Here is a 72,089-nt window from a genome sequence, read left to right as displayed (position 1 = left end):
CCTTATTAATATTTTATTTATTTATTTATTTATTTTTTTATCAAACTGATTTTGGATAAATGTTTATTCTTATCATATTATCTACAACCCCAATTCCAAAAAAGTTGGGACGCAGTGTAAAATGTAAAAAAAATGTAAATAAAAACAGAATGCAATGATTTGCCAATCTCATAGACCCATATATTATTCACAATAGAACATAGAACACATATCAGGCACTGAAAGTGGGACATTTTACCATTTCATGAAAAACACTCATTTAGAACTTGATGGCAGCAGGGCATCTCAAGTTGGGACAGGGCCGTGTCTAGCATTGTGTAGCATCCCCTCGTCTTTTAACAACAGTCTGTAAACGTCTGGGAAGTGAGGAGAGCAATTACTAGAGTTTTGAGAGAGGAATGTTGTCCCATTCTTGACTGATGCAGGATTCTAGCTGCTCAACAGTCCTGGGTCTTCTTTGATGGATTTTTCGTTTCATGATGTGCCAAATGTTTTGATGGTGAAAGGTCTGGACTGCAGACAGGCCAGTTCAGGACCCATGCTGTTGTGATGGATGCAGTATGTAGCTTAGCATTGTCTTGCTGAAATATGCAAGGCCTTCCCTGAAAGAGACGCGGTATGGATGGGAGCATATGTTGTTCTAAAACCTCTATATACTGTTCAGCATTGATAGTGCCTTTTCAGATGTGTAAGCTGCCCACGCCATAGGCACTAATGCAACCCCATACCATCTGTGTTCACAGACAATGATTTCTGAAAGTGTTCCTGAGCCCATACAGTGATTTCCAGTACAGAATCATGCCTGTTTTCAATGTAGTGCCACCTGAGAGCCCGACGGTTATGAGCATCCAATATTGACCATCAGCCTAAGTCCAAAGTCTTCACAATTTTACATTGAGGAACACTTTTCTGAAATTTTATATGCAGTTTTTCACAGCTTGGTGAACCTCTGCCCATCTTTGTTTCTGAGACACTCTGTCTCTCTAAAATGCTCTTTTTATACCCAGTCATGTGAGTGCAAATTGCTCCTCCAGCTGTTTTGTACTTGTACCACTTACTTTTCCAGCCTTTTGTTGCCCCATCCCAACTTTTTTGAGATGTGTTGCTGCCATCAAGTTCTAAGTGAGTTAATGTTTTTCATGAAATGGTAAAATGTCTCACCTTATGTTCTATTGTGATTTATGTCATTGCATTCTATTTTTATTTACATCTATTTACATTTTACACAGCGTGCCAAATTTTTTGGAATTGGAATTGGACTTTTTACTTTTATGAACTGTGAAATGACAAGATTTTTTATTGTATTTGTAAATATTTTGCAGAAAGTGTAAGTTCTTGTATTCTAGGATCATTTTCTTAGTGTAGAAACTGAGACACCCAAACAATGGCATTATCCTATAATAGTGATGAATACTTTTTGGGATACACTGATCTGTAATCTAGACTGAGGTGTAATATAGACTGAGCTATGATCTTGACTGGGATGTAATCTAGACTAAACTGTAATCTAGACTAAATTGATCTAATCTAGATCGGGCTATAATCTGGAGTACAATGTAATCTAGACTGAGCTGTAATGTAGGTTCAGATGTAATCTAGGTTGAACTGTAATCTAGATTAAACTGTAATCTACACTGAGCTGTTGATCTATAATTTGTAGTTGCAGTGTCCTCAGTGACTGTGACAGACAGCTGCTTCTCCAGTGAGAAGAGGAGAGTTTACTGTTCCTCTGATGGAGAGAATGTGCACTACAGCTGGACTTTCCCGCATACAGACCAAGACGCTGCTGGGAACCAGACTCTTCTGCTGGACAAGGAAGCTGCTGGAAGTGTGACCTGCTATGCTCAAAATCATGTTAGTCATGAACACAAAACTATCGAACTACACCAGTGTCCTGGTAAACTGGATTTTTTTTTTCTCTAAGCATAAGACAATGTAATTTAACTGTAACAATACCAACTACATTTAAACAAAAACACAAAAAGCCATCACATGATTAAAAAAAATAGAATCTGTATTGTTTATGCATTTACATTTACATATCTACTTTTTTATACAGCTCATAGTTATATGCAAAAGTTTATTCATCAATGGTTAAATTACATGTTTTGTTGATCTTCTAAATGAAAATAAGCCTCTACAGAGAACACAGTTAAAACTTTCCTTTTTAGACATTTTTATGTACAATTTCTAATTATTTTCAGAGTTTACATATTGAAAAAAATAAAACAGAAAAAGGCTATAAATGCACTTTCATTTTTTCAAAGCTTACATTTTATATTTTTTCTTTTCCTAATGTGTTAAATTTAGCAAATAAAACAGTAGGTGTGCATTAAAATGTGAAGTGTGTTCTCTGTAGAGGATGTGTTCACTTACTTTCACTTAGAAAATCAACAAAATATGTCATGTGACCACTTTTTCATTTTTTTTATGTTTACATGCACGTAATGATCTGATAAGTGCAGAAAATCATATTTTCAGATTACCGAATTAAAACCCAGCTCTCTTTATCAGATTTCTTAATCGGATTTCTAGATCGGAGTATGCTGTTTACATGACCATTTGAATAATCAGATAACTCAGAAGTCCGATTATGATTGGATTATTGAGTGCATGTAAACATTATTGTTGTTTAAAACCAAAATAATGCTTCTTCATTACTGTTAATGAGTAAAAACACCTGGAGGATCTGCTGCACATTCTGCATGTTTTTATCTTTCTCTTTTTTCATTTCTTTTTGTTGTTTACAGAAATAACAACTCATATAAGGTCCATCACAGCAGCACCAATCTCTGCAGTGACTAGACAGATGACACATTTGGATACCAGTAAGACTCTCGGTTCATTACTCAACTTCTTACAGCTCAGTATGTGTCTACTTCAGATTTCAGTACAACCCATGAAAAGATGTTAAAATATGCAAGTTTTGATAATTGATACATTACAGATGTATAGAGTATAGAGTTATAGAATATTTAATCTCATATTTCCTTTCTTTTTTCCATGAAGTTCACTTGTAATGTTTGTGTAGTTTTATGTACCAAATGCAAAATTCTTTTTTACATCACCATTTTTAAAATCTCAGAAACTTCAGAGGACCTCGGTGTCACAAACATTATGGCCGTTGATTGTGATGAGTGTCATTGAAGTAACGTCAATTGCGGATAGCAGCGGTTGCTAAGCAGTGAGTGGAGGGTTGAGGAAAATAACACGGGGCATGGCAGATTTTGATTGGCCAGTGACAGCACTCACAGAAACAGATCAAATTTTATTATCATGACAAAAGCAGCATAATCAATATTTTCTCCCTATTTGGGTGGGTCTGTGGCACCACGGCTGTGGCCCTAAATGGACTACTGTATTATCATAAAGGCACTGTTTCTACAGTTGATCTCATGAATAGAGGAAAGTAAAAAAAAAAATCCTTCGGAAACTACTGAGGTCCGGACCTCGGTGTCCTCATAGCTAGTTACGGCCATGACTACAAATACAGAAACTACAACTACAGACTTAAGAAGAGTGTTTAGAAAAACAATCACAGATGATAAGAGGTGGATGACACACACGGATGATGCACCTGTAAAGCAAGCAGTTTTAGCTTTTAATCTACAGTTTCTTGATTTTAAAAATTAATTTGACTGAGTAAAAATGTTCCAATTAAATCTGTCAAGTAAAAATTTGATTTCTATCATTAGAACAGCTCAAAATGTCACAACTTTTCAAGTTCCAAAAACTGTACGAATGTACAGCAAGAGGTTTCAGCTTTTAATCCAGAGTCTGCATATTAGTAAATCAATTCAATGTTATTAATATAGTAAAAATAAAATGAAATGTTAAAACTCAAAAAAATTTACTAGTAGAAGTCATATGTTAGCATGAAACATTAGGATGTATATTTTTGGGATATATAATAGATTTTTTAATAATCCATATTTTTTTCCAATTTATATCAATGGGAAAAACAATTGTACCATTATTAAATTCAGATTTCAAAATCAAATGTCTGAACTGTATTTTTACATGAGTTTAATATATTAGAACAACACAACATCTGCAGCAAACTATTTTAAATATTCTGCAACTGTTAATGCACAGCTGCTTTACATTTGATAAAACTCCAGTGGTCTTTGTTGTCGTTCCTTAGTATAATTTGTGTACACTGGAACAAAATGTCATTCTTCAGGCCTCATAGTGCAACACAACAGAAGCACATTACACATCTATAGAGTGCAGATACGAATTCTCAAATAATTGTTTTCTCTGTCCAGGTTTATTTACTTCTGTCTAGATTAACTTACATACCATATTATCTACAAAGCATCTGAGTTCTGTCCTCCTCTCTTTTTCTGTGTCTTTGTCAGGTTTCATGGTGTTTGTGTCAGTGTGGCTCTTTGAGGTCATCATCCTGCTGTCCCTGTTAGTTGGAGCGTTTTACATCTACACCAGAATCTACAAGAAACAGAGAGCAGCTGCGAGTAAGACCTGTATGTTTATTATGGAGTATTTTAGCAATATATCGTCAATATATCAACAATATATCATCTCAGTCCAATGAAAACCATGTATCTCCATTTTTCATTTCAACACAACAGCTTTCCATGTTGTTTCATGATGAATAGACCAATAGAAATGCTCTTAAATCACTTGGAATAAAATCTCTTTACATTAACCTGCATTGAAAGGTAAGAGTGTTTTTGCCTTCTCCTGTAAAGTTACTATTTTGGAGATACTTGTTTTCCTTTGGACAGTGACGATATTTGAAAAAATCATGTAACATGAATATATTAATATTAATATTAATTTTGGAGAAAATGTTAGAATGATATATATATATATATATATATATATATATATATATATATATATATATATATATATATATATATATATATAATAAAAAATAATATTAGAAACACCTACCTTGTACTCACACTTTATCTCAGTCACAATGGTCAGTGTCTGGTTCAGTTTCACAGGGCTGCTGTTGTCCAAATATTATTTGAGTGTTCGACCATTCTGAGCACACCGGTGACACTGACTACCCAGCAAAGAGTGGATCTGTGGTCAGAGACAGACCACTGTTGTAGGGGTATAGGATGACTAAGAGAAACTGTGCATCAACAGTCTCCAACTGTAGTCCAGCAAGGTGGAGTTTCAAAGCAGGGGTTTCTAATAAAGTGGCCATCTAATTTCTGTATCCACAGAAGGAAAAATGGAAACTTGATCAAAAATGAAATGAATCAAAATTCCTCTTTGGCAATCAAGACAGTCAGTTTTCATTGAAGCTCTGTGAATACTGACATGTTGTCAGGATAAAAGAGTTACATTAATTTACATTGAAAGTTAAAAGTGTTTTCCTTCTGTTTTTGAAGATATGAGGTTTTGTTTCGACAGAGATGATATGATAGATTATCTTCTGTGAGGTTTCAGTTTGGGCTCTCTGTGCCGTGGCTATGTCCTCCAGAAACATAACGTAGATCCAAAACTATCATTTATGGGGGGATATGTGCAGTGGTCAACCAGGGTGTCTTCTCCACTCTGATGCTCCTAGGTAAGGAACAGGAGGTGGAGGATGTTCTGTAGACTGACCTGGTCCAAGAAGAAAAGGAGGTCATCATCGAAGGAGAAGAAGAGATACCATCAAAATCGCCATCACTCACAGTCTGAACCATCAGCAGAAGACTAATATATAAACATAATGGGTTGTCATGGAGTCACGGAATGACGTTTAGAATCTTCTGATGTCTCTGTTCAATGAGAAGTGACAAACAGAGGTTAATATGATTCGTCATTAGCTTAGCACTAATACGAGTCATAGGAGTCGATAAGTTTCTTTAGAAAGGAACATTTCACATTAAACCACTCTGAATGGCTTTATTCACATCTCAGTAATTGCATTATGCAGAAATCTTGACCAGTCGGTAGAATACCCCTTTAGGGATCTACTGTAGTAAATTCTCGGTCTTATTTAGGATTGTTTTTAGGCTAATTTTTTAAAGCATCACATGGATTAGCACCATCACACATAACGTACTGCCTGTCTCTGTTCCAAATCATCCTTTAAGGTCCAGTAATGCAAAACTTAACAAGAGAAGAAGTGCTGAAGCTTTTTGTTTTCAAACACCAAAGAAATGGAATGATTTACAGAGACAGATTAGACAGAAAACATCAGTACAACATCAGTGCATAATTTCAAGAAGCATCTTATTATTCTATTGTTTTTTCTTACTTTCAGTACTAGTATTACTGCATTTATTTGTATTATTTAGTGATTATTTTTATTACTATCTTGAGTTTATATATGTATGTATATATGTATGTATGTATGTATGTGTATATATATATATATATATACATATATATATATATATATATATATATATATATATATATATATATATATATATAAAATGTAATTGTACATTTTTATTATTATATTATTTCTACTATTACTTTAATTTTTCTTACATTTTTTTTCAATTATCCTGCGTTTATGTTTATGTGATCTTATTTGAATGTATATCCTTTTACCTCTCATCTTATAACCCTCTGTGAAGGACTTGACTTAATGCTTTTATAAAATTTTGACAAAATGTGATACCAATAATCAGCAAACAATTTAATTCATTATTAATCATTATTGCAATTATAATTATTTCCATTTAACATGTGTTTAATATGTGTTCATTATCATGTTGATTTTGTTATCCTCTTGTTTCTGCTCTCTGTAACTTTACTGCTAAGCAGGATTCCATGTAATAATACAGTTCTAACATTCATGTCAGTAAATATTTTAAACAGTGTATGAGATCTGATATAAAAGGAGCAGCATCTGTGTAATATTCTTCTTGTATGCAGGTGAGCTTTAACCTGCTTGTGGGGCTACAGGTGCATATGGGCCCTCTGGGTCCAGTTAAAATCCCTACAACAAGAACAACTGAGTTTCCTCTCGACTGATGTAGACAAATTACACCAGATTTAGTAAGAATGGAAAGAGGCAACCACAGTGCTACAAACAGCAGAAACAATGCAGTACAGCAGAAACAATGCAGTACAGTACACTGAAATACACACAGTGCTCAAAAACCTTTCTTTTTAATGAAGGTGCACACATCACACCCAGATTGGTCAGAGGCCTACATAATCAAATGGAGAAATCATGGAATAAACTGTAATTTTAAGATAATGAAATATGCTGTGTTTTCTGTGAGCGCTATCACTGTATTATGGCCAAAGCCATTATGTTCTCAGCCAAGCTCCGCATTATTTTCTCAGCCCTCCAGTCACTGCTGTCTCACCATCTTTATTGGGCTTAAGTTGTGCCTGTGGTGAGTAGATGATTTATACTGAGGGGTGTTGTAGGTTAGTGAAGTAAAGTGTTGGTTGTGTTTATGTGAATCCAGCATTCTGGTTGATGTCAGTCGGTCCTGTGTTGCTTTTGTTTTTTATCAGGGCAGAAACATCAGAATAAGTGTAATGATGACCTCACTGCTGTAAGGAATAGGCTATAGCCTATAAAAGAAACTTGTATTCATCATACAACTTAGTTTAACTCTAAAATATGAATTGACCATCAGAGCTATCTGCTTTTCCCCAAAAATAAAATTTAATAAAAAATTCAATTAAGTTTATTTTATAAATTGCCCGTATTTTGTTGAATTATTTGTACTTAATCAGAACAAACCAAAATCAGTTTAACTGATGTTACCTGGAATGCACAATAAAAAGACATGATTCATGAAAATTCATTAAATGACAAATGAACACAATGTTTGTTAACACAAATGAACTTGAAATTGATCCACCACCTAAATAATATCTAGACACCTGAAGGCCTGTGGTCAGAGAAAGGGGAGCAATAGATGGGCTACAGTCTGTAATTGCACACCTATATAGTGGACCTATAAGATAAATGGAGCTCATAAAGAGCTCAGAGAGTGGATGTACGAGGTGTTTCCAATAATTTGGCAGTGTGTGGAAATATAAGGTGACCAATGGGGGTTAGTACAAAGTGAGAGTTTCTGATAAGGTGGCCAGAGAATGGAAATATAAGGTAGGTGTTTCTAAAAAAGTGGCCAGTGAGTCATTGTCTCTTGTAGATTCTGGTGTAGATGTAAAATGCTCCAACTAACAGGGACAGCAGGATGATGACCTCAAATAGCCACGTGGACACAAACACCATGAAACCTGACAAAGACAGAAAAAGAGAGGAGGACAGAGCATGGAAGAAATTATGTAGAAATTATGGCTTCTCAATAAATCTAGTTCACATGTATTTAATATTATCTCATGTTCAGGTCAAAACACAAACAACACGCTGGATGAAACATTAATCATGTGGAAGCTGTGAGGACTGAAGTTACTCATGGTAACAGCAGGGGGCGACATAGATATTGAATTTAATGTCCTTTTGTAGTGTTTTCCAACTGTAGTCCTGCTGCATGTTTCAGTACTGATTTTAACAAGCCCTCATCTACTTGACCTCACCTGTGTCTTAGACACTGTTCCATCACTTTATTACATCAAGTAAAGTTTATTAGATCTCTCTCGGCAAAGGACAAAGTAAACATGAAGGTTGACTTCACCAGCAAAACATGCCTAGAAATCATTGCAATGTCATGTACTTTCCTTTTTAAACACAAAAATGGCAGGCAAAGCTGCTTATAAACCATAATAATAAACAACTTCAATATACTTAATATTTCACACAATAACATTTATTTTGTTGGGTTTCATATAGCACACTCTGTTGTACATGGCTGCTAATACAACTTTATTAATGTACTCTGTCAGCTTGCTAGTTAGCAAACTAAAGGCTTCATGCCTAATAACAAAAAGAAAGGCAGCACAACACTGATTTAAATCAAAGCTTTTAGCCAGACAAAGCAGTTATTCACAAATTTTATGTTTGTTGTGTTCAGACCAGGATTTCCTTTAGCCTGTAAATTCTTGTACTAAACAGGCAAAAAAATATGTAAGACCAGCAAAGAAAATCCCCACATAACCCTTTAATTTAAAACAAGAAGGAGAGGTTTGTGAACAAACTTTCCCAGAATCCTCAGGGAAGTCACGCGACCGAGCAACTTCCCTCCGACTCGGATTCAGACATGGACTCCATTGCCCACAATTCAAGGGGAGATCACATGACTCCTGACTCTCGCCCGTGCTCCAATCAGCGCTCAAACTCCCCAGAGTACTAACTGAGAACACCTGTGAACTTAATCATATGACTAGTTAGACCCTTTATAAGCCCGGGCTTGAGTTAGGTTCACCTCGAAGTATTGTATCGTTATGACCTACTGAGCGTTTGTTTTCTGACTGCCTGTATTCTGTTTTGCTGACCTACATTTTGTTCTTCTTGACTTTGTCTTTTGCCTGATCCTTTTGTACTGTTGCCTGATTTGGACTGACTCGTGTTTTGAACCTTACTGCCTGTTTTTGACACTGACTTCAGCTCTGCCCTTTTTGCTTTGTTTGCTCGATTATATTAAAACTTGTCATTTTTACATCCGCGAGCGTCTGTATTTTTTTGCCACATCACAGAGATACAAGCTGTCACTGTAAATACATTTAATCAGGAGTATAATTACTATTTTATGAGTATAATTGTCATTTTAATTTAAACATATTTAAATAAATGGTGAGATCTTGGTGCTCATTAGGACAAAAAGACTGCAGGTATGGAAACTTCACTACTGCACAAGAGTGAGAGCAGGACACAACAATCTTAGTTATTATCAAAGCTTCAGACTGATATTAAAGTGGAATTCAAACCTTTTGGCATCATTCACTCAGAGTGGTTTGTGAAATTTTAAAGTTTATTGTGGGAAAAATGACAAACTCTACTTTCTTTACAGTGGTGGTGATAGGAACCAGGCTTCACAATGTCTATAACACAAATACAGCTATTTTATTTACAATATAAAATGACCAATGAACCCACACAAGTTTTCTACAGTTTAAATTTAATGTTGATGATTGTAAAATTGTGGAAAATCCACACATTCACACTCACTCACACACACACACACACACACACACACACACACACACACACACACACACACACACACACACTACGTATATATGAAGCAGTTTTATACACATATAAAACTATTGTAAAACATGTTTTATGTAATAACTTTCTGTGAAGAAGCTTTTAGAAACATTAAACTCTTCCTATTCCCGGTTCTTTTCACCAATTAGACATTTTAATTAAATTCTCCTGCACATTTATTATGTGCCTGACATCTTCTCCCTAATAACATTCACTCATTTACACATTTACTTCTTCACTGAAAACTGTCACTCAGTGTTTAATTACAGCTCTCTGGTAAAAACAGACTGTTTAAAGTGTGTTAGAGGTGAATACAGTAGACGACACTTCACTGTATCAGATTAATGACAGAATGTTCTTGCTGTTCTTCCTCTGCAGGTTTGCTGTCCATGAACCCTGTTTGTAGATTTACTCAGAGTGATCCATGTTATGGAGCTGTGGGACGACCACTGTACCTGCAGCTGCCATCTGAGGATGACTTATTTTTAAAGAGGAACATCAGTGGAACTGATTCTCCTTCACTTTTCAAAATGAAAATGCAAAAAATCACAATGAACCATTCAGATTATCCAAGATGGCAGTTTGTTACTAATAACAGCACCATGATAATAAGCAGTGCAGAGAAAAGAGACTCAGGAAGATACACTTTACATACATTTGATTCAGCAGGGAGAGACAGAGGTGATTATCATCTCCAGCTGGTTATTGAAGGTAGGTCTACACAACCTCTAATTACACTAATACAAAAATGCATACCTGCAGATCTTTACATTTAAGTAACTCACACAACTCCTAATGCTTGCAATACCTTGATTTTTATCAACATGATATCAGAGAAATGTTTATTCTTATCAAAAAACCTACTTGTCACACCACAATATGAATTTTGTGGCACTGTTTGCAAACTGTAAAATCTTATGAAAACTTTTTTTTATTGTATTTGTAAAAATATTGCAGGTTTTCCTAAAATGTTTTTGTGCTTTAGTTGTAAGTTCTTGCATTCAGGAAAGATTTTTTGAGAAGTACAGGACTTAAGTGTCTCATTCAGTACTTTTAGAAAATTAGGTGGTGGAAAAATTCAGAGTGCCAAACACTGGACCTCATTCACCAATTGTTCATTTCTTCTGCAAACCCTTTTTTTTGAAGTATTCATATTTGGGATTTGTTCTTAGAACAGAATCTACACACTCAAGAGCACAAAGGTGTGAACAATTCTGTGGTTTAAGGACACGTCATGAATCTGACAAAGACTTTTTATTAGGCCTTTTCTCAAGAAAAAAATAAGGGCAGATCTGTAATCTACACTGAGCTTTAATAAACGCTGCACTCTAAACTAGACTGAGCTTTAATAAAGGCTGCACTCTAAACTAGACTAAGCTTTAATAAAGGCTGAACTGTAATCTAGACTGAGCTTTAATAAAGGCTGAACTCTAGTCTAGACTGAGATTTATTAAAGGCTGAGCTATAATCTAGACTGAACTTTAATGAAAGCTGAACTCTAATCTGGGCTGATTTTTAATAAAGAATGAACTGTAATCTAGACTGAGCTTTAATACAGGCTGTACAGTAATCTAGACTGAGCTTTAATAAAGGCAGAACTGTAATCTAGACTGAGCTTTAATAAAGGCAGAACTGTAATCTAGAATGAGCTTTAATAAAGAATGAACTGTAATCTAGACTGAGCTTTAATAAAGGCAGAACTGTAATCTAGACTGAGCTTTAATAAAGGCTGAACTGTAATCTAGACTGAACTTTAATGAAAGCTGAACTCTAATCTGGGCTGAGCTTTAATAAAGGCAGAACTGTAATCTAGACTGAGCTTTAATAAAGGCAGAACCGTAATCTAGAATGAGCTTTAATAAAGAATGAATTGTAATCTAGACTGTGCTTTGATAAAGGCAGAACCGTAATCTAGAATGAGCTTTAATAAAGGCTGAATTCTAGTCTAGACTGAGCTTTAATAAAGGCAGAACCGTAATCTAGAATGAGCTTTAATAAAGGCTGAATTCTAGTCTAGACTGAGCTTTAATAAAGGCTGAACTGTAATCTAGACTGAGCTTTAATAAAGGCAGAACTGTAATCTACACTGAGCTTTAATACAGACAGAACTGTTATCTAGACTGAGCTTTAATACAGACAGAACTGTAATCTAGAGTGAGCTTTAATGAAAGATGACCTCTAATGTGGACTGAGCTTTAATACAGGCTGTACAGTAATCTAGACTGAGTTTTAATAAAGGCAGAACTGTAATCTAGATTGAGCTTTAATAAAGGCAGAACTGTAATCTAGACTAAGTTTTAATACAGAGTGAACTGTAATCGAGACTGAGCTTTAATAAAGGCAGAACCGTAATCTAGAATGAGCTTTAATATAGAATGAACTGTAATCTAGACTGTGCTTTAATAAAGGCAGAACTGTAATCTAGACAATCCAAAGCGTGAGGCAATTTCCAGAAGACAGTCCAAAAGGTCAAAAAATGGTGAGAGAACCAAAGGCAGACAATCTAAAGGGTGAGGTAAAAAGACGTAGTTGGGAAAAACAGACAAAATGGTCATAAACAGAATGGCAGATACACAATGGAACGCTGAGTAGGTCGATAACGATACAATACTTTGCAACATGTCTAGGCTGAAGCCCGGGCTTATAAGCTATGCTAAAGATACCACATGACTTATGAAACCGGTGAACCGAATTAGTGTTCGGGAGAGTGAGAGCGCTGAGTGGAGCGTGAAGGCAGGTGAGAGGTCTCAGGAGTCATGTGATCTCCCCGAGGATTCTGAGAGATGGAGTCCGAGTAAGCATCAGAGCCTGAGGGCTGCGTAACGTAATCTAAATTGAGTTTTAATACAGGCTGAACAGTAATCTAGACTGAGCTTTAATAAAGAATGAACTGTAATCTAGACTGAGCTGCAATCTAGACTGAACTACAATCTAGATTGGCCTGTGATCTAGACTTTGCTTTTCTTTTAGAGTAAGATGTAATTTAAATCAAGCTGTAATCTAGGGTGAACTTCAATCTAGATTGAGCTATGATTTTGACTGAGCTGTAATCTGGACTAAACTGTAATCTACTAAACTGTTAATCTATAATTTGCAGCTGTGGTGTCTTTAGTGGAAGTAATGGACAGCTGCTTCTCCAGTAAGATGAAGAGACTCTCTTGTTCCTCTGATGGAGATAATGTGCACTACAGCTGGACTTTGCCACATACACACCACCTGGCTGATGGGAACCAGACTCTTCTGCTGGACAAAGAAGCTGTTGGAAGAGTCACCTGCTATGCACAAAATCATGTCAGTTGGGGACACAAAACTATTGAACTACACCAGTGTCCTGGTAGGTGTTATGATTAAGATTTAAATGAGAAATAAAACCAGTCTACTAGTCTCAGTTTTCAAGGCAGAACCCAAAGCAAGTAATGTGTGAAATTAAACTGTGTCTCATGCTGTTGTATATAACGTTGCTCATTCCACTATGTAGAGCCCCCTGTTCCTGAAGATCTATCACCCACTTCAAATACTAATCTTACCTTGCTTATGTAGGCGATCAAGGTTTAATCAAAGTCTAGATAATCCAGGACACATGCCAAACTACAAACTAAATATTGTTTTTACATAACCCTAATTATTTTTCAATGACACAATAACACACAAAACAAGGACAACATACCCATTACAGATGTCAATTTTCAGTGAATACATAAACTACTACATCCACTACTGAATTAAATAGATAAGCAGGATTAAGATCTAATGAAATACAAGAATTGGGAAAATGTATACAGAATACAGAAATGAAGTGTTTGCATTCCGTCCAAGTTACATTTAGTAAAGGCAGTATTCATAATACAGTTACTTTTTTACTTTTTTAGAGAATACTTTTAGAATACCCACATAAAAAATAGTCTTTAAAAGAAACTATTAACTATTTTAAAACAGCTTTTTTACAAACCCTTAAGTCCCTTTTAAAGCCTGAGTAGACTGATAAATCAATGTGATCAGTTATTAATCTCAGTGTTACTGAGCTCTGCTAAAGCCTGAGTAGACTGATAAATCAAGGCCAAGGTTAGGACTAGGTTTTGGGTTGAGGTTAAGGTGAGGATTAAAATTAGGGCTAGTGTTAGGGTTGGGTTTTGGGTAAGGTTTGATTTTGTGTAATATGTTGTGTATCATGTAATATATTCCATTTCATGTAATTCAATAATACACCTAATTAAAGTAAGTAATGTATCAACAGTACATCTACAAGATATTAACTTGAATCTTTTCAGATGCTGCACTACAGTAATATCACTGATATGTTGTTAATATTTTATTGATACTCTTTACAAATGACCACTCAGAGTAAAGTGTAACTGGGTTTCCTAGTTTTTTAACCATCTATAGACGACTCCTGCACCTCTGTAGGAGCTGAATAGACAATTGATAGCTGTATCAATTGTTACATTTTTCCTTTTGGCCAGAGTTCTTCTCTGAGATAATTCTTTTCTATTCAAAATATAAGACACAATTCACAAGACAGACAACAACTTATGACTTACATCCATTAAACCCTTTATTTAGGTTATTCTGTATAGAAATAAATATAATAAATACAATCTTTTCATTGTTATCATTGATGTCGGTAATCTCTCTCTCTCTCTCTCTCCCTCTCTCTCCCTCTTTCTCTCTCTCTCTCTTTTAGGAGACATTGTGTTTGTGTCTGTGCAGGTTTTGGAGATTATTATTCTGCTGTCATTGTTAGGAGGCTTTCACATCTACGCCAGAATCCAAAGAAAACAGAACAACAGAGAAGCAGAAAGTAAGAGCTCTGTGTTTATTACCTAGTAAAAGCACATTCAGAAGACATTTTTAACCAGAATAAGACTCAGGTAAGAGTCAATATTACATATATGTGAATTTTTTTGTAATCATTTTGTATAATTTTGTGTCACAAAAACTATCCATGGCTCAAGATCATATTAAGTTGTACATTTCTAAATAATTGCTGTGAGCCATCAAATATTAGCCAAATATGAAAGATTAAAAATTGAAATAGTCCAAAAACCCCACAAGAATTTACAGAAATCATAATGACCATTTTAACAACATGGCAATGTTGACAGATTTTGTACATTTCCATTGTATGTTTCCATTGTGATGTTGAAACAGCGTGTCCAATCCTATCTACACAGGACTGGTGTGGCTGTGGGTTTTCAGTCCATCAAAGCAGGAGCTCACATGATCAGTAGATTTAAGACTGCAGCCACACCAGCCCTTTGCAGATAGGTTTGGAAATCCCTGTGATGAAGTATCCTCTTCCACTGTGTTGATCCTAGTGAAAGTACAGGAGGTGAAGGAGACCCTGTAGACCAATGTGGATCAAGAAGACAGAGAGCATCATCAGCAGCAGAGATAAACCAAGTTTTAGAATAAAGTGTCTGTGAGTTGAAAATATAAGAATTTTGATGATTGTTCATTACATGGCTTATTACTGTGAAATAGTATGTGATTAGCATCAGGCGGACTTATTTTTCTTGATATTCTCACCTAAAGGAGACATGCAGATTGCTAAAACTGCATGTGACAGACTGACACAGCAGGTCAAGCCTTTGGGTTTTTTGTTCAGGGCCAATATGGCTAATATTCCAGCTAATAAAACAATGTTTTAGTATACTGGGTGTTTACTATTAGCTGCTTTTAATAACAATTACTCCTATAATAAAGAATCCTTCCAGAAATGATCAGATAAACACTGGCTTATTTAGAAAACACACAATAAAAACTCTGTACCATAATATAATAAATATACATACATAATAGAATAGTTAATAAACAGTTAAGATGCAGACCTTAAAATAAACGGTGTTACCAAAGTTTTTATCAATCAAATACAGATATTTACTTTACTGTCTAAAGGAAACCTTGTTCTTAACATTACATCTATAATTTGTGACTTATTGCTTTATCTGGCTAGAAGCTTTCGTCTTTTTTTGTTCATTGACCTTCTTTTTGTTGTTAGTCATCTAGCAAGCTGGCAGAGTACAGTAATAATGTTGTAATAGCAGTTCTGTACAACAGATGGAGTAGTTTGCTACCTAAAACCCAGCAAATTGAACGTCATGGTGTTGAAATAATAAGCATTTTATAAAATACAGAAACCATTTTTTCTCTACAATAAAACAATTCAAATCAAAACTCCCTGAATGACTTTTCAAGGTCTCTATGATCTCTATAATTGAATTATACAGAAATTTCCACCGATTGAGGATCTACAGCTGGATATCCATGCAGAAAATGTCTTGTTTGGTTGTGGGTAACAGTTTCATCATTCATTCAAATCTCTTTAATCTCAAAGTAGCTGTTGCAGCTTATGATGGCCTAAGATCAGTGACTGATACTAGATCAGTAACAAGAAACAACTCTTACTTATATTTTCCACTGAAATTACACCTCATATTTAAAAAACATGAGCACATCAGTAGATGGAATTATTCAACTCTGATTTCTTTACAGTGGTGATAAGAACCAGGGGTCACAATGTCTACACCACAAACATAGCCATTTTATTGATTATTCAATCTATACCTCTTCTGATTTTTATATGCACATGTAAATGTCTTTCCCATGCTCAAGGATGCTTTACAATCAGAAAGTATCAAAATACTTAATGAACAATACATAACACAGAACACACACACACACACACACACACACACACACACAACCCCACGGTTCCCACAACTAGTCAGGGGGATTTCACTGACCATGGTATAGAGTCACTTAACTAGCCCGGAAAGATTCCTTAGCTGTGGAGGAAAGTCTCACACTGCAACTATGGTTCATCACACAGAAGGCTGGCCTGGAAAGCCTTGAGGGCTGAACACATCCCCAGCCACCAAGATGCAGCATTCCCCACTCGCAGGTTTACAGCCACAGTGTAGTGCCAACCAAGCAGCCAGCCCAGGCTGTGATGCCATGCTGATCGGGTCCCCGGTCAGATAGGCTCATAGCCATGATACAGCATCTCTCAAGTGGCCGATCCAGGCTGCATCATGCAGCTGAGATGTAGGATCACCCAAACAGCCAGTGCAAAAAGTCTCTGAGCCGCAGGTGGAAAATCACTCAGCTGCTATCTCAGTGGATATGATGGCAAACTCCTCAGCCAGCAGGGAAACATCAAAACACACACACACACACACACACACACACACAATACAAAACAAATGAAAAACCATTGTAAAGCAGCAGCCATATTGTGCCAGCGTACTAACAGCGAAGAGCACACACACAAACAAGTTCAGTGTTAGGCCAAAACAATGTCTCAGCCATCAAGAAACAGATTGGTTTCGTGTAAAAACTTTCTATGAGTTTGTAAGAGATTTAGCTATTTTATTTATAACCTGCACAAAACCCTCTGGACGAATTAATCCCTTTTTGACTTAAGATGGAAGAGGAATCACAGACGCCAGGGGAAATCAGACTAATCACGTTTGTTGCCAAGTATGTCAGGAGAATTTTGACTTAACAAAAGTAAATTCTAGCTCACACACCTAGATAAAAAAACATAAGGACCAGATAACCCTGAGATGCTAACCCCTTCACATAATTCCCTTTGGCAAACCCTCTGAGTGTTTTGCATTAGATTGTATATTCCTTTAGGCCCCTTTCAGAGACTAAATCTTAAAAACTCAGAGTACTTTAAATATAATAGGCTGCATGTTAATTAGTTTCTGGCAACATTTATCTTTGAAACTGAAAATAATGCTTATCTGTGAAATTGCATGCTTATAATGTTCTTTTACTTAATGCTATTCAAGTTGATTCATTTTGTAAGTTTTGATTGGTCAATGATAGGTCATTACAAAATCTGTGAGCATAGTTTAAGCATTATGGACAGAAATAAACCAGCACTGACTGCAAGCCATCACAGAAGTTTGATGGTTAAAAGTATGAAACTGGTATGAAACTTCAGCCTGATGTGAGCAGCCACTGCTGAAGAAGAACCGGAAGAGGCAGCCATTTTCACAAGAGACTGATGCAAACCAGCTGAGGTTCACTGTGCTCATTCATCCAGGGTGGTCTTTGTGGTGTTTATAGGGGTAACAGCCCAGTGTTTCTGCTGTGACCTAAGACCCGCAGCTCTCCTCCTCCAGCTTCAGAGCTGTTGGTGCTGTGTTACTCTGTCCCCCTTTGAACTAAACTTAGGTCAGTAGTTACGCTGGCATTTATATCCCATTCTGAGTCCTGCTCAAACATCATAAAACAACTATTTCTGAGTTTCAGCTAATTACAGTTCATCCAGTGAATCTCATGTCTCTCTGCATATTTATTAAATCTAGTATTTAGTGCCTATTAACCTTTTTATTAATAAAATACCTTTATTAAAGTTGTCACTTGTGGGTGTAATTATCACAATTCGGTCAACTGATCACTGGCTACAGGAACTCCAACCTGAAATGAACCTAGAAGTAAGTTGTGTTAATGTTGTAAATAAGAAATAAGCGAATTAATAACAATCTCTTGCTATAAGTTAGTTTCCCTAGAATGCATGAACAAGTTTATCTACATTGCTCTGAGATAGAAAAGCTGAATATTTCTCAGATGAGTAAAAAGTTATTTTAGTGACTGTGTTTACTTGCGAGATAAAACAGAGATCAGAATCTAAGATTACACCCAGATTTTGTACTTCAGATTTGATATATGGAGCAGTAGAGCTGAGCTTCTCATAAAGCAGTTTCCTCTGTAATTTAGTACCAAAATCAATATTTCATTTAGCTGTAATGTACAGCAACTTAAGACAACCATATGCTTTGCTGTGAAATTACAGCGTTTGTTCACAGAGAAGCTGATCATCATCACCCGCTTTCAGTTGTTAATAACACTGTGGTTTTAATGAACTCAGGAAGAAGATCTTCAACATAAATAAACTTCCTCTTTGTTTTTTTCTTAATTACTGTAAGGGATGTTAAGTTGGAGGACGGACTTATCAGCCTTGTCAGGGATAAATTCACACAACGTTCCTTTTCTTAAGCTTTGATCAGAGTCTGTTGGTCATCTTTTGTGTTCCAGAACCAAAGAAACTCCAGGTCATCATTGTGCTGCTGCTGATGGACGGTACCCTCCCACAGTAGGATTCAATTCTGTTTTATTATTTATTACCTTTTATTTAAATAGGAAGATATTATAGAGAGGAGGAGATCACTTTTATGGGTGTGGCCTGGCCAGTCTTATTAATTAGTCATAGTCTTATTATCAATATTGAGTGCCTTAAAATTTACATTTATTACCTTATGAGTTCATTTATTTTTAACATCAGATAACATGGGATATCTTAGGATTTTGCCTTTTCCAATGAATCATGTTAAAATAAGTGTAGAAACTGGTAATCCAGTGCTTGTAAGTTTGAAATAGTGGAAAGAAATTCTCCAATCTCCAAACCAAAGTTGTGCATGTTTGATCATCTTTGCATTTTAATATTAAATATCATTAAAAATCAAACCTACATTTTCTCACTCATGAAAACAAATTACAACCAAATGTTTTAAAAACATCCATCGTTAAATTACACTGAACTGAATGTTTAGAAACGCACATCAGAGTGACCGTTATAAAAGTGTACAACAAGATTCCAAAATCAAAACGCATTGTTTCACAGAAAATTGTAAAAAGAACTGAAATAATGCTGCTTGTAAATATTCAGCTCCATTCATATAAGGACTTGGTAGAGTTCAGTCTAGAGTTCAGAGTAAAGTCATTTTACTTGATGTGAAATGCTCCATTCTGGAGACACAAATTCAGCAATTTCCATTTTATTTTCTATCAAAACCACCAGTATACTTACAACCAATGATAATTAATGGTACAGTATGATGTGCTTACATGAGAAATCAAGCCCCAGCCTGCTGGGTGGAGGACAGAGGCGTTACCTACTATGCTAGACAAACCACAGTTTAAAGACCAGAATGATGATGTCACTACTGTCATTTCTATTTTGGTGTAGTGGGTAACATCACTGCCCTCCACCCAACAGACTAGCTTTGAGTCATCAAATGGGACAGAACCAAGAGTCCTTGAATAAGACCCCTAACACTACGTTAGTAACCTGTGACATCATTAGACTCTGACATTAACCACTCTGGGTGTTTGCATGTATATAAGCGAAGCTGAATGTTGGATGAGCAAACAAATCTAAGTTACTAAACAAATAAACTTTAGTAAAGATGACTACAAAGCAGCTGTAGAGAAAACTCATAAATCTTAATTGTTTCTTTTTTACAATGTAATTTATGATTGGCAGGGAACATAAGCATTAAAGATAATTCCAATTTCAGGCCCAGATCATTCCATGAGGTATATGGGCACATACTGTGCACATACTCAGGGGCCCAAACCACTAGGCGGCCCTTGCAAGCAATTATGAGAAAAATTTAAACAGCTGTTTTTAGTAGCAATTTTACTAGCGAAAAACCAAAGAAATGAACTTCAAAAAAAAAAAAAGAAATTCATTAAAGTGTGTCATTGTGATGTGGCTGATCACAGTTCTGATGCATTACATCTGCTTTGTTTTCTTCTCTAATCACTGCTTAGAAACCGTTCCATTATCCATCATTTGGAGAAGCTTTCAGGTTATTTTAAGCTTTATGGTAATGTTCCTTTACATTTACTTTGAATTTAATGCTCCAGATATTCAAAGACTTGCCGAGTAGATCTGTAAAAGCAAGATTTGATACTTTGACAGAGTAGATCATGCCCATTTGTAAAGCCTCTCAAAAAATGTCAGCCACTCGAGTTAAAGACATACAGCTTCATTGTCCTTGTCAGCAGTGAACTGTGAACTCTCCACTTCCATGCATAAAGTCATCAGAGGTAAGATATAAATGAAAAACATAACTGTTGTGGCAGAATGTTTTAGCTTGGAATGTTTGACAGTGTGGGTTTTTAAGGTTGTTGTTTTTTTCATGTTTATTATGTACATTTCAGCTGTTCAGTTTTAATTGATTTTTCTTTTTATGTTAGCCTGTGTTCTTATTAATGTGTGTGTAATCTTGCTATTATTTTGTCTTGATTGGACAAAAAATGCACTTATAGCAGTGACGTGCCCTTTTTTGTGCTGCATATCCCTTATGTAATCTACTTTGATATTGCAAAACATTTCCTGACCACCAGAAAAGCTAGCCTGATAAAAGCCCTCCAAACATTTGTGCCCAGGGGCCAATAACTTGACGATTTGCGCCTGAACAGTCAATGTGGTTTTTACATGAAGTATTCAATTCTTGTCTAACTCCCTGAGACATTAAACATTAGAATTGTATGCAGTGGTGGTGATGGGAACCAGACATCTGAAGCGAGACCTCTAAAAGCTCCTTAACAGAAAATGATTATATGAACTGGTTGTGAAAATTAAAGATAGAATTTTAGACCAATTTGAGATAAAATTTGAGGTAATTCTTTTTTTAAAGGCATTCATGGTGGAAAGATACATGATGGGCTTTGTAAGACAACATAGTACAAAATAGAATTTTATTTTTCAGATTGACTACATTTTTACCAACATGGATGTGTGAATAGTAAATAAAATGACTACATTTGTGTTATTCACATTGTGAACCCTGGTTCCTATCCCACCACTGTAAAGAAATCTTGTTAAGAGTTAGTAAGTTTTTTCAGAACAAAGCATTTCACCTCACGCCACTCTGACTCACTTTGTTTATATCTCAAAATTTTAATTACACAGACATTTTGAAGAATCAGTGGAATTCCCATTTAAAATGAGACATTTCTGCCCTCCAGAGGATATAACAGAGCAATACAAATAATTGTTTAATTACTTAATATAGTAATAAATATAATTAATGAAGTGACCCTTATTAGTCTTACAATGGGGAAATTTCACCTCCACATTTTACCCATCTGTGCAGTAAAACACCACATACACACTAGTGAGCACACTTGGCCTGAGCAGTGGGCAGCCCTATCTGCAGCACCTGGGGAGCAGTTGGGGGTTAGATGCTTTGCTCAAGTGCACTTCAGTCATGTACTGTCGGTTTAGGGGATCGAACCGGCGACTTTCCAGTCACTAGGCTGGTTCCTTAACCACCAGCCCATGACTGCTCCCAACCTTATTAATGTTAATTATGTAAGTCTTTTAATATGATTAAAGAAGGACTGTCAGTTTAAAGATCAAAGGTTGATGAAAGGTTGACAAATACTTTAAAAAACAGCCTGAATTGGAAATCAGAATGTATTTTCCATCCGTACAGTGACAAACTTCTGAATGAGACGCGGTGCATTTCCTCTCACTGATAGAGTTGAAGTGGTAAAACATGATACTGTAAATTTGGATGGACGAATTCAGAAATATAAAACTTTTGTCGTTTAAAGGATGATCTTGGATATGGCATAAACTCAAGAGGTTTAAATAAAGTAGCATGATAAATAATGATATACACAAACGTAATGACACTTCTTCTTTTTCACTTTTGTAGTTGTATGGTCAGAGTGGAAGCTGCGTGTGACTGAAGGACTAAATGAGAATGCTGGTCATCTTTGGAATCTTGCTGATGTTCACAGGAGCTTCCATGGGTGAGTTTCCTGCAGTAGCATTTCAGTTTACAATTTGAATTTATATCATGTTGAACGTGTATTCATTTGATCTGATAGGTTGTGGTACCTGAACTGAAATGTTTTAAATGTCTTTTTGTGAAGGTAATAAAAGCAATATTATCATTATTACACTTAAAAACAATAACAAACAAAAGTCAAAACGAACAATAGTCACAGCTGCCATTGTGATACAAGCCGTTACTTTAGATGCATATGTATTATTTGCTGTTTTATGAGTAAAGTTTTCATTATTATTTAAGCAAAGTAACAAAAAAACAGTAAGATCTTGGTGGGAGCATAGTTATTAGGACAAAAAGGCTGCAGGTGTGGAAACAGACAACTTTACTCCTGCACAAGAGTGAGAGCAGGACACAACCCTTTTCAATTTACCATGAGAAAAGCTTCAGACTGATATTAAAGTGGAATTCAAACTTTCTTCATAATTCCATCAGAGTGGTTTGAGGTGAAATGGTTCATTGCTTACCAGATCTTACCAGATCTACTTTCTTTACAGTGGTGGTGAGAGGAACCAGGCTTCACAATATTTATAGCATAAATACAGACATTTTATTTCTAAAATGACCTACATACGTTTTTTTTTAGGTTTTATACGTAATATGATGATTGTAAAATATTTTCTCTGATGACTACTTTACCTGACCTGTCCAGGGTGTATCCTGCCTTCCGCCCGATGACAGCTGGGATAGGCTCCAGCACCCCACCGCGACCCAGAAGGATAAGCGGTTTAGATGATGGATGGATGGATGGACTACTTTACCTTAAAAAAATGTTTTATGCCAAAACCTTCACAAAACCTTTGTAAAACAATGTTTCAGACTTCAGGCTGTGTATTCATAACCATATCATGTAATAACTTTCAGTGAGGGAGCTTTTAGAGGCATTAAACTCTGCAGATGTCTGGTTTCTATCACCACCACTAGAAACAATTCTGACTCACACCAGACCTCTCTGAATGACTTTGTTTACATCTAAGTGAGCAGCGTATACAGAAATGTTAAAAAAAAAAAGAGTGGAATTCCCTTTTAATGTTGACTTTGCTTGCAGTGCTCCTTTATTATTGTTTTTTTTTTCTATCACAGTGAAATTAAAGTATATCTTATTAAACTAATTAGACATCTTTAACTCTCCTGCACATTTCTTGCATGCCTAATGTCATCGCCTCAAAACCATTCACTCATTTACACATTTACTTCTTCACTGAAAACTGTCACTCAGTGTTTAATCTCAGCTCTCTGGTAAAAACAGGCTGTTTAAAGTGTGTTAGAGGTGAATACAGTAGACGACACTTCACTGTATCAGATTAATAACAGAATGTTTTTGCTGTTCTTCCTCTGCAGGTTTGCTGTCCATGAACCCTGTTTGTAGATTTATTCAGAGTGATCCATGTTATGGAGCTGTGGGACGACCACTGTACCTGCAGCTGGAATCTGAGGATCAATTAGAGTTACTGAAGAACATCAGTGGAACTCTTGCTGATCAAATTTTCAAATATAAAAAGTACAAAATCACACAAAACTTTTCAGATTATCCAAGATGGCAGTTTGTTACTAATAACAGCACCATGATAATAAGCAGTGCAGAGAAAAGAGACTCAGGAAGATACACTTTACATGCATTTGATTCAGCAGGGAGAGGCAGAGGCATTTATCATCTCCAGCTGGTTATTGAAGGTAGGTCTACACAACCTCTAATTACACTGATACTAACATGCATCATTAAAAAAATTTAAATATTAATTGACTTAGAAATTTCCTAATGGCTACAATTCCTAGATTTTTATCAAACTGATGCCAGATACATTTTTATTCTTATCTTATTGTCTACTTTTCATTTGTTACAAACTGTAAAATGACATGAAAATTAACATTTTTTATTGTATTTGCAAATATCAGGTTTTCCTAAAATTTCTTTGTATCTTAATTTGTAGGTTCTTGTATCCAGGGATACATTTTTTAGAAGTTTGGTAAATGTTTAAGTGTCTCATTCAAAATTTATTGAATTTGTAGATGAAGTGGTGCAGCCCAGCAAAGGCATTATCCTTTAACAGTGACAAATATTGTTTGGGATCTGTAATCCAGACTAATCTAGACTGAGCAATAATCTTGACTGAACTGTAATCTGGATTGAATTTTACTCTAGACTGACCTGCAGTCATAGACTAGTTGAGCTGTAATGTAGATTAAGCTGTAAGCTCCACTGATCTGTTGATCTATAATTTGCAGCTGTGGTGTCCTCAGTGAATGTGACATATGACTGCCTCTCCAGTGAGATGAGGGAAGTTCACTGTTCCTCTGATGGAGATAATGTGCACTACAGCTGGACTTTACCACATACACACCAACTGGCTGATGGGAACCAGACTCTTCTGCTGAACAGAGAAGCTGTGACCTGCTATGCTCAAAATCATGTCAGCAGTGGACACAAAACTATTGAACTACGTCAGTGTTCTGGTAAAGTGGATTCATTCTCTCCTAATACAAAACAATATTACTGAACCTGTGGTATAAAAATATCAACTATAGTTCTACATAACACAAGAAAAAAAAACGTATTTTCAAGCCATCACATGATTACCTTTTTTTACCTTCTTCAATATATAGATACATTTTTGTACAATTCATATGGTTGTATGCAAAAGTTTGAACATCAATGGTCAAATTGCATGTTTCGTTGATCTTCTAAGAGAAAATAAGCCTCTATAGAGAACACAGTTAAATATGCCATTTAAGTTATACTAACCTAAAAATGACCTGATCTAGTTGCAGACTAATAAGTAACTGTAGCATAAGATATTGGTAAAAAAAATGGTAAAATAATGGTAACAAGTTACACCTAGAAATTGCATCATCATTTTCTAGTTGTTAAAAAATAATAACTTAGTAACTGTAGCTGTGATGGATTGGTGACCTGTCCAGGGCATTTCCTGCCTTCTGCCCAATGAGTGAGTGAGTTAACAACTGTAGTGGTAACTGGTTGGTAATAAAATGGAAAAATAATGGTAATAAATCATTTTTAATTTACAGAGATGAGGTGTCCAGCTTTTACAGCATAATATCTGCTTTATCAGCATATCCAACTCCAACTCCAACTCTTTTAAGACCTTATAGGGTTTTACGATATTAATCTATTACCCCAAAAACAGTGAAGTAGTTCTGCTGAAATGATGTGGTCTTAGTGCTGAAAAATATTTATTCACATGTGTCTACTTGCTTTACGGACAGTATGATGTTTAGACATAGTTACACACTAATTAAAGTGAAATTAAATTGTATTGAAGCTACAAAAAGCCAAATAATTTCTTTCCATTTAGTTTCTCAGTTACTGCATCTCACATCAGGTGAAAACATCACTTCTTCTAAATGATGAGTGTAATAACTTTTACATGTTGTTCTACCTTCCAGTGTTGTTAGTCAGGAATAGATAAAGTAATTATATCAAGATTGCACAGAATGAGAGCTGGAAAATACAATGTGTTCCCATTGTGTTACATGTTCTCATAACACTTCCAACCCACAGTGTTACTGTTGTGCAAAGCTGGTGAGGTAAACACTACAAATACAGAAACCACTCACAGACCTAACAAGTGAGTTTCTAAAAACATATAATTTTGTATAGAATTATATTAATATTAATTACATTAATATAATTTGATTTCTAACATCCAAACACCTTTTTTAAGTTACAAAGAGTTTTCATCTTTTTATCTACAGTTTTTACTCATTAGTAAATCAATTCATATCAATATTAATCAATCAAAAAAAAAGTCTAAAATTTCAGATTTAGAGGGTGTAGAGGGTGTGTTCACTTATTTTCACTTAGAAAACAAAACATGTCATTTAACCAGAGGTGCCCAAATACAGTAATGCAGTCATATGCCCATATTTTAGCACCCCTGGCCAAATATGTTGTTGATTTTCAAGTGAAAAAAAAACAAACACAACAGCTGCAGCAAACTATTTTAAATGTTCTGCAACTGTAACACACAGTTACTTTACATTTGATAAAAGTCAAGTGGTCTTTATTGTCATTCCTCAACATAAATTGTGTAAACTGGAACAAAATGTCGTTCTTCAGGCCTCATAGTGCAAAACAACAGCAGCATATTACACACCTATACACAGAGTGCAGATATGAAGTCTCACATAATTGTCTTTTCTGTTCAGGTTTATTTACTTCTGTCTAGATTTATTTACATATCATACCATCCACACAGCATCTGAGTTCTGTCCTCCTCTCTTACTGTCTTTGTCAGGTTTCATGGTGTTTGTGTCAGTGTGGCTCTTTGAGGTCATCATCCTGCTGTCCCTGTTAGTTGGAGCGTTTTACATCTACACCAGAATCTACAAGAAACACAGAGCAGCTGCGAGTAAGACCTGTATGTTTATTATGGAGTATATTAACTATATATTTGAATAATATTGTAACCTGAATATATTAATTTTAATATTGGAGAAAATTCACTCACTGGCCTCTTTATTAGAAACACCTAACTTGTACTTATACTCTACATCAGTCACCATTGGTCAGTGTCTGTTTGAGTTTCACTGCTGAGGGGCTGCTGCTGTCCAAGTATTATTTAACTGTTGGACTATTCTGAGCACATCAGTGAGACTGACATGGTAGCTTGTCTAATGCTTTCTAATGAAAGTGGTCCACCAACTAAAAACACCCAACCAAGAGTGGCTCTGTGGTCAGAAACTGACCACTGTTGAAGAGGTATATGATGGCTAGGACAAACTGTGTCTCTAACTGTAGACCAGCAAGGTGGAGTTTCAAAGTAGGGGTTTCTAATAAAATGGCCATGGAAATTCTATATCTGCAGATGGAAAAAAGGAAACATGATCAATAATGAAATTAATCAAAATTGAACTTTTGCAATCAAGACCGTTTTCAATGAAGCTCTATGAATATTGACATGTCTTTGCTCTCTAAACTAAACATAATATCTTTATTTTTCATTTTTTTTTCATGAAAAAAATGTCAGCTGCTTTTTACACTGTGTCAAAATTATTGATGAATGAATCAAGATAAAATGGTCCAAAGTGGCTTAGGTTAAAACAGTTACATTATCTTGCATCGAAATTTAAGATATATTAGATTGTCTGCTGTGAAGTCTTGTTTAAGCTTGGGGTCTCTGTGCCGTGATGATTTCCTTCAGAAACATAAAGTAGATCCAAAGCTTCCACTGAGACCTTATACCTGCAGTGGTCACCCAGTGGTCTTCTCCACTGTAATGCTCATAGGTAAGGAATAGGAGGTGGAGAAGGTTCTGTAGACCAACCTGGGCCAAGAAGAGGAGGAAGAGGAAAAGATGAGCAAGTTTCTGTATTGCACACAGTCTAAACCATCAGCAGAAGAATAATGCTTCAGTGAAGAAGAATATAGTTTTTGGGAATATTTTCATTGAAATCTGCTACATATCATTAATGTAGCCATGCCATAAACATGTCCAGCAACAGAACACAGTCACATTATCATTACCAATATCGGGCATAAGGTATAAAAGAACAAAAACATCGAAAATTATCATGTGACATAAGCTATGTTGTCAAACATTATGGCATCTGTCAAGTAGTGGGAACTAAAAAAGTACGTCTTTAATTAAGTTCATTTTTGTTCAATATAATCTTGTCTATAGTCTTGTTTCAATTATGCAAATATTACAAATGACTCTTGTTTCATTGAAAAGTTGATGGAACAAAATATTTACAATTTTGAAATGCAGAGCAGAAAATCAATCAGGAATTGTTCTCACTGGTACCTATGTAAATATAGTTAAGTGAGTTCGGTAACACTTTCTATGAATGTCGCATTTGTAAGCATCTATAGGCACATTTATAACATGTTATAATGCATTCATCAGACATTATAAACATGGTTATGAATATTTATAAAAAAGAATTACACTAAATTACACTTCATAGCCATGTTTATTATACATTATGAATTGTTAATATAATGCATTATAAATAGTGTTAATAACATGTTATAATGGCAACACCAAAGAAGTCAGTCCCAGCTTGGAGAGCATAAAGTAAAAACAAATACAAAGCTAACGGTGGTGTACATTGACTTTCCCACATTGGGTAAAACACTGATGGCAGCACTAGTTTAAACTCTGACATTTGAAGCCTGTAATGAGCTTTATTATGTATGTTTTAGTGTTTCAGTAAATCCTTCAATAAATACTTCAGCTTGAAGCCTCACTCTTAACACTGGAGGAGGCTTTAGTACAGTACGCTTCACTTTACTTAGAGCGGATAAATACAACTTATGAGCTCTTATAATTTGTTATGATCAGTACTTATAATGTATTATGTTAACAATTCATAATGCATAATAAACATGGCTACAACGTATAATGCATTTTTATAAATATTTATAGCTATGTTTATAATGTCTTATGAATGCATTATAACATGTTATGAATGTGTTTATAGATGTTTACAAAGGTGACATTCATAGAAAGTGTTACCGTGAGTTATTCTATTAGTTAGGACTTCTATTAAGCTAAAACGTCCTAAAGTGTGATGAACTACTGGCATAAGCAGAAAGTGATAAAGGAATCAGCCAATCATGTTTTGATAACCTATCAGTGGGGACAATTGTAGAGAATCAATGTAAAACTGCTACCAAAACGTGAATGTTAAATGTTTTTAGAAGCTTCAAAGTGTAGAAGTGCAATAAAAGGTTATGTAGAAGTGCCAGTAAGAGGATAATGTGAATGACCATTAGCTTAGTGCAAACAAACAACTAGAATCCCAAGTGGACATTAGAGGAAGTTAGTATTATCGTAGAAGTGGGCTATTTCCTCATGTTTTGGCCAAGTTTTATATTGATGGCCCAAACTGGAGGCCTAGCTCTGACAATCACAGTTTACAACTGATGTCAAAACAATTACCGTTAAAGGTAAAATGACACTGTTGTATTACTGAACAAAGTCTCTCATGAAAACTCATGACAACAGTTATAAAAGGAATATTTATGTGCTGCAGAACATTGTAATATTTGGTTCCTATAACTATCATTGAAAAGTAATTTTTTCTAGTCTCCTGCTGACTGTTGGTGATTACAATTAGTAATGTCCACTGAAACAAATCCAAAAATCCAAATCCAATCCAAAAACGTAAGCCTCATGTGGATGTTTGACCACACATCACTTGTAGATCTACAGCTGTTTTAAATAAATACATTTAAGCACCTTTTGTTCATATATCTCGAATCTTAATCGTATATCATGATTATATCTTATATCATCATATATGTTATATCTTAAGCATTTAAGATCTATGAACAAATATTAATACTGTATAAAGAGCTTAGTCTTTATATTAATCTGCATGATGCTAAGTTTTCAATGCATCACATGAATTAGCATCAACATACATAACATACTGCCTGTCTCTGTATGTTCCAAATCATTCTTTAAGGTCTAGTTTGGCAGGCTTAAGTACATAATTTCAAGAAGCAGCTGAAAACATATTTTTACCACCTTTATTTTTAATGATTCCATTGTTTTTACTTACTAGGATTGCTGTGTTTATTTTTTAAGTAGTCATTGTTCTTTTGTATTTCTATATTATGCAGATAAATTATATTTGTTTTATGTTATTATTTTATTACTATTTTTGGAACGACTTTTGTTTGCTATTTTATGGTAATACTATCACTGCTTTTTAACTATTGTTTCTTGTTCAATCGTTCTTTGTTTATTTCCTTCCCCTTGCTTTCATGTTCATGTGGTTTTGTTTACATTTATACCTTGTGAAGTACTTTGAGACACATTTCTATGTGCAAGGTGCTATATAACAAAGCTTATTATTGTTAAAGATGAGGCCAATTATATCAGTGCAATAAGTAATGAGAGGCTGTGCTTTACTGTGATTTTTACACAGTTAAGGGATGATGTTAGGCAACACAAAATCTAGTAAAACCCTCTTAAACATCGCTGTAAAATCACTGTGACACGCTGCCTCAAATGGCTGAATGCTTTTAAAAAAGTTACAAAATACAAAACTATACACCGATCTTCAGCTAATAATTTAATTCATTATTAATGAGTATTGCAATTACAGTTCTATTCATTTCATATGTGTATAATATGTTCAGCAACATGTCGATCTTGTCATCTTGTTTGTGCTCTGTGTAGCTTTATTGCTAAACAGAATTCCATGTAATACTGCAGTTCTAACATTCATGTCAATAAAGCTTTTTAAATTACACAATGTATGAGATCTGATATAAAAGGAGAAGCATATATGTAATATCCTTCTTGTATGTAGAACTGGTCACAGGCCTACACAATCAAATGGAGAAATTATGGAATAAACCGTATTTTAAGATAATGAAATATGATTTATTTTCTGTGAACACTGTCACTGTATTATGACCAAAGTTATTATGCTCTCCGCCAAGCTCTGCCTTATTTTCTCAGCCTTCCCATCACAACTGTTTTGCCAACTTTATTGGGTGGAAGTTATGTTTGTGTTGAGTGGATGCGTGATTTAGACTGAGGGGTGCTGTTGGTTAGTAGAGTAAAATGTTGGCCGTGTTTACGTAAATCCAGAATTCTGGTTGATGTCAGCTGATCCAGTGTTGCTTTTGTTTTTTTATCAGGGCAGAAACATCAGAATAAGTATAATGATGTTAGAACATGATGTTAGAACATTGTGGTACATGGCACGTTTTGAAAATAATGTTTACCAAGTTAGCCTGCCCACTTTTTCACAGGCCTTCCAAAAAATGTACTTCTGCCTACACCACTGATATCCTGTACATTTAGCAATCTTGTTGAGAACAGCTCCTTCCTCCTCATCCTAAAGAGGGTTTATAGCACTGAGATTCAGGGTTTGTCACTGTCAGGTTTCTGGAACTGACTGTCCTGTTCATGGAGCAATTCAGTAATGTTGTGTCATAGTCTTACAGGTCAGACTTCTGTCTTTTATCATTATCATGCTGAAAGTATCTTTCTAAATGTGGTTAGGATCAGGGTTGGGAACCTGTGCTCTACAGAAAGACTGTAAAACCTGCATTTTTTAGATCAAGTATTTTTCCAGCTGCTTGAGTCCTGCTTCATTTTGCTCTTGGACCCATCTTCTTTGTTAGCCAAGAGCAGAAGCACTGAACTGTACATTTTAGAGTGAGCTGATGTATTAGCTTCAGTGTGAAATTCTTCTAGTTATACAACTGGACTATGCTTTTTTATTCTATGAATTCTATGATTATTCTATGATTTATTTATTTTTGTTACATTTTCACCAGTTGACTTTTTTAATATAGAAGCATGAAACTTTGCAGTGCTGTAAAGCCTATATGGGAATGGTGCATTTGTGCTTCAGAACAATAACCTTAACCTTAACCTTCACCCTAAGAAACACCTCAACAACCACCATTAATATCAATGGTGCAGCAACACTATAGCAAAATTTCCCTAGAAACATTTGAGGCTTTTTGGTACTTTGGTTGATTTTACTTGACATTCTGTCTAGCAGGATTTTAAAGGAAAGCCTGGTTAGAACATAACATACATACAATTTGTGAATAATTTTTTGTTTGTCTTTAAGCTTTGATTTAAAACTTTTGTAAATTGCCTTTCTTTTGGTTGTTGGCCATGTAGCCTTTAGCTTGTCAATCACTACTGTACCAAGCAGCAAGACTAGAGTTGGAAAGCACTACAAAAAGACGCTACAATCAAGGTCTATGTCACCCCCTGCTGTTACCATTAGTAACTGTTTCCACATGATTAATGTTTCATCCAGCATCTGTAATTTTTACATGGCATCTCTTTTCTGTGCCCCTCTTTGTTTTTCTGTCTTTGTCAGGTTTTATAGTGTTTGTGTTCTCTTTTGTGGCTCTTTGAGGTCATCATCCTGCTGTCCCTGTTTGTAGGAGAATTTTACATCCACATCAGAATCTACAAGAAACACAACAACTGAGACTAAGACTAAACATGATATTTATTATCTGTTAATATCAATATTGGAAATTAAACACTTATTGGACACTTTATTAGAATCACCACCTTGTACTTCCACTCACTGGTCACTTTATTAGAAACACCCACCTTGTCCTTCCACTCGCTGGCCACTTTATTAGAAACACCCACTTTGTACTTCCACTCACTGGCCACTTTATTAGAAACACCCACTTTGTATTTCCTCTCACTGGCCACTTTATTAGAAATATCCACCTTTATTAGAAATATCCACTCTATATTTATTGAAAAGAACAATTTTTGAAGTAAACATGGCGTATTTTTGGGGTATATTTAAGATATATTTCAAATTGAATAAGTATTATGACTACTACCCATTATATCTAAAGATGAAGTTGTTCAAGAAAAAAGCACTCAAAAGCACAATTAAATGCATTTAATATATATTTAATAAATAAGTATATATATAGTATTAATATATAAGTGAAAGTTTGTGTAAGTTGTTCCATAACACATTTAGTATGTATTAAAGTGTGTTCAAAGTGCTTTAAAAGTATGTACTTTTTATTTTAAATGTGCTTTTAAGAGTACATTTTTCTTTAACAAGGGGAACTAAAGACAGAATGTTTTTGTAAATGTTTACTCTGAAATTACAGCACTTGTTCACAGTGAAGCTGATCATCATCATCAGTCTTCTGTTAAAACTCCCACTGTGGTTGTTATGAACTCAGGAAGTAACTCTTAAACAGAAATAAACTTCCTGTTTTTTTTCTTAAAGACTGACGTGATGTTCAGTTTAAGTAGGGGGATGGACTTATCACCCCTATATGGGTGAAGAACAAACTGTGGTTCAAGCAACGTCCATTTTCTACAGCTTTGATGCCTATTGGTCATTGTTTGTGTTCTGGAACCAGACAAACTGCAGGTCATCGTTGTACTGCTGATGTGGACAGGAGCCTCACACAGTAGGTTTGATTTTGTATTACTATTACTGTTCAGCCTTTTTTATATGTTGTTGTTATATATTTGTGGTGCATATATCCTCTACAAATGTGCACACATAGTGGCCCTTATTCATCAAAGTCACTTATAAAAGAGAGCTTTCATCACATTTAATCATGAATGAGCTGCTCTGTGTCTGATTTATAAAAGCTTTCATATGAGTGGAGATCTGAGCTTCAGTGTTTGAAATCAAGCGCCAGTCTACTAGCACCACATTTACATATCATTTACATGAGCAGCCCTAATTAATGTGGATGCTTCAGTAGGGAGCTTTAGCTATGGCTATGCTCATAGGTGGAGGTTGAGGTCATGATGACTGGAAAGGATAAAATGTGAAAGAAACAAAATGTCTGTTTTCTCTTAGACAGAATGATGTGATTGTTTAGTGTGATAGTTTTTCTAAAATAACTTATTTTCAGGCTGTATTATTGCAGCTTCAGTACTGGCTGTGTTTTGTATTTGCTGTTTTTTGGGCGGAGTCAGTGTTATAAACCAAAAGCACAGTGTAATGTCTATAAATGGAACATGAAATAGTTGCATCATTTGTTTACAATAATGTTCATGTAAAATCAGTACATACACTTTTGTACTGGATCTTATGCGCACAAATTATTAGTGTTATTCACATGTTCTATTTTTATTCCCATCATTGATATTATAAATTATATTGGTTGTAGTTTGATTAGTTAACCACATATCAAGTATTTTTCAGGTTGTTACATGTTTATGCTCAAATTTAAAGGCACTCGTTGATCATACAGATGTGCAAAAAGATGAAACTGATCGATAATAAAACTGTAACTGTTATTGGGGAAATTTGTGTGCATCATTTTACGATCAGAATTGACTGTATGTAACTTTAATGAACAATGTCCAATGTGTTTAACATTGTACATTTACATTTGAGGAAAAAAAGGATGTATTCATAAATTTAAACAAAGATATGTATAAAAAATAAATTGATAGGGAAAAAATATTCAGGCACTGTACTAAATATAAACAAAGTGTGTTCAGTGCGATATTGTGCAATACCACAGAATCACCAGCAGGGTGAGTCAAGAGGCTGGTAGAAAATAGACAGGAAGTGATGTATTTTTGTTATTAGCCCTGCTTTTCCTGATGGTTGTTGATCATTGAAAGGAGTTGAAGTGAAGCATTGTGTATCTGCTTAATTATTTGCTGTCAGGCATAACACAGAGTTTAAAAACACTAATAAATCAGGTCCCAGGTATTAATGTTATTGATGTTATTTGCATTAAGACACAATCTGTTCTGTTGTGTCTATGTAAAGAAGACCTGAAAATCAAATGAAATATGCTTTAATTTGGAAAAAAAGAAGAATAATATGAAATGAGCTCTTACACAAACATAAAGACACTTTCTCTTTCTCACATTTTTAGTATCATAAAATTTCAAAAGCTCAGAGTGGTCAGAGTAGTCAAAGTGGTCAGAGTGGAGGTTGTGTGTGACTGAAGGGCTAAATGAGAATGCTGGTCATCTTTGGGATCCTGGTGATGTTCACAGGAGCTTCCATGGGTGAGTTTCCTGCAGTAACATTTCATTTTGCAAATTGAATTCATATCATGTTGAATGCATATACATTTGATCTGATAAGCTGTGGTACTGAAATTTTTGTGAAGGTCAAAAAAGCCATAATATTTTTATTATACTTAAAAAGAATAGTCAAAATAAACAATAGTCACAGCTGTCACTGTGATGCAAGCTGTTACATTCAGAAGCATATATATATAATTTTCTGTTTTATGAGTATTCATGATTAGTTATTAGTTATTATAAGTTTTCATTATTATTTAAACAGTAACACTATGAATGTCACATTTGTAACCATCTAAAAGCACATTCATAACATGTTATTATGCATTCATAAGGAATCATAACCATGGCTATAAATATTTCTAAAAATGCATTACATGTTATAGCCATGCTTATTATGCATTATAAATTGTTAACATTACACATAACAGTGTTTTACCCAATGTGGGAAAGTCAATGTACACCACTGTTAGCTTGGCACTAACTTAACACTGCAGCCCTAACAGCACCAATGGTGAGAAATATAGTATTGGAAATCCCAGGGCATAAATAAACTTTGTATTTGTCTTTACTGGTAACAATTTCTATGAATGTCACCTTTGTAAGCATCTATAAATGCATTCATAACATGTTTTAATGCATGCATAAGATATTATAAACATAGCTATAAATATTTATAAAAAGGCATTATACATTATAGCCATGTTTATTATACATTATGAATTGTTAACATAATACATTATAATGTAACGTAATCTGATCATAATAAATTATAAGAGCTCATAAGTTGTATTTATCCGCTCTAAGTAAAGTGAAGCATACTGTACTAAAGCCTCCTCCAGTGGCTTTAGTACAGAGTGAGCCTTCAAGTTGAAGTATTTACTGAGGAATTTACTGAAACACTAAAACATTCACAATAAAGCACATTACAGGCTTTAAATGTCAGAGTTTAAACTAGAGCTGCCATCAGTGTTTTACCCAATGTGGGAAAGTCAATGTGCACCACCGTTAGCTTGGTATTTGTCTTTACGCTTTCCAAGATGGGACTGACTTCTTTGGCACTGACATTATAACATGTTATTAACACTATTTATAATGCATTATATTAACAATTCATAATGTATAATAAACATGACTATAAAGTGTAATTCAGTGTAATTCCTTTTTATAAATATTTATAATCATGTTTATAATACCTCATGAATACACTATAACATGTTATAAATGTGTTTATAGATGCTTACAAAGGTGACATTTATAGAAAGTGTTACCTCTTTACTTTACACTCTCCAAGCTGGGACTGACTTCTTTGGCTTTGACAGTATAACATGTTATTAACACTACCTATAATGCATTATATTAACAATTCATAATGTATAATAAACATGGCTATAAAGTGTAATGCAGTGTAATTCAGTTTTTATAAATATTTATAACCATGTTTATAATGCCTTATGAATGCATGTTATAACATGTTATAAATGTGTTTATAGACGCTTACAAATGTGACATTCATAGAAAGTGTTACCTTTTAAACAAAGTAAAAGAAAGGGTAAGATCTTGTTGGGAGCATGGTCATTAGGACAAAAAGACTGCAGGTGTGGAAACTGGGACAACTTTACTCCTGCACATGGGTTAGAGCAGAACACAACCCTTTTTCCTGTGGCATGAGCGAAGCTTCAGACTGATATTAAAGTGGAATTCAAACTTGCTGCCTAATTCACTCAGAGTGGTTTGGGATGAAATGAAATGGTTTGTTGCAGAATAAAGTTACCAACTCTATTTTCTTTACAGAGGTGGAGAGAGGAACCAGGCTTCATGATATCTACAACACAAATACAGGCATTTTATTTACTATTCAAAATGACCAGATAACCTACAGGAGTTTTCAGAGATTTTCTATGCGATATTGATGATTGTAAAATAATGGAATTTTCTCTGAGGAATACTTTATCTTAAAAAAACCTTCACAAAACAATTGTAAAACAATGTTTTGCACATCAGGCTGTGTATTCTTAACCAATTTAACCATTCTTAACCTTGTAGATGTCTGCTTCCTATCACCACCACTGTGAACATTTCTGACTCAGTTTCTCTAGAATGGAATGTTTCACACCAAACCACTCTGAATGATTTTGTTTACATGTAAGAGAGCAGTTTATACAGAAATTTTGATTACAGTACATTCATTTAAAATATTCCCTTGTTTAAACAAATTAGACATTTTTAATTCTGTTGCTTGTTTCTTATATGCCTGATGTCGTCTCCCCCAAAAAATTCACTCATTTAAACATTTACTTCTTCACTGAAAACTGTCACTCAGTGTTTAATTACAGCTCTCTGGTAAAAACAGGCTGTTTAAAGTGTTTTAGAGGTGAATACAGTAGACGACACTTCACTGTATCAGATTAATGACAGAATGTTTTTGCTGTTCTTCCTCTGCAGGTTTGAGGTTCATGAACCCTGTTTGTAGATTTACTCAGAATGATCCATGTTATGGAGCTGTGGGATGACCACTGTACCTGCAGTCTTGATACATGGTGAATGGGAGGATACTATTAAAAGAGTTATACTGATACCGGAAATGTCTGATACTGATACTGTCATTAATCTGATACAGTGAAGTGTCGTCTACTGTATTCACCTCTAAACACTTTAAACAGCCTGTTTTTACCAGAGAGCTGAGACTAAACAGTGAGTGACAGTTTTTGTGACATCCAATACAGGCTTTTTTGGAGCTTAGTTTTTATATATGGACTGTATGGCCTGAGGTGAATGGTCCATTCTGAAATTCTAATAGTGTTTACATTCAACATCAGATTCTCATTTCAGAGCAGTTAGGAAAATTCAGAATTCCATGATAGGGGCCTTTACCCTAATAATTTCATGCTGTATATCTTCTCTGTAGGGCACCTTGGGAGAAGATGCCCCCCACACGTTATTCTGTAACTAGTTCTAGGTCCATCTATCAAAAATGTTTAATCTTACATTCATCCTGTTCTGAACATGAGGATAAAGGAACTGTGCATTTTAGCGGTCAGCTTTGTCTCTGGTTAGCTATGTTGGCTATAACCAGGATTGTTATTACACTACCATGAGTTCAGTTAGAACAGGATGACTGTTACTGAAGGAGCTCTGAGTTTTTACTGCTGTTCCAGTTTATTTCCTCTAACTTAATGCAAGTTTATGGAGCACTTTACTTTAAACATTGGCAGTAAGTGGTTAGTGATATATTAATAGTATGATAATGAGTACATTTAAAATAAAAATTACATGCTGATTTTGTAGTTGTTACTAAATAACAAGTTTGCAATTGTAACGTAAGAAGTTGGTTATAAAATAAAAAAAAAAAACAGAAATTATACTAACCTAAAAATGACCTGATCGTTATCTAGTTGTTAATGAATAATAAATAACTGTAGCATAAGTTGGTAATAAAATTGGTAAAATAATGGTAACAAGTTGTACTAACCTAGAAATTACACGAAAATTTTCTAGATGTTAATAACTAGCAACTTTTTCCTGCTTTCTGCCCAAAGAGTGCTCGGTTAGATTCAAACTCCACCACGACCAGGAGGATAAGCAGCTTAGATGATGAGTGAGTGAGTTAGTAACTGTAGTGGTAACTTGTTGGTAATAACATGGAAAGATAATGGTGACAAATAATTTTTTAATGTATAGAGATAAAGTGTCCAGCTTTTACAGCATATCTGCTTACAGCATTATCTGCTTAATCACTCCAATTCTTTTAAAACCTTAGAGGGTTTTACAATATTAAGCTATTACCCTGGAAACGGTGAAGTAGTTCCGCTGAAATTATGTGGTTTTAGTGCTGGAAAATACATTTTGACTTGTTTCTACTTGTTTTAGACACAGTATGATGTATAGACATAGTTACACACTGTAGTGGAACTAAATTATATTGAAGCTTCAAAAAACAAAATCACTACTTTCCACTTTGTTGCTGAAAACATCACTTCTTCTAAATGATGAGTATAATAACTTTTACATACAGGCACCTCTATAAGTGCTGTTACTCTGGAATGGGCTAAACTTCTGTGTAACGTTTTTCACCGAGAGTAATTCCGATGCAATCGAACTGTCTCAAAAGCACAGAAACATCATGTGCTGTTCGATGGTGTCACAACAGCACTCGAAAGCTTAAAACGATGTTGGAAAATGAATGCTACAAACACAAAGGCAAGCACAGATCAGAATGTCAGTGTCCGAGGAAGACGAGGCCAAAAGAGCACGGCTAGTGGCACTGAATAAAAAAAAACGCAAAATATTCACGTTTGCTCCTTCCATTTTGTGATAAAACATAATAAATGCACAAGAGATAGATTCTGGTGAACAAAGCGAATGAAGAGTGCACACCTGATCATATTTTAGTCGGCTACGAAATACTTTGCTACTGCAGTGCTAAACTAATAAACCATTATGGCTACTGTGGCAGCATAACCAATTATGTTTCTCAGAGTTAATGCATCTCATCTAGCTATGTATTCTAGTTTCATTTAAAATCCCTAATCTACCTTCCACAAAACAGCAGTGACGTGGCTACAAGATCTGCCCAGACCAGCGATGCAAGACCATCCTCCTGTCTCTAGTACACCATTGTTTGGAACCATAACCCATGCTGAGTAGTTAGGTTTCTCAACGGACTGGCCTGGCTGTACCTCAGCTTTGAGAAATGTGAACTGTTCGCAATGGTAACACAGAACCCTTCCGATTTTATTGCTGTGTAGATAATTATAAGCTTTGGTTCTTTTACGATTTCTCAGCTTTTCATCGTGTAGACCTTCAAAAACAAGGTAGTTGATAATGTCAACATACATAACATCTGGCCAGTTTCATGTCGTCAACCCAGACTTGGGATGCGTTCAGTGGATGAGGAACAGACTGGGTAACACCATTTACAGTTCTTGTTAAACATTCTTGTCCATGATGCCACCACAACACAACTGCCATCTTCTTGTATCCAAAAAGCAAAACCTAGCTAGCTTCACAGTTTAGTAACTTACTAATGATATATCCCTTTAGCCTTGAAGCTGATCCATACGCTATCGGTTGTCAACAACAAACGCATACCGGAAGTCGTGCCCATTCTCGTTCTAAAGACGAGCAAAGCGTAATGGTAAATGTTGCTGTCTAGGAAAATCGTGGATACATAGAGTGCAGGTATGAACAGCATTGACACATAATTGTCCTTTCTGTCCAGTTTCATTTACCTCTAGTCTAGATTTATTTACATATCATATCATCAACATACCATCTATATTCTGTCCTCCTCTCTTTTTCTGTGTTTGTCAGGTTTCATGGTGTTTGTGTCAGTGTGGCTCTTTGAGGTCATCATCCTGCTGTCCCTGTTAGTTGGAGCGTTTTACATCTACACCAGAATCTACAAGAAACAGAGAGCAGCTGAGAGTAAGACCTGTATGTTTATTATGGAGTATTTTAACAATATGTTTGATATGTTTGAAAAATCATATAACCAGAATATATTAATATTAAAACTGGAGAATATACACTTGCCTCTTATTAAAAACACCTATCTTGCCCTTACATTCACTGCACTCTAAAAAATAAAGCATTGGGTCAACAAAAAAACTTAAGGCACATTTTGCATTAGTCTTTTTGAGTTATGGCAACTGCTGGTAGAATTACATTGATCCAACACAATATTTTAAGTTTGGTGGATTAGCTTTTCAGTCGTAGTAAAAAGCATTTTTAAGTAACATGAACTTAGTAATTGTCAACATGAACAGATATTAAGTTGAAGGAAAACAAAAAATCAAGTTATCAATGTAAAACTATGTATATATAAATTATATTATATTATGTAATTAAAATAATATTTTAAAATACAATTGTAGCCTAATATCACTAAAGATTCATTTAAATGTTTGTTGACTAGCTCAAGTCTTTTTTCCCCCCAACTCATGCTTCTTTCTCAGTAATGTCAGTCTTTCTGAATGAAGTAAAAAAGAGCAAATATTAGACAATATGGCTACTTATATTCTGTACAGTGATTTCACATCGCATTGTACTCAAAGCATAAAAAAGAAAGACACTGAAGTATTTGGCCTACTGTATTTCATTACAAGACAGATATGAGTCTCTGTTTGATGCTGTTGAGAGTAAAACAATTTAAGTGCATGTATTATCCCTCATCAGCAAAGCACAGGATCTGGCAACATCAAACTCTCCAGGATTTTGGTTCCCACAACCGCAATGATGGCGATCTTCATCACGTCTTTTGCTACACAAAGATTGCAGGGTAGACAAGCCCGAAGACAAGGTTTTATTAGCTCACCAGGGAAATTCAATGCCAATGCAAGTACAAATATTTTCAGCCATGAAATGATCCCTTTTTACTCAAGATATAACACCTATTGGTATGTCAGTCCATGCCAGAAAAGCTAACACTAGATGCCTGACTAGCTAGCTAGCTAGCTAATTTGCCAAGCACTCACTCTTCCTCTATACCCCTTTCGTAGTTCATGCCTACTGACCTTCAACACAGCTGCAAAGCAGGCAGAGTTATTCATGTCACAAAAGCAAAATACAATAGCCAAATAGGTCATAAAAAGGTTTGTAATGGTTTTAATATGGTCAATGACAGACTTAAAAAAAGCTGGCTGGCTAGCTGGCTAATTAGTGCGTGCCTACCGACCTTCAACACAGCCACAAAGCGGGCAGAGTTCTTCATGTCACAAAAGCAAAATACCCAGCTATATGGATTATATATGTTTGTAATGGGTAGAACAGTCACCATGCTTATGAAAAACTCCTTTTTTGTGCTGTTTGTGCCATGAGAAGTTGGACCAAGCATGTGCAGGGGAGCTTGTCCATACAATTAAGTTGTACAATGCATATAGTTAAGTTACTAGAAACTGATTTTTTTTTTTCTTTATTATTTATTCAAACATATTAAGTTCGGGTGAGTCAACAATTTGTGCGTCACCAGAAATAAAATAACAACTGCAAATAAAAACTCTGGAAATGTCATATAACTTGATTTTTTATCTTACAAAAACACATATATTTAAGTATTGGCTAAAGACCATCTGAATTACTTTTGTGTGTCCACTTTATTAAAAATGTCTACCTTTTTCTAACACTCAACCACATTCATTCGTTTCTGACCACAAGACCACAAGCTGTTGTCACAATACTATTTGAGTGGTGGACCATTCTGATCACACCGGGGACACTGAAATGGTAATGTGCGTGATGCTGGTGTGAGTGTTTAAGGCAAAGCAGTGTTGCTGGGATCTTTATACTCATCATGGAAATTCCATATTTGCAGATGAAAACGGAAACGTTTAAAAAGAATATGTGGATCAAAGTGACAGTCAAGACAGTTTAAATGAAGATCTGTGAAGCTCTCTCTTCACTTTTGGAACAAAACCTTGTATCTATTTTTTTTATTCTTCACATAATTCGAAAATGCCATCTGCTGGTTACACTGTGTCAAAATTGCATGATGACTGAATCAAAATAAACAATCTAAAGTAGCTTAGAATATAACAGTTACATTAATTTACATTGAAAGTTAATGTTTTTTTCTTCTCCTGTTTTTTTAAAGATATGAGGTTTTGTTTTGACAGAGATTAAATGCTAGTTTGTCTGCTGTGAAGCCTTGTTGAAGCTTGGACTCTGTGTGCTGTGGCTGTCTCCTTCTGAAACAGTGGTGCTCACTAAAACGTCTTCTCCACTGTAATGCTCCTAGGTAAGAAACAGGAGGTGAAGGAGGTTCTGTAGACCAACCTGAGCCAAGAAAAGAAGGAGGTCATCATTAGAGGAGAAGAAGAGCTACCATCAGTCTCTACATCACATACAGTTTGAACCATCAATTGAAAAATAATATTTCAGCTGAGCAGAATGTTCAGTTTTTGGAAACACTTTACTTCAAACCGTCTACAGCCATGCCAGAAACATGCCCAGTAATACAACAGTGTAACGTTCGATTCTGGACCTCTAACCACGATACGCTTTACACAATACTGTATAAAGAGTTTAGTCCATATAATAATCTGCATGATGATACGTTTTCAAAACATCACATGGATCACCATCATACATCGTACATAATGTACTGCCAGTCTCTGTATGTTCTAAATCATTCTTTAAGGTCTAGTAACGGTTTTCTTAAAGCCCAAAACAAGAAAAGAAGCGCTGAGGCCTTTTATATTTTATGCATCAGCAGCAATTACTTTAGATAACATAGAAGTGACTAAAAAACATATTTTTACCACCCTTATTTTTAATGTTTGCATTGTTTAGTAGGATTATTGTGTTTATTTTTAAATAGTGATTGTTTTTTATTAAACTATTTAAATATTAATTGTTTATTGTTATAATTTTGCAACTGAAAGTAAGACTAAATATGATATTTATTAACATCTAAATATGTTATTTATATATTCAAAAATATATATTAATATTAATCACCTTATACTTCACTCACTGGCCACTTTATTGGAAATACTTGTGCTTCAAATTACTGGTCAGATTTATTAGAAACACTCTTCTTGTTCTGCCATTCACTGGCCACTTTATTAGAAACACTTGTGCTTCCACACACTGGCCACTTTATTAGAAACACCCACCTTGTGCTTCCACTCATGGGCCACTTTATTGTCAACACTTAGCTTGGGCTTCCTCTCACTGACCAGTTTAAGAGCTCCACCTCCTCCATCTTATAGGTCTACTGTATATGTGAGCAGTTACAGACTATAACTTATGTTGCTGCTCAGGTTATCAGTGTCAATGTCAAATGAAGAGTGGGATACTATACAAAAATACCTAGCTAAATGTGTCTCTGTGGTCAGAAACTGTCCAATGATGAAGGACTAGAAGATGGCTACTTCAAATTAAGCATGTATAGTCTCTTACTGCAGACCAGTAAAATGGAGCCTCAAGTGGTTTCCAGTAAAGTGTCCAGGGTGTGTGTCTGCAGATAGAGAAATGGAAACGTGGTGAATAATGAAACTTGGATCAGTGTGGAAATGTGTTCATCAAGGCAGTTTAATGTTGATATAATACGCTGATTTGTCTGCTGTAAAGCCTTGTTTAAGCTTGGACTCTCTGTACTGTGGCTATTTCTTCTTTTCAGAATAGAAGAGTAGATCAAAAGCTTTCATTAAGATACTAGTGTGGTGGTCACCTCAAGTGCCTTCTTCACTGTGATGCTCCTAGGTAAGGAACAGGTGGTGGAGGAGGTTGTTGTTCTTCTCCTCTGTCCCCCTTTTGTTCTTGGCCTAGGTTGGCCCACAATGACAGAGAAGAACAACAACCATCAGACGCTCCATCACACAGTCTCAGCTAGTGTTTCAACTAAGAAAAATGTGTTTCCATTCATTTTCTGAGTAAACCACAAACAATAAAATGAAAGTAAAAAACATTGTGGTTTTAGGTATAAAATGTTTTCATTTCTTATTTCAAGAAAATTGTACCTAGAATCATCACTTTTATAAGAAAACATTACATAAAATAATTTTAAAAAGTAATCTTACAGTATTGTTACCACAATAAGAAATAAGACTTTTTTTCACTGTTTGCATTAAGAGTATACTTGAAGTACATATCAAATACTAAAAATATTTTATTAAGTAGAATTCATGGAAATATGCTTAAAATATATTGTTGTATATTTTGTAAAATGTATAGTCTTAAAGTATCACATTTTAAATTCTATTTTAGTATGTTGCAGGAAATACACTTCTATTTCTTCACATACTGAAGTACAAAAAACAAAAGTACATTTTATTGTCATTAACTTCAGTGTGTTATTTAGAAGTTCAGTTTAAACCAATTACTTTTAAAGTGTCCTTTAGCACATTATAGTTGCAACATGAACAACATAAACATATACCACTCAAATATGGGCATCGGCATACCCAAGAATATATGTTTAAAATATGTTTTAAGTGTACTAGTTTTTATTAGTTGTGTTTTCTCCTAATAATATTTTAGGTCTATTCTTAACTATGTTAGTACATTGAAACACATTGTATTCATTGAATGTACTTATGTGTATTTAGTAATGCAGCAAAATATAATGTAAATGCTATACGTGTATTTTAGTTGCAGTATAGCTCAACATGTAGCACTGAAGTGTATCAGTACATCCAGGCTTATATTTAAAATCTATTCCAAGTGTAATTACAGTTATGACTACAAATGACATCATTTTAGTGTAACTTAAAGTGCTTCAAGAAAAAAGCACTCAAAAGCAAAAAACTTTATACATTTAATATATATTTCAATTAGCTTAATTACAAATAAAATTCACTTAAGTTGTTGTAAGTTGTTCCAAAACTTGGTTTGTAAAATGGAATTTTGTAAAACAACTTTGTAAGTTTTTTCCATTTACTATGAATTAAAGTATGTTCAAAGTGTAAACATTAAAAGTTTGTGCTTTTTCTTTTAAATATGATTTAAAAATGCATTTTTCTTTAACAAGGGGCAACTTCAGACAGTACACTTTTGTAAATGTTTGCTGTGAAGCAAATTGTTCACAGTAAAGCTGATCATTATCATCAGTTTTCTGTTAATCACACTGTAGTTGTTGTGAACTCAGGAAGCAACACAAACAGAAATAAACTTCCTCTTTGTTTTTCTAAAAGACTGACATGATGTTCAGTTTAAGTTGGGAGACGGACTTACCACCCTTATATGGGTGAAGAATAAAGTGTGGTTCAAGCGACGTCCATTTTCTACCGCTTTGATCAGAGTCTGTTGGTCATTGTGTTCTGGAACCAGACAAACTGCAGGTCATCGTTGTACTGCTGCTGGTGTGGACGGGAGCCTCTCACAGTAGGTTGATTACCTTTTATTTAAATGTTTTTTTCACAGGAGTGTCCTGGTCACTCCTCACTAATACTGAGTGCCTTACAATTTGGAATTATGCAATTAAAAATGTGAAGAAGTAGTAATTTATATTTCACTTCTGTTTAATATCATTTTTTAATGATTAATAATACTTAGTTCATTAATGAATAATAATACTTAGTTCATTAATGAATAATAATACTTAGTTCACACTTTGCACCTTATAATTTACAGCTGTTTTGCAATCATATCAATGGGCTTGTTTTTAATATTAGATAATATATCTTGGTATCTTATGATTTTGCCTTTTGCAGTGAATCATGACAATGTAGTAAACTGGTCGTTCAGTGCTTGTAAGCTTGACAGTGTAAAGGAGTGGATAGAAATGATCTCCAAACCAAAGTTGTAATTGAGTCTGTATGTTATACACTGAGCTGTATTATTGGCAGAAATGTGTTAGAAAAAGAAATAGAATAGAACCTAGAATAACAACATAGTCATTGTTCGGTGAGCTCTGTAATGAGGGATCAGGGTGTGTATATAGCAAAAGTTTGGACAAACCTTAATATGCCATTTTTCTGCAAAGGTTACTGTATAATTTCTGCTTATTTGTTCAGTTTAACATAACGGAAAACATAAACATAAAACATAAGTTTTAAAATTTAAAAATGCCATAAATTCTTCTTATTGTACAGAAATGTGTTCTTCATGAAGGATTTGCACTTATTTTCAGTTAGGAAGTCAACATATCGTCATTCGGTAAATCTTTTATGTGACTGTATATATCAAGTGGCAGCATACCAGCATCTCATTTACATATTATTTACATAAAACAGCCCTAAATCATGCAGATATTTCGGTAGGGAGCCAATAACATGACAGCATTCAGCAGCTGTGCTTGTAGACGGAGTTTGACGTAGAACAGTGAGTGCACTGCTCCCCCTACTGACCAAACTTTCTACTGTTAAAATTATGATGACTGGAAAGAATAAAATGTGAAATGAATTAAACGTCTTTGAAATGGAAAATATGATGTCTATGAAAAGAAAAATATATTTTTCAGATTTACCAATATTTTATATAGAGGGCCCAATGTGACATGGTGATCATTTTTTAATAAAGCATGGCCACATATTAATGCTACAAATTAATATAATGAGGCCACAAATTATGAGTAACTTTACTTGTGGCCCCAATACATTAATTTGTGGCCTCAGTATAGAAATTTCTGGCATTAAAATATTAATTTGTGGCTGTGCCTTATTAAAAATAATTACCACGTCACCTTAATGGGCTCCTTAATTTTGACATTATCAACATTATATAAAAAAAAACTTAAAAGACAAATGTCGCTTCATAGTATTTCAGCAAGTCAATGTCAAACCACATTCTGAACGTATTATAACAGCATGGCTTCATAGTAAAAAAGTCCGGGTGCTAAACTGACCTGCCTGCAGTCCAGACCTGTCACCAACTGAAAACATTTGGCACATAATGAAATGAAAAATATGACAAAAGAGACCCTGAACTGATGAGCAACTGAAATCCTGTATCAAACAAGAACAAGAAAACATTTCACTTTTCAAACTACAGCCATCAGTCATTCAGTTCTCAAACGCTTACAGATTGTAAAAAGAAGATGTAGCACAGTGGTAAATTCAAATTCAAATCAAATTCAAAATGAGCAAATTATTCTCATTTACATATGACATCATAGAAACTGGCCATTCAAAAGAGGCTGCTCAGCTTCTATGTGTGAATTGTACAGACTGAGGAGTGAATGTCTTTAACAATGTTTACATACTGTATCAAACTCTTTGGTGCACAGTGACACAATCAAAACTCAGAAAAGGTCTTAGAGGAGGGAAAAGGCTTTACATGTTGATGGAAGATTACAGGAAAGTGTTTTAAATGATATGATGAATCATGCTGAATATGACCAGAGACATGAAGTAACAAAGTTCAAAAAGTTCCAAAGTGTCATGATTTTTTGAAGGACTTGCTAAATACCAAAAGCAAATTTCCAGAAAACTAAAATAATGAAATAAAGTCCAGTTATAAATACAATTTTAATAGTTTCTGCATGTTTTGAAAAGAATAATAGGAAGTGGGATCTTACATAAATGTAATGATGCTTTCTCTTTTCACATTTTTTGTTGCATCAAATCCCAGAGTGATCAGAGTGGAGGCTGCATCTGGCTGCTTTGATCTTTGTTCTCTGGACTAAATGAAAATGCTGGTCATCTTTGGAATCCTGCTGATGTTCACAGAAGCTGGAATGGGTAAGTTTCTGCAGTGGAATTTCATTTTATGATTTAACAACTTCACACTTTCTGATGACAAAAACGTTTGTGATAGTTTTCTATTTATATGTATCGTTCTACTGAACTGGTGCAAAGTCAGAGTTCAAAACACATTTCAGACTTTAAACTGACTTGACTTTACACTGAAATCTTTTGCTTTGAGTGAACCTACAAGTTAATTAAGCTAATTTTATTAAAACAAGTGACTGAGCATTGCATTTTGTCACTACTAAAAGAATCATAACTCTACCAAAACTTTACCAATTGTTTCAGAAGTGACCGTTTCAGTAGTGATTGTTTCAGTAGTGACTGTTTCAGCAGTGACAATTTCAGCTAATTATCAGCAGAGTTTAAAACACCAGTGCATGATGAGCAAACACAGCTTTGAACAGTTGTACACATATAAATTCATAATGTTTTTCATTTAAACACAAAAATATGTATCTCATTGCAGACAACCTGTGTTTCGGTAGTGACATTTCTTGATGTTACACACTGATTTTCAGACTTTGGGACACATTTACTTCAAAACAAAGGGATCTAACTGATCACTGTGTGGCCATGAGGGACAGGGATGCAGTCTCACTTCCTGCTGTAAAATGCAGGGGTGTGGCTACAATAAAGCCCCACCTACAGACTAAAACTCTGTGTTTTGGTAGTGACATGAAAATCTGAGACAGCAATTTTTGAATAAACTTTTTTATTTAAAAATGAACTTAAGATAAATTTAAATCTTTCAACTTTAAAAGAAATATAAAGGTCACAGTAATAGAGGTCAGGGGTTTTGGTGGGACATGTAAAGATCAGGAGCTCAGTCCAGTTTATTGTAAAACTGCTTTGGCATATAGTCATAACATAATATGATTTTTAATTGACGTGTCTCTCTCCACATTGACCATGTCTGTTACACTCCTCTCACATGTCCTACTAACAGTGAAATCTTTTATCTATAAATTTTATATATTTAAACAGCAGATAAAAAAAATATAAAATATATATTCATATAAAAGATATAGATGATATGAAAGATAATTGGTCATTGAGTAAAATTGTTCTTGATTAAAAACAATCAGGAAACAATATTTTTAATATTTGTGTTTGAGTTGGGCTTCACACACTCACACATTCCTCCTGTGCATGCTCTCATGTGTACTCGCTCACTCTTTCTCTGTCTCTCTGAGCTCGAGCAGTGAGAGAACACGCCCCTGTATAACATTATAAGGGTCTGGGCTGGTTAGGAATGGAACCCCAGGCTTGGCAATGTCCCTGACAGGCTGTGACTTTATAAACATTTATCATCAGTGTTGTTACGTTAAACAGTTTTTCTTTGGGAATTATTTTACCTTTAATGTTTTCAAGACTTTTTTGGACTGTTACCAAATTGTCTTAAAACTATGTCTCATATCATTCATATATCCATTCAATATCCATTCATAACCATTTCCTGTAATAGTTTTCTGTGAGGGAGGTTTAGAGGCACTACCAAAAAATATAAATAGACTAAAATACAAGAAATAAGCACAATTTTTAGAATTAGGCTCTGATAAGAGTTCAAAGGTTTAAAATAAGTAGAAAATGCTTTTTTTGGATCAAACTACTTGAAATCAGACGTGCTAAAACACAAGAATGAGTGAAATATGCTGAGTATTAGCAAAACATATCTCAAATCATAATTTTTGCATTCTTAGTTTTAGAACACCAAAAAATGAAGGCCAATGAACAAGAAAATAGATCACTAATTTAAGTGGAAATTAGTTAATACTAGTGGAGAATGTTTTGCTGTTATTGTTACTCTATTTAATGTAGTTTGTTTTACCAGTAAATTACTCCATTTTAAGAATTGCTAAGAAACTGATGCATAAAAAACAGACTCATGATCAATTTAAGAATATATCGTGAATTCAAAATGAGAAACTAGTGAATAATTTTTAAACAAGATAATACATGTCATATTTCCAGATTTAATATTTTCATTTTGGCAAACACAGGATAATTTGCAGTGTATTAAACTCTTCAGATGTCTGGTTCCTGTCACCACCAATATGAACAACTCTGTTTGTTGACTTTGCTTTCAATGCTCCTTTTTTTTTACAGTGACATTAAACTATTTATGGCTTAAACAATTAAAACATCTTAAATTATTCTGCACATTTCTTACATTCCTTATTTCATCTCCCCAGAAACATTCACTCACTTACACATTAATTTATTGACTGAAAACTGTCACTCAGTGTTTAATTACAGCTCTCTGGTAAAAACAGGCTGTTTAAAGTGTTTTAGAGGTGAATACTGTAGACGACACTTCACTGTATCAGAATAATGACAGAATGTTTTGCTGTTCTTCCTCTGCAGGTTTGCTGTTCATGAACCCTGATTGTAGATTTAATCAGAGCGATCCATGTTATGGAGCTGTGGGACGACCACTGTACCTGCAGCTGCCATCTGAGGATGAATTACAGTTACTGAAGAACATGAGTGGATCTCCTCCTGATCACATTTTCAGACTTAGAAACCAAAAAATCACACAAAACTTTTCAGATTATCCAAGTTGGCAGTTTGTTACTAATAACAGCATCATGATAATAAGCAGTGCAGAGAAAAGAGACTCAGGAAGATACATTTTAGAAATATTTGATTCAGCAGGGAGAGACAGAGGTATTTATCATCTCCAGCTGGTTATTGAAGGTAAGTCTACACAAATTCTAATCAGATCACACAGTAACATAAACATAAAACTACTATGTATAACTCATATAAATTCCTAATGGAGAATTTTGGTAGAACAAGTAGGACCACGATATGAGTTTAGTACTGCTTCCAAACTGTATAAAGGAATTTTAAATTATATCCTGCAAAGACTGGTCTAATGGCAAGTGAAGACTTCTGAAATCCTGTAGAGATATTTAATATTTCTCATGTTGAGACTGTTATAAGCTTATTACAATATATTAATATAATATTATATAGACGGAAACACACTCTAGACTGAGAAATAATGTAGATTGAGCTGTAATATAGATGGAAGCACACTCAAATGAATTGTGACCAAGACTGGCCTGTATTACAGAAAGGCCTGTAATTTAGACTGAGCTGTAATCTTGACTGGCCTGTAATTTAGACTGAGCTGTAATCTTGACTATCTTGTAATCTGGACTAAACTGTAATCTACACTGAGCTGTCGATCTATAATTTCCAGATGTGGTGTCCTCAGTGACTGTGACGGACAACTGCTTCTCCATTGAGAACAGGACAGTGTCTTGTTCCTCTGATGGAGAGAATGTCCACTACAGCTGGACTTTCCAACATACACACCAACTGATTGATGGGAACCAGACTCTTCTGCTGGACAAGGAAGCTGTTGGAAATGTGACCTGTTATGCACAAAATCATGTTAGCCGTGAACACAAAACTATTGAACTACAACAGTGTCCTGGTAAGTCTTGTCTTTTTAAAGATTTAAATGAGAAATAAAACAACAGCAACAACAGCAACAACAACAGTGATGCAACTGTGAAAGTGTTATTAGACACAGCTTTCAAGGCAGAACCCAAAGCAGGTCATGTGTGAAATTAAATGATCTCTCATGCTGTTATATTTCCTAGGTTTTTAATTTCAGCATGTGGTGCCCAACACTTGTCCTGAAGATCTATCACTCACCAGGACTTACTTCATAAACTAATCTAACATAGTTCATATAGGTGATCAAAGTTTAATTAAGGTGTAGATCCAGGGCACACGCCTGCTTATCACTACAAAATAAATACTGTTTTTTACAGTTAGGCCTAATAATTCTGAACATCACTTACACACAAAACAAGGACAGCTAACAAAATGAAGATGTCGGTCTTCAGTAAATACATACATAGGTATGCACACCACATTAGACATGAATTAGCATTATACTAGGCTGCAAATTAAGTAGACTGCTATTGTATTCTGTCGGTGTTATCATTGTATTTTGGCCAATCAAAATCATTACACTCTTCACCTTATTCCTGGATGTGTGAGGTATAGGCTAATCAAACAATCCCATTTTATTTTTTCAGGCCTCCAGTCACTGCTTAGCAACCACTGCTATCAAGCTTCAGGTCTTTAGTAGTGCAGCTTTGTGTTATGCATATATTTTGCATTGAAAACTTTGGCTATGGTCAAAAGATGTGTCAGCACCTATAAATGTGAGATTTACCCATTTTCTGCTCACATTTTCTTCTTTTTTCCAAAGCCAAAAAATTTAATGCTGTTGGCGTGTGCTAAAGAAGTTGTAGGTTGATTGTTGTCTTTAGTCTGTGAGTTTGGTGTTTGCACAGGAAGTGATCAAAGGTGCGATATAAATGACACATAAACAAATTTTCAGGCCTGCTGTTTCAGTCTGCTTTAACCAAGTATGCTGGGATGCTTGACAATTTTAGGTTTGCTGTGTTTTGCTTGACGTCTCAGCTGTTTGATTTGAAAAGTAGACTGAACGCATACTTCATAATGAACTCTAGCTACAGTGGTGGGTTTATATGATTTCAGCATATTTGCTGTATAGACTTGCCATTGTTTTGTATCTATAAGGCAGAAGCATATTGTTGTGTCACCTTATTTTTATGACATTGCAGGACATTTAAAAATTGTAACTTATCCCCCAAAAACCTACTTAAGTGATATACTCACTTTTCTCTTTATCACAATTGATACTCTGTTGGTGTGTCATTACAGATCCTACAACTGTGACCCCCACTACAACTCCAAAGTCCAAAATGACCCAGATGACACAATCAAGCAAAGGTATAACTCTTGGAGTGTCTGATAAAGAGGCTCAGACCCCCACTCATAATCACACCTCCAATCCTCAAGTTCCTCTCAGTTTTCAGAGTAAGTGAATAGCTTGATTAAAACAACACTGCAAGGAAATCAGCGTCACAAAAGAACTTAAAACCTAATTTGGTGGAAAATTTCTTAAAATAAAATGTTTGAATAAGCTTCAAGCTCAACACTAGAGAAACTTTGTTCTTAAGTAAAAATGTCTTAAATTAACATTATATTGCTTAAAATAAGATACATTCCTGAAAATGCTTCTCAAAATGAGGCACCAATGTTAAAAAACACATATATGATAATAAACTGCTTTATTAACTCCATGGAGTTAAACATTTGATGCTCATGTGGTGACACTGCAAACAATGACATCTTAATGAGCCTGAAAATCTTTGTGTTTTCATTTTTAGATTAATAGACTAGACTAGATTTATATGTAAGACAATGAATTTGAGTTTAAAATTTCAAGAAAACTTCACTTATTTTAAGAATGCAATGTTTTTGGAATCTTTTGAGTTTATAAAGCAGGAAATCTGTCCAGTTAAGTTCTTATAATAATTTGTTTTGAAATGTCTTCTACCATAGTGGAGAGCTTCAAAAGTTTTCAGACCTCAAAGTCTAAAAGCTCCTTACTCTAAAAAAGGTAATTGTAAAGAAGTAACATCACTTATATGTCTGAAACAGTGACATGGTGGTTTGATTTCAACTTTGGGGGGCACTGCTCACAGCATCTGTCTCAACCTATTGTAAGAGTTTAATACTAATTATTAACATTAAGGATATGTCACATAAGAAATGTTCAAGAATATTATGATGCAGAGTCGCTTAACCAAGAACAGAGAAGTAGGGCTGTAGTCAAGACCACCTTTGGTGAGTCCATGACCATGGCAAGTCGAGATCAAGTCAAGACCAAGTCTAGAGGCGGCTGAGATCAAGCCAAGAATAATGACAGTGAAACCTAAAATATCAAGTCCCCTTTGAAACAAAGTCTTAAATAGTCTTTATTTCCTCCCAATAAATGAAGGATTTTCTTTACACAAAAATACAAAATATCTCCATTTCTATTTACACAGATGTAATATGGATTCAGAGTTTGGCGTTCATTGCCTGCTTGGAATAAATCTAACTAACAGCATCAAAATTATATCAAGATATTTTCAGATTTTTATCTGTCGAAGTTGAGAGTCAAAGTAAAGCCTTCAAACGAGCATCAAGTGTTGTAAAGAATGAAGCCCTTCATATGACATCAAGAATTCTTCCTGTGCTTTTTAACTGTATGCTTGGTGCAACTGTCTCCTTTTTAAAGAGATGAAGGTACCACTTTAGAATAAGATCACCCTTATACAGCATTTTTGAATGGTTTAAAATGAGTTTGTTCATTTTTATTAGTTGGCTCACAAACACTTTAAAAATCATTAATATAGCAGTTATAACATATTATAAAAAGGGCAATTGATCAGTAAACATCAAAATCTGAGGTTTAACTGTATAAATGAATGTGGTTTCACTGTCAGGCAAACAACAGGTGACTCTTGCTCTTTTTATACATGTGTTGTAACTGCTTATAAATGATTTGAAGGTCTTTATGACCTAATGACTAACGATTAATAAACTCATTGTAAACCATTCATAAATGCTTTATTAGCGGAGTTTTATTTTAAAGTAGCACCAAAATTAAGATAGCACAGCTTTTTTTTCTACAGAACCTGTGAAATTATTCACCTCTATGCAAAACTACTGCCAAGTGTTTAATACCATCAAATCAGATTTAGAAACATCCTCTCAGACTCAGACTCTGAAAACTCCAGCCGTCCTACTGAACACCACTGCCACCACTGCTAAAAACCACAACAGCAAAAACATCATATGTTGTGTGTTGGATGCTGGTGTGTTGGTCAGCACAAATAGAAGTTAATATGCCAGTCACCAGAAGTTAAAATTATAAGGGTCCGGGCTGGTTAGGCAATGTCTCTGATAAGCTGTTACTATAAGCATTTATCATGAGTGTTGTTTTATAATCATAATTTTCTTCTAAGTTTTAATATGTAATGTTGATTATGTTAAACAGTTTTTCTTTGGGAATTATTTTACCATTAATGTTTTTAAGACTTTTTTTTTTGGACAAAATGTTCACCAAACTATCTTAAATCTATGTTTCAGATATCAGGCTGCATATTGATAACCACTTCCTGTAATAGCTTTCTGTGAGGGAGCTTATAGAGGTACTACCCAAAATCAGTAGTGTTCAAAGGTTTGAAATAAGTAGAAAATGCTGTTTTTTGGATCAAATTACTGAGAATCAGACTTGCTACAACACAATAGTAAGTGAAATACACTTAATATTAGCAAAAATATCTTAAATCATACATTTTGCATTGTTCATTTTAGAACACTGAAAAAAATGAAGGCCAATGAACAAGAAAGATGTGTCAGGCACCTATAAATGTGAGATTTACCCATTTTCTGCTCACATTTTCTACTTTTTTCCAAAGCCAAAAAATGTAATGCTGTTGGCATGTGCTAAAGAAGTTGCAGTTTGATTGTTGTCTTTAGTCTGTGAGTTTGGTGTTTGCACAGGAAGTGATCAAAGGTACGATATAAATGACACATAAACAAATTTTCAGGCCTGCTGTTTTAGTCTGCTTTAACCGAGGATGCTGGGATACTTGATAGTTTTAAGTTTGCCGTGTTTTGCTTGACATCTCAGCTGTTCGATTTGAAAAGTAGACTGAACGCATACTTCGTAATGAAGGGTAGCTAGAGTGGTGGGTTTATGTGATTTCAGCATATTTGCCGTACAGACTTGCCATTGTTTTGTATCTATAAGGCAGAAGCATATTGTTGTGTCACCTTATTTTTATGACATTGCAGGACATTTAAAAATTGTAACTTATACACCAAAACACTACTTAAGTGACATACTCACTTTTCTACTTATCACAATTGATACTCTGTTGGTGTGTAATTACAGATCCTACAACTGTGACCCCGACTACAACCCCAATGTCCAAAATGACCCAGAGGATGCAATCAAGCAAAGGTAAAACTCTTGAAGTGACTGATAAAGAGGCTCAGACCCCCACTCATAATCACACCTCCAATCCTCAAGTTCCTCTCAGTTTTCAGAGTAAGTGAATAGCTTGATAAAGACAACACTGCAAGGAAATCAGCATCACAAAAGAACTTAAAACCTTATTTGGTAGAAAATTTCTTAAAATAAAATGTTTGAATAAGCTTCAAGCTCAACACTAGAGAAACTTTGTTCTTAAGTAAAAATGTCTTAAATTAACACTATATTGCTTAAAATAAGATACATTCCTGAAAATGCTTCTCAAAATGAGGCACCAATGTTAAAAAACACATATATGATAATAAACTGCTTTATTAACTCCATGGAGTTAAACATTTGATGCTCATGTGGTGACACTGCAAACAATGAAATCTTAATGAGCCTGAAAATCTTTGTGTTTTCATTTTTAGATTAATAGACTAGACTAGATTTATATGTAAGACAATAAATTTGAGTTTAAAATTTCAAGAAAACTTCACTTATTTTAAGAATGCAATGCTTTTGGAATCTTTTGAGTTTATAAAGCAGGAAATCTGTCCAGTTAAGTTCTTATAATAATTTGTTTTGAAATGTCTTCTACCATAGTGGAGAGCTTCAAAAGTTTTCAGACCTCAAAGTCTAAAAGTTCCTTACTCTAAAAAAGGTAATTGTAAAGAAGTAACATCACTTATATGTCTGAAACAGTGACATGGTGGTTTGATTTCAACTTTGGGGGTCACTGCTCACAGCATCTGTCTCAACCTATTGTAAGAGTTTAATACTAATTATTAACATTAAGGATATGTCACATAAGAAATGTTCAAGAATATTAAGATGTGGAGTCGCTTAACCAAGAACAGAGAAGTAGGGCTGTAGTCAAGACCACCTTTGTTGATTCCATGACCATGGCAAGTCGAGATCAAGTCAAGACCAAGTCTAGAGGCGGCTGAGATCAAGCCAAGACTAATGACAGTGAAACCTAAAATATCAAGTCCCCTTTGAAACAAAGTCTTTATTTCCTTCCATTAAATGAAGGATTTTCTTTACACAAAAATACAAAATATCTCCATTTCTATTTACACAGATGTAATATGGATTCAGAGTTTGGCGTTCATTGCCTGCTTGGAATAAATCTAACCAACAGCATCAAAATTATATCAAGATATTTTCAGATTTTTATCTGTCGAAGTTGAGAGTCAAAGTAAAGCCTTCAAACGAGCATCAAGTGTTGTAAAGAATGAAGCCCTTCATATGACATCAAGAATTCTTCCTGTGCTTTTTAACTGTATGCTTGGTGCAACTGTCTCCTTTTTAAAGAGATGAAGGTACCACTTTAGAATAAGATCACCCTTATACAGCATTATTGAATGGTTTAAAATGAGTTTGTTCATTTTTATTAGTTGGCTCACAAACACTTTAAAAATCATTAATATAGCAGTTATAACATATTATAAAAAGGGCAATTGATCAGTAAACATCAAAATCTGAGGTTTAACTGTATAAATGAATGTGGTTTCACTGTCAGGCAAACAACAGGTGACTCTTGCTCTTTTTATACATGTGTTGTAACTGCTTATAAATGATTTGAAGGTCTTTATGACCTAATGACTAACGATTAATAAACTCATTGTAAACCATTCATAAATGCTTTATTAGCGGAGTTTTATTTTAAAGTAGCACCAAAATTAAGATAGCACAGCTTTTTTTTCTACAGAACCTGTGAAATTATTCACCTCTATGCAAAACTACTGCCAAGTGTTTAATACCATCAAATCAGATTTAGAAACATCCTCTCAGACTCAGACTCTGAAAACTCCAGCCGTCCTACTGAACACCACTGCCACCACTGCTAAAAACCACAACAGCAAAAACATCATATGTTGTGTGTTGGATGCTGGTGTGTTGGTCAGCACAAATAGAAGTTAATATGCCAGTCACCAGAAATTAAAATTATAAGGGTCCGGGCTGGCTAGGCAATGTCTCTGATAAGCTGTTACTATAAGCATTTATCATGAGTGTTGTTTTATAATCATAATTTTCTTCTAAGTTTTAATATGTAATGCTGATTATGTTAAACAGTTTTTCTTTGGGAATTATTTTACCATTAATGTTTTTAAGACTTTTTTTTTGGACAAAATGTTCACCAAACTATCTTAAATCTATGTTTCAGATATCAGGCTGCATATTGATAAGCACTTCCTGTAATAGCTTTCTGTGAGGGAGCTTTTAGAGGTACTACCCAAAATCAGTAGTGTTCAAAGGTTTGAAATAAGTAGAAAATGCTGTTTTTTGGATCAAATTACTGAGAATCAGACTTGCTACAACACAATAGTAAGTGAAATACACTTAATATTAGCAAAAATATCTTAAATCATACATTTTGCATTGTTCATTTTAGAACACTGAAAAAAATGAAGGCCAATGAACAAGAAAGATGTGTCAGGCACCTATAAATGTGAGATTTACCCATTTTCTGCTCACATTTTCTACTTTTTTCCAAAGCCAAAAAATGTAATGCTGTTGGCATGTGCTAAAGAAGTTGCAGTTTGATTGTTGTCTTTAGTCTGTGAGTTTGGTGTTTGCACAGGAAGTGATCAAAGGTATGATATAAATGACACATAAACAAATTTTCAGGCCTGCTGTTTTAGTCTGCTTTAACCGAGGATGCTGGGATACTTGATAGTTTTAAGTTTGCCGTGTTTTGCTTGACATCTCAGCTGTTCGATTTGAAAAGTAGACTGAACGCATACTTCGTAATGAAGGGTAGCTAGAGTGGTGGGTTTATATGATTTTAGCATATTTGCCATACAGACTTGCCATTGTTTTGTATCTATAAGGCAGAAGCATATTGTTGTGTCACCTTATTTTTATGACATTGCAGGACATTTAAAAATTGTAACTTATACACCAAAAAACTACTTAAGTGACATACTCACTTTTCTATTTATCACAATTGATACTCTGTTGGTGTTTAATTACAGATCCTACAACTGTGACCCCGACTACAACCCCAATGTCCAAAATGACCCAGAGGATGCAATCAAGCAAAGGTAAAACTCTTGAAGTGACTGATAAAGAGGCTCAGACCCCCACTCATAATCACACCTCCAATCCTCAAGTTCCTCTCAGTTTTCAGAGTAAGTGAATAGCTTGATAAAGACAACACTGCAAGGAAATCAGCGTCACAAAAGAACTTAAAACCTTATTTGGTAGAAAATTTCTTAAAATAAAATGTTTGAATAAGCTTCAAGCTCAACACTAGAGAAACTTTGTTCTTAAGTAAAAATGTCTTAAATTAACACTATATTGCTTAAAATAAGATACATTCCTGAAAATGCTTCTCAAAATGAGGCACCAACGTTAAAAAACACATATATGATAATAAACTGCTTTATTAACTCCATGGAGTTAAACATTTGATGCTCATGTGGTGACACTGCAAACAATGAAATCTTAATGAGCCTGAAAATCTTTGTGTTTTCATTTTTAGATTAATAGACTAGACTAGATTTATATGTAAGACAATAAATTTGAGTTTAAAATTTCAAGAAAACTTCACTTATTTTAAGAATGCAATGTTTTTGGAATCTTTTGAGTTTATAAAGCAGGAAATCTGTCCAGTTAAGTTCTTATAATAATTGGTCTTGAAATGTCTTCTACCATAGTGGAGAGCTTCAAAAGTTTTCAGACCTCAAAGTCTAAAAGCTCCTTACTCTAAAAAAGGTAATTGTAAAGAAGTAACATCACTTATATGTCTGAAACAGTGACATGGTGGTTTGATTTCAACTTTGGGGGGCACTGCTCACAGCATCTGTCTCAACCTATTGTAAGAGTTTAATACTAATTATTAACATTAAGGATATGTCACATAAGAAATGTTCAAGAATATTAAGATGTGGAGTCGCTTAACCAAGAACAGAGAAGTAGGGCTGTAGTCAAGACCACCGTTGTTGAGTCCATGACCATGGCAAGTCGAGATCAAGTCAAGACCAAGTCTAGAGGGGGCTGAGATCAAGCCAAGACTAATGACAGTGAAACCTAAAATATCAAGTCCCCTATGAAACAAAGTCTTAAATAGTCTTTATTTCCTTCCATTAAATGAAGGATTTTCTTTACACAAAAATACAAAATATCTCCATTTCTATTTACACAGATGTAATATGGATTCAGAGTTTGGCATTCATTGCCTGATTGGAATAAATCTAACCAACAGCATCAAAATTATATCAAGATATTTTCAGATTTTTATCTGTCGAAGTTGAGAGTCAAAGTAAAGCCTTCAAACGAGCATCAAGTGTTGTAAAGAATGAAGCCCTTCATATGACATCAAGAATTCTTCCTGTGCTTTTTAACTGTATGCTTGGTGCAACTGTCTCCTTTTTAAAGAGATGAAGGTACCACTTTAGAATAAGATCACCCTTATACAGCATTTTTGAATGGTTTAAAATGAGTTTGTTCATTTTTATTAGTTGGCTCACAAACACTTTAAAAATCATTAATATAGCAGTTATAACATATTATAAAAAGGGCAATTGATCAGTAAACATCAAAATCTGAGGTTCAACTGTATAAATGAATGTGGTTTCACTGTCAGGCAAACAACAGGTGACTCTTGCTCTTTTTATACATGTGTTGTAACTGCTTATAAATGATTTGAAGGTCTTTATGACCTAATAACTAACGATTAATGAACTCATTGTAAACCATTCATAAATGCTTTATTAGCGGAGTTTTATTTTAAAGTAGCACCAAAATTAAGATAGCACAGCTTTTTTTTCTACAGAACCTGTGAAATTATTCACCTCTATGCAAAACTACTGCCAAGTGTTTAAAACCATCAAATCAGATTTAGAAACATGCTTTTCAGACTCAGACTCTGAAAACTCCAGCCGTCCTACTGAACACCACTGCCACCACTGCTAAAAACCACAACAGCAAAAACATCATATGTTGTGTGTTGGATGCTGGTGTGTTGGTCAGCACAAATAGAAGTTAATATGCCAGTCACCAGAAATTAAAATTATAAGGGTCCGGGCTGGTTAGGCAATGTCTCTGATAAGCTGTTATTATAAGCATTTATCATGAGTGTTGTTTTATAATCATAATTTTCTTCTAAGTTTTAATATGTAATGTTGATTATGTTAAACAGTTTTTCTTTGGGAATTATTTTACCATTAATGTTTTTAAGACTTTTTTTTGGACAAAATGTTCACCAAACTATCTTAAATCTATGTTTCAGATATCAGGCTGCATATTGATAACCACTTCCTGTAATAGCTTTCTGTGAGGGAGCTTTTAGAGGTACTACCCAAAATCAGTAGTGTTCAAAGGTTTGAAATAAGTAGAAAATGCTGTTTTTTGGATCAAATTACTGAGAATCAGACTTGCTACAACACAATAGTAAGTGAAATACACTTAATATTAGCAAAAATATCTTAAATCATACATTTTGCATTGTTCATTTTAGAACACTGAAAAAAATGAAGGCCAATGAACAAGAAAGATGTGTCAGGCACCTATAAATGTGAGATTTACCCATTTTCTGCTCACATTTTCTACTTTTTTCCAAAGCCAAAAAATTTAATGCTGTTGGCGTGTGCTAAAGAAGTTGCAGTTTGATTGTTGTCTTTAGTCTGTGAGTTCGGTGTTTGCACAGGAAGTGATCAAAGGTATGATATAAATGACACATAAACAAATTTTCAGGCCTGCTGTTTTAGTCTGCTTTAACCGAGGATGCTGGGATACTTGATAGTTTTAAGTTTGCCGTGTTTTGCTTGACATCTCAGCTGTTCGATTTGAAAAGTAGACTGAACGCATACTTCGTAATGAAGGGTAGCTAGAGTGGTGGGTTTATGTGATTTCAGCATATTTGCCATACAGACTTGCCATTGTTTTGTATCTATAAGGCAGAAGCATATTGTTGTGTCACCTTATTTTTATGACATTGCAGGACATTTAAAAATTGTAACTTATACACCAAAAAACTACTTAAGTGACATACTCACTTTTCTATTTATCACAATTGATACTCTGTTGGTGTTTAATTACAGATCCTACAACTGTGACCCCGACTACAACCCCAATGTCCAAAATGACCCAGAGGATGCAATCAAGCAAAGGTAAAACTCTTGAAGTGACTGATAAAGAGGCTCAGACCCCCACTCATAATCACACCTTCAATCCTCAAGTTCCTCTCAGTTTTCAGAGTAAGTGAATAGCTTGATAAAGACAACACTGCAAGGAAATCAGCGTCACAAAAGAACTTAAAACCTTATTTGGTAGAAAATTTCTTAAAATAAAATGTTTGAATAAGCTTCAAGCTCAACACTAGAGAAACTTTGTTCTTAAGTAAAAATGTCTTAAATTAACACTATATTGCTTAAAATAAGATACATTCCTGAAAACGCTTCTCAAAATGAGGCACCAATGTTAAAAAACACATATATGATAATAAACTGCTTTATTGACTCCATGGAGTTAAACATTTGATGCTCATGTGGTGACACTGCAAACAATGAAATCTTAATGAGCCTGAAAATCTTTGTGTTTTCATTTTTAGATTAATAGACTAGACTAGATTTATATGTAAGACAATAAATTTGAGTTTAAAATTTCAAGAAAACTTCACTTATTTTAAGAATGCAATGCTTTTGGAATCTTTTGAGTTTATAAAGCAGGAAATCTGTCCAGTTAAGTTCTTATAATAATTGGTCTTGAAATGTCTTCTACCATAGTGGAGAGCTTCAAAAGTTTTCAGACCTCAAAGTCTAAAAGCTCCTTACTCTGAAAAAGGTAATTGTAAAGAAGTAACATCACTTATATGTCTGAACCAGTGACATGGTGGTTTGATTTCAACTTTGGGGGGGCACTGCTCACAGCATCTGTCTCAACCTATTGTAAGAGTTTAATACTAATTATTAACATTAAGGATATGTCACATAAGAAATGTTCAAGAATATTAAGATGTGGAGTCGCTTAACCAAGAACAGAGAAGTAGGGCTGTAGTCAAGACCACCTTTGTTGAGTCCATGACCATGGCAAGTCGAGATCAAATCAAGACCAAGTCTAGAGGCGGCTGAGATCAAGCCAAGACTAATGACAGTGAAACCTAAAATATCAAGTCCCCTTTGAAACAAAGTCTTACATAGTCTTTATTTCCTTTCAATAAATGAAGGATTTTCTTTACACAAAAATACAAAATATCTCCATTTCTATTTACACAGATGGAATATGGATTCAGAGTTTGGCATTCATTGCCTGCTTGGAATAAATCTAACCAACAGCATCAAAATTATATCAAGATATTTTCAGATTTTTATCTGTCGAAGTTGACACTCAAAGTAAAGCCTTTAAACAAGCATCAACTGTTGTAAAGAATGAAGCTCTTCATATGACATCAAGAATTCTTCCTGTGCTTTTTAACTGTATGCTTGGTGCAACTGTCTCCTTTTTAAAGAGATGAAGGTACCACTTTAGAATAAGATCACCCTTATACAGCATTTTTGAATGGTTTAAAATGAGTTTGTTATTTTTTATTAGTTGGCTCACAAACACTTTAAAAATCATTAATATAGCAGTTATAACATATTATAAAAAGGGCAATTGATCAGTAAACATCAAAATCTGAGGTTTAACTGTATAAATGAATGTGGTTTCACTGTCAGGCAAACAACAGGTGACTCTTGCTCTTTTTATACATGTGTATAAAACACCACTGCCACCACTGCTAAAAACCACAACAGCAAGACACACCAGCAAAAACATCATATGTTGTGTGTTGGATGCTGGTATGTTGGTCAGCAAAAATAGAAGTTAATATTCCAGTCACCAGAAACTAACATTATAAGGGTCCGGGCTGGTTAGCCAATGTCACTGATAAGCTGTATATAAGAATTTATCATAATTCTTGTTTCATAATCATAATTTTCTTCTAAGTTTTAATATGTAATGTTGATTATGTTAAACAGTTTTTCTTTGGGAATTATTTTACCATTAATGTTTTTAAGACTTTTTTTTTTGGACAAAATGTTCACCAAACTATCTTAAATCTATGTTTCAGATATCAGGCTGTATATTGATAACCACTTCCTGTAATAGCTTTCTGTGAGGGAGCTTTTAGAGGTACTACCCAAAATCAGTAGTGTTCAAAGGTTTGAAAAAATTAGAAAATGCTGTTTTTTGGATCAAATTACTGAGAATCAGACTTGCTACAACACAATAGTAAGTGAAATACACTTAATATTAGCAAAAATATCTTAAATCATAATTTTTGCATTGTTAATTGTAGAACACTGAAAAAATGAAGGCCAATGAACAAGAAAATAGATCACTAATCTAATAGAAAATTAGTTAATACTAGTGGAGAATGTTTTGCTGCTGTTTTTACTGTATTTAAGGTAGTTTGCTTTACCAGTAAATTATTCCATTTTAAGATTTTCTGACAAATTGATGCATAAAAACAGACTCATGATCAATTTAAGCACACATTGTGAATTCAAAGATAGAAACTAGTGAATCATTTAACACCAGATAATAAATCTCATATTTCCTGATTTAAGACTTTTTTTGGCAAACACAGGATAATTTGCAGTGTATTAAACTCTTCAGATTTCTGGTTCCTGTCACCACCAATATGAACAACTCTGACTCTGTTTCTCTAAAACTGAGCATTTCACACCAAACCACTCTGAATGACTTAATGCAGAAATTTTGAAAAACAGTGGAATTCCCCTTTGCTGTTGACTTTGCTTTCAATGCTCCTACAGAGAAATTAAAATATTTATGGTTTAAACAATTAAAACATCTTAAATTCTTCTGCACATTTCTTACATTCCTTATTTCATCTCCCCAGAAACATTGACTCATTTACACATTCATTTCTTCACTGAAAACTGTCACTCAGTGTTTAATCTCAGCTCTCTGGTAAAAACAGGCTGTTTAAAGTGTTTTAGAGGTGAATACAGTAGATGACACTTCACTGTATCAGATTAATGGCAGAATGTTTTGCTGTTCTTCCTCTGCAGGTTTGCTGTTCATGAGCCCTGATTGTAGATTTACTCAGAGTGATCCATGTTATGGAGCTGTGGGACGACCACTGTACCTGCAGCTGCCATCTGAGGATGACTTAGTCTTAAAAAAGAACATGATTGGAACAGCTCCTGATCGCATTTTCAGACTTAGAAACCAAAAAATCACACAAAACCATTTAGATTATCCAAGATGGCAGTTTGTTACTGATAACAGCACCATGATAATAAACAGTGCAGAGAAAAGAGACTCAGGAAGATACATTTTAGAAACATTTGATTCAGCAGGGATTAACAGAGGCATTTATTATCTCCATCTCATTATTGAAGGTAAGTCTACACAACCTCTAATCACATCACACAGTAACAAAAACATAAAACTACTATATTTACTAATTAACTCATATAAATTCCTAATGGAGAATTTTGGTAGAACAAGTAGGACCACAATATGAGTTTAGTACTGCTTCCAAACAGTATAAAGGATTTTTAAATTATATCCTGCAAAGATTGGTATATTGGCAAATGAAGACTTCTGAAATCCTGTAAAGGTATTTAATATTTCTCGTGTTGAGACTGTTGTAAGCTTGTTATAAGATTATTTAACTTGCCTCTAGGTATTTTTTAAGTGATTTTAGTAAGTGAAATTATCTCACTACACTGGCAGATAATTTGGCCTGTTTCATACAACAAGAAAAATTATCTACCAGTACAGTGAGATAAAAGACTAACTAAAATCACTATAAACACACAAAAATGTCTAGAAATAAGTTAAATAACTACATAGTAAACTTACAATAATCTCAATGAGAAATATTAAAAGAATCAAATAAATATAAGAAAATATCACTTGTCAGGATACCATTGTGTTACTGCTGTATTTGTAAATATCTTACAGGTTTTCCCAAAATATCAGTAGTGTCACGTATTCGGCCAGCCAGCCTCAAAACTACGTCTTTCGTATGTGCAATTCTTACGTGAATTCAAAACTGTATTTGACCATCCTTATGAAGGAAGAATTAGTGGGGAATTACTGGCTCAGCTCAAACAAGGGGCTCGTTCCGTAGTGGATTACGCTTTGGAATTTCGGACTTTAGCAGCCAGTAGTGGTTGGAACGAGGCTGCATTGGTGGTTATTTTTAGACAAGGACTCAGACTCGACATCTTGAACGAACTAGCATGTAAAGATGACGACTTGTCATTAGATGAACTAGTGAATCTGGCTGTTAAAATCGATCATCTGTTACAATCTGTAGTCAGTAGTCAAGGGGTTCTCATGGATGACCACAAGGTCGACGCAGTGGTTAACTGGCCAACGCCCACTTCAGTCAAAGAGCTACAACAATTCCTAGGCTTTGCTAACTTCTATCGAAGGTTTATTAGAAATTTCAGTACTAAAGCCGCACCACTCACATCTCTACTCAAGGGCGTATACACCAAGAAAACAGTCACATACTAGACCCTGATAGCCAAAAGACCATTTTACCCCCAGACCTTATTATCTCAGCTATACGTTGGGAAATAGATGAAGCCATTGAAGCTGCTCTAACTAATGTTTCTGTGCCAAGTCAGTGCCCCCCAGGGAAGAAATATGTCCCTCTGAAATGTAGGGATCGTTTGATTACATGGGCACACTCCTCCATTGTGACTGGTCACCCGGGAGAAGCACGTACCCATCAGTTGATATCAAATAGATACTGGTGGGAATCAATGAGTAAGGACATTCATTCATTCATTCATGCAATCATGTTCGATCTGCTTACAATGTAAAACCCCTAAGACTTTACCCGCAGGCAAGTTGATGCCCCTTCCAGTTCCTGACAGATCCTGGTCACATTTAGCCATAGATTTCATAACTGAACTTCCCAAATCCCAAGGTTTCACCACAATTCTGACTGTGGTGGATAGATTCTCCAGGGGGGTACGTTTCATTCCGTTTCCTCACTTGCCCACGGCTTTCCAAACGGCGGAAGCCCTATTTAACCATGTGTTTAGGTTTTTTGGGATCCCGGAGGACATTGTCTCTGACCGAGGGCCACAATTAACCTCGCAGGTGTGGTCAGCCTTTTTTGAGCAAATTGGAGTCTCTGTAAGTCTAACTTCTGGATATCATCCACAGGCTAACGGACAGTGTGAAAGGATGAATCAGGAACTTGGAAAGTTTTTAAGGATTTTCTGTCACAACAACCTCACGGACTGGTATAGATTTTTAACCTGGGCTGAAATATCACAAAACTCTTTGATCAGTTCCTCGACAGGTTTGACCCTTTTTCAGTGTGTTTTGGGTTATCAGCCTCCTTTGGCCCCGTCGACGACTGGATGAAACGGAGTGAGCAGGTCTGGGAGGAGACACACCGCCGAATTGAGGAGGTTCTGCAAAGACACAAGGAACAGGCGGACCGGCACAGAGGACCCACTCCAGAATATCAGCCTGGGGACCGAGTCTGGCTTGCCACATGAGACTTTCGCCATAGAGAGGGAAGTAGGAAGTTACTCCCTAAATATATTGGACCATTTAAAATAGTCAAGAAAATAAATGATGTGACTTATAGATTAGAATTACCCCCTAGATTTCGAGTATCACCTTCTTTTCATGTGTCTTTATTGAAACCGTTTGTTGCAGGGCCATTGGATGAGGTGTCGCCAGACGCTACACCACCCCCGCCAGAAATGATAGAAGGGGCACCGGTCTACGCTGTCCGTAGGTTGCTGGACTCCAGAAGAAGAGGTGGTCTCTTGCAATATCTAGTGGATTGGGAGGGCTACGGACCTGAGGAGCAGTGTTGGGTGCCGGCCAAGGACATTCTGGACCCTGGGCTCATGGCGGATTTTCACAGCCAGCACCCTGAGAAACCTGCTCCGCGTCCCAGGGGTCGCCCGCGTAGAGGGCTACCCGCATCCCTTCCAGCTCGTCTGCAGAGACCACGTGAGAGTTCACCGGCGGTCCAGCACCTCGGCAGCTCTGGGTCGGCCCCTGTTCCGAGGGCTGGTGGGGGACGGGGTGGTCGTCCTGGTCGCCCTCATTCCAAGGCCAGCCAGGACTCTTTGGAGGGGGGTACTGTCACGTATTCGGCCAGCCAGCCTCAAAACTACGATTCCCAGAATCCTCCGCCTCATCACCTGACTCCAGGAAGATCATCAGCAGCCTATCACCGCTCTAGTTCTCCTGAATATTGATCATTTTCACCTGTATGTTTTCTCACATGACCTGTTTTAGATAGTATATTAGCCCGGGCTATAGTCAGGTTCAGTGCGAGGTATTGTTTTCCTAGTGAAACTACTGAGCGTTCTTTCTGGTTTTGATCTCCCCTGTACTGACCTTGTGTTTTGACTTTGTTTCTCGGATTTTCGGATTTGCCCTTTTGGTACTGTTGCCTGGTTAGCTGGATATATGGTTTTTGACTTTCGCCTGTGTTTTGGACTTTGATCTGCCTAGCCCTATTGTGTTTTGATCGCCTTCTGTGTATTTTTGCTGTGCCTGTGTACTGACAACGATATCTCGAAGTAAAGCTTCTTCACTGTTTTATATCCACGAGCATCTGCTCACTGGTCGCACGTTACAAGTAGCTTTGATTGTAAATTCTTGTATTCTGAAAAGAAAAAAAAAATCTTAGTTGTAGATATTTAACTTTCTGATTCAGCCAAATAACATTATTAGCTCATAAAATTGATAGGCATAGCTTGGGATTGATTGATTGATTAATCTGTAAACTAGAATATGTTATAATCTAGACTGAGAAATAATCTAAAATGAGCTGTAATATAGATGGAACCACACTCTTGACCTAGCAATAATCTACACTGAGCTGTAATGTAGATTGAGCTCTGATATAGACTGGGCTCTAATCTCGACTGAATTGTGATCTAGATTGGCCTGTATTACAGAAAGGCCTGTAATTTAGACTGAGCTGTAATCTTGACTGGCCTGTAATTTAAACTGAGCTGTAATCTTGACTATCTTGTAATCTGGACTAAACTGTAATCTACACTGAGCTGTTGATCTATAATTTGCAGATGTGGTGTCCTCAGTGACTGTGATGTACAACTGCTTCTCCATTGAGAGCAGGACAGTGTCTTGTTCCTCTGATGGAGATAATGTCCACTACAGCTGGACTTTCCCACATATACACCAACTGACTGATGGGAACCAGACTCTTCTGCTGGACAAGGAAGCTGTTGGAAGTGTGACCTGTTATGCACAAAATCATGTTAGCCGTGAACACAAAACTATTGAACTACAACAGTGTCCTGGTAAGTCTTGTCTTTTTAAAGATTTAAATGAGAAATAAAACAACAATAATAACAACAACAGTGATGCAACTGTGAAAGTGTTATTAGACACAGCTTTCAAGGCAGAACCCAAAGCAGGTCATGTGTGAAATTAAATCATCTCTCATGCTGTTATATTTCCTAGGTTTTTAATTTCAGCATGTGGTGCCCAACGCTTGTCCTGAAGGTCTATCACTCACTAGGACTTACTTCATAAGCTAATCTAACACAGTTCATGTAGGTGATCAAAGTTTAATTAAGGTGTAGATCCAGGGTTCACGCCTGCTTATCACTACAAAATAAATACTGTTTTTACAGTTAGGCCTAATAATTCTGAACATCACTTACACACAAAACAAGGACAGCTAACAAAATAAAGATGTCGGTCTTCAGTGAATACATACATAGGTATGCACACCACATTAGACATGAATAAGCATCACCAGCAAGTTATACTAGGCTGCAAACTAAGTAGACTGCTATTGTTTTCTGTCAGTGTTAACATTTTATTTTGGCCAATCAGAATCATTACAGTCTTTAGCTTATTCCTGAATGTGTGAGGTATAGGCTAATCGAACAATCCCATTTTATTTTTTCAGGCCTCCAGTCACTGCTTAGCAACCACTGCTATCAAGCTTCAGGTCTTTAGTGGTGCAGCTTTGTGTTGTGCATATATTTTGCATTGAAAACTTTGGCTATGGTCAAAAGATGTGTCAGGCACCTATAAATGTGAGATTTACCCATTTTCTGCTCAGATTTTCTACTTTTTTTCCAAAGCCAAAAAATTTAATGCTGTTGGCGTGTGCTAAAGAAGTTGCAGTTTGATTGTTGTCTTTAGTCTGTGAGTCTGGTGTTTGCACAGGAAGTGATCAAAGGTATGATATAAATGACACACAAACAATTTTCAGGCCTGCTGTTTCAGTCTGCTTTAACCGAGGATGCTGGGATGCTTGACAGTTTTAAATTTGCTGTGTTTTGCTTGACATCTCAGCTGTTCAATTTGAAAAGTAGACTGTATGCATACTTCATAATGAAGGGTAGCTAGAGTGGTGGGTTTATGTGATTTCAGCATATTTGCTGTATAGACTTGCCATTGTTTTGTATCTATAAGGCAGAAGCATATTGTTGTGTCACCTTATTTTAATGACATTGCAGGACATTTAGAAATTGTAACTTATACACCAAAAAACTAATTAAGTGACATACTCACTTTTCTCTTTATCACAATTGATACTCTGTTGGTGTGTAATTACAGATCCTACAACTGTGACCCCGACTACAACTCTGAAGTCCAAAATGACCCAGAGGATGCAATCAAGCAAAGGTAAAACTCTTGAAGTGTCTGATAAAGAGGCTCAGACCCCCACTCATAATCACACCTCCAATCCTCAAGTTCCTCTCAGTTTTCAGAGTAAGTGAATAGCTTGATAAAGACAACACTGCAAGGAAATCAGCATCACAAAAGAACTTAAAACCTTATTTGGTACAAAATTTCTTAAAATAAAACGTTTGAATAAGCTTCAAGCTCAACACTAGAGAAACTTCGTTCTTAAGTAAAAATGTCTTAAATTAACACTATATTGCTTAAAATAAGATACATTCCTGAAAAGGCTTCTCAAAATGAGGCACCAATGTTAAAAAAACACATATATGATAATAAACTGCTTTATTAACTCCATAGAGTTAAACATTTGATGCTCATGTGGTGACACTGCAAACAATGAAATCTTAATGAGCCTGAAAATCTTTGTGTTTTCATTTTTAGATTAATAGACTAGACTAGATTTATATGTAAGACAATAAATTTGAGTTTAAAATTTCAAGAAAACTTCACTTATTTTAAGAATGCAATGCTTTTGGAATCTTTTGAGTTTATAAAGCAGGAAATCTGTCCAGTTAAGTTCTTATAATAATTGGTCTTGAAATGTCTTCTACCATAGTGGAGAGCTTCAAAAGTTTTCAGACCTCAAAGTCTAAAAGCTCCTTACTCTAAAAAAGGTAATTGTAAAGAAGTAACATCACTTATATGTCTGAAACAGTGACATGGTGGTTTGATTTCAACTTTGGGGGTCACTGCTCACAGCATCTGTCTCAACCTATTGTAAGAGTTTAATACTAATTAATAAGGATTAATTAATTAAGGATATGTCACATAAGAAATGTTCAAGAATATTAAGATGTGGAGTCGCTTAACCAAGAACAGAGAAGTAGGGCTGTAGTCAAGACCACCTTTGTTGAGTCCATGACCATGGCAAGTCGAGATCAAGTCAAGACCAAGTCTAGAGGGGCCTGAGATCAAGCCAAGACTAATGACAGTGAAACCTAAAATATCAAGTCCCCTTTGAAACAAAGTCTTACATAGTCTTTATTTCCTTCCAATAAATGAAGGATTTTCTTTACACAAAAATACAAAATATCTCCATTTCTATTTACACAGATGTAATATGGATTCAGAGTTTGGCATTCATTGCCTGCTTGGAATAAATCTAACCAACAGCATCAAAATTATATCAAGATATTTTCAGATTTTTATCTGTCGAAGTTGAGAGTCAAAGTAAAGCCTTCAAACGAGCATCAAGTGTTGTAAAGAATGAAGCCCTTCATATGACATCAAGAATTCTTCCTGTGCTTTTTAACTGTATGCTTGATGCAA

The 72,089-nt window shown here is 35.1% G+C and overlaps 1 protein-coding gene and 1 long non-coding RNA gene across 2 annotated transcripts; both read left to right on the top strand.

Annotated features, from left to right (window-relative positions):
- The first annotated feature begins 33,443 nt into the window (after positions 1–33,443).
- Positions 33,444–37,724, top strand: LOC118820966. The gene is made up of 3 exons (XR_005008297.1): positions 33,444–33,559; positions 34,997–35,132; positions 37,596–37,724. It is a non-coding gene; the product is annotated as an uncharacterized LOC118820966 (long non-coding RNA).
- An 8,178-nt stretch (positions 37,725–45,902) lies between these two features.
- LOC118821038 lies at positions 45,903–62,355 on the top strand. The gene is made up of 8 exons (XM_036589447.1): positions 45,903–45,974; positions 48,162–48,271; positions 50,645–50,977; positions 51,489–51,725; positions 52,994–53,149; positions 56,064–56,132; positions 59,123–59,278; positions 62,192–62,355. The coding sequence occupies exons 2-8, from the start codon at positions 48,217–48,219 to the stop codon at positions 62,353–62,355; spliced, it is 1,170 nt and encodes a 389-aa protein (XP_036445340.1). The 5' UTR covers positions 45,903–45,974; positions 48,162–48,216.
- The last annotated feature ends 9,734 nt before the right edge of the window (positions 62,356–72,089 follow it).

The sequence above is a fragment of the Colossoma macropomum genome, unplaced genomic scaffold (genome assembly GCF_904425465.1).
Source record: "Colossoma macropomum unplaced genomic scaffold, Colossoma_macropomum, whole genome shotgun sequence".
NCBI classification, from domain to species: Eukaryota; Metazoa; Chordata; class Actinopteri; order Characiformes; family Serrasalmidae; genus Colossoma; species Colossoma macropomum.
Note: the sequence above shows the minus strand (reverse complement) of the source record. Positions and strands in the feature narration are given on the sequence as shown.

Bases quoted from the DNA above. Each gene is read 5' to 3' on its own strand.
- LOC118821038 (XM_036589447.1), top strand. From the start codon at position 48,217: ATGAAAATGCTGGTCATCTTTGGAATCCTGCTGATGTTCACAGAAGCT. The intron at 53,150-56,063 runs GTAAGTGAATAG...GTGTAATTACAG, and splicing joins AGTTCCTCTCAGTTTTCAGA to ATCCTACAACTGTGACCCCG. The intron at 59,279-62,191 runs GTAAGTGAATAG...GTTTAATTACAG, and splicing joins AGTTCCTCTCAGTTTTCAGA to ATCCTACAACTGTGACCCCG.